Genomic DNA, 70,408 nt, shown 5'->3' on the forward strand with positions numbered 1-70,408 from the left:
CTATAGCCAGAATACAAGCCTCAGTAGAGAGGGTGTTCATTATTTAGTTGAGAGCACAGAATCCAGGGAGGACACTGAGGATTCCCATCCTGCCTTTAAAAGCTGTCAGAGCTTATTGACTGTACAGTACTTGCATCCAATTACAATTAATTAAGTAGGGCTTAAAGGCTTAAAAGGAGTGTATGGCAAAAAAATACATTAATAAAACAGCCACACATGTCATGTGTCAGTAATCTCCCCAATAGACAGCATGCTGTTGCATAAGCTCATGTTTCTGTGCTCCTGAAAGAAGCAGGCTCCCCTGTCCTGAATCCACCACTGTCGCATTCAGCAGACATGCAGGAAAACAGCAGGGCCTCAGGTACACACTGCGTCACCAAGGCCTCGTGAGGGGCAAGACTCTGCGGGTTTCCCTACCAAACTCTCAATAGCACTGGGGAGTCAGGTGGCTGAGCGGTTAGGGAAGCGGGCTAGTAATCAGAAGGTTGCCAGTTCGATTCCCGGCTGTGCAAAATGACGTTGTGTCCTTGGGCAAGGCACTTCACCCTACTTGCCTCGGGGAGAATGTCCTTACTGTAAGTTGCTCTGGATAAGAGCGTCTGCTAAATGACTAAATGTAAATAACTAAACCTGGAACAGACTGTTAACAGCTGTTTTGGCAGTCCATTGGGTACTTCTGCTTTTGTTTTCCACCCAGTATGAAGAGAGCAAGATAGGACAGGCCAGAGATCAACTCAGGTGAAATGGGAAGGAAAGGCCTTGACAGGTGGCCGGAGAGTAAATGTATGAGCTTGGTTACCTAAGGCTACACTAGGTTACTAAGTGTTGCACAAACAAAAAGAACAGAGAGACGCCAGATAAGCTAATGCCTGATAACAATACGACCAATGAAGCAATCCTTATACGTAGCCAAGACACCTGTTTGCAGGAGAAAGTAATAATCGAGATATTCAGTAAGTTTACTTTAGTTACCGGACAGAGTCTGAATTATTTAAGTAAACAGTGTTCCTGAAAAGGGTGTGAGGCAGCTGGTGTGTGTCAGAAATGGAGCATCGACTAACATGGCGAATACTTTGAGTGGGAAGGAGATGGACAAAACAGGGAGGCTGCCAGGGCCACCGTTCTCTTAGTGCTCCAAGGACAGGAGTTGTCAATATGATCGCCATCTCCTAGCTATACTGGGGAGAGGCTATCACGTTCACACCATCACACTTGCCCCTGACACTGGAACTGGCTTAACTTTTGCCCAGTAACAAGGCATGCCATGGGAACACTGTCTGTGTGTAAATGTGTGTGGGTGCAAATGTGTGTGTGATAGAGAGAGCAAGGGAGAGAGAGAAAATGACAGATGTGACAAAAAAAGAAAAAGACGCTCTCTACTTCTGAGCAATGTGCTTTTAAAGGCATGATTACCAATTCAAATCAGCTCCTTCGAGTCTGTGAGTAATTGTATAACAGTCTCCAGCATTGACATTCACATGAAGGACACCACCTTATTTCCTTCCTTTGACCACCCAAGCCATCAGTGCAATCCTTAACTATTCCTATTGCTTAGTAGGTAAATAGGATTCAGGCACTAGCAGGTCTCCTGCTAGGCTTACAAGTCCCACTGGCTACCCTTCAAAGCCACCAAAGAATGAATGGGTTTCCACTCATTAATGCAGTCTGTAGTCTGGTCCACCTCTCTCTTCTCTCCTCCTTTCTTACTTCCCCCTCTTCTGCCACCTCCACAACTCTCCAGGTGGTATTTGGACTATGTATTAGTGTTTGATGGCCAGGCCGGTCACAACATCTGTTGTAAATTCTAGGCAAATGAACGTGCTTGTCTGAAAAGAAGAAGAATGCAGGAATTAATGAGATTGGGAAAAGTCAGTGGTCCTCATTAGGTGCTGGATGTTTCTTCCCACTCTCACCCTTGTCAGATGAACACACACACAGACACACAAACAAACCAAACAAAATCTTCAGGTAGACAACCTGGATACACAAAAACGGTGGCCTCCAAATTATAAGCCACCTCTGCTCTGCACCTCACCTCTGCATCTTCTCTCAAAGGCCAGGCAAGCTTTTCGGCACCCCGTCTGAAAGAAATCAGGCAGCTTGAATGACTAACTGACTGACCACCCCAGTATAGGAAAGGATCTCAGTGGTACTGATAAAAACACCTCTGTGCTGCAGTCCACCTGTTGCCAGCTCACATGGCATCTGGACGTGCTACAGTGACTCAGCTGGATGGAAAGCCTGCACCACCCTATCATTTGCTTTGATAAACCTGTCAGGTGGAAGGGGGCTCCATATTCACACGGTGTGTTAGCTACAGGACAGGGCCTTTACAGGCTCATTGAGCATTATTGATTGAAGAAGAGGTGGAGGAAGTCAGTGAGCAGGTGGCAAATGTCTGTGTTGTTACCTTCCAGCAATGGGGTTGCGTTAAGTGAGTTGTCACAGAGTCGATCTTTCTCCCCTGTTGGGAATGACATGCACTGACACCTTTTCATCATGTATTTTTGTGTGGACCTTTTGTTGCACCTGCCTAAAGCAGGCCATTGTAGCTACGTGCTCTGTTCTCCACATCTTTCCCTCCCGGGAGTGTGGGAGGTTTGAGAAGTGCATCTCATCTGCCAATGGAGAGTTTGAGTGCGCCAGTACAGAGACAAAGGGTGTCGTTTTTTAGGAGGGGTTGTAATAAACGTCATAGACGATGATTCATTCTTCAGTCCCCCCACCCCCAGCCTTTCTTCTTGCCATTGTCACCAAACCGGTATGTCACCGTCATCCAGAATGTGGGGATTTAGGTTGTTCCTAAATTCCACTGGTGGTTTTGCCCTGTGCATTATTATACATGCAGTTATACATTCATTATATGTTCATCCCAGTCTTTCATGAGATAGTCTGTTTAACGTGTCAATTTCAGCTCCCATTTTTTGTTACCAATTTCCAAAAGAAGAATATTTTGTCCTGAACCTCTCTGCCACTTCCTGTGGCCCAGACACACACTTTGTTTACTTCATGCTTCAGTGATGAATCAATAAGTGAACCTTTTTAGCGCAAACACCTGGAATGTGTTCTTTTGACGGTCACCTATCCTTGCCTTTCAAAGAGATGACCAATAACAAATTCATATTGTTTTTCTTCTTCTGCAGCATTTATGTGGAAAGATTCTGAGGCAAGGTGAAAAAAGGGCCTTTGTTAACAATTTCACCCAAGGTGTGATTCACGTCCGAAAGGCCAGCTGTTGCCATGTGAACCACTGCAGCGTATAGCATGAACATAATTGTGTGTGTGCACCTGTCTGTGTGCCGACGTGTGTGTGCATGTGTATGTATTGTCAGTGTATTTCATATGTGGACTTTGAACTTGATACCCTGTATGTTTGCGAATGCATCCTCTGCTGTGCAGCGGTTTACAAATTATACTTCGTAATGAGAATTTATCAATATGTAATTACTTGTTATGAGTTGATGGTTTCATACAGATAAGATGTGCCTGGGCATAGATAGCAGGAACAAGACTAGAAGAGACGTAGGGCACTCTGTCATCCACAGGGGCCCTTAGCCATAGACAATCTCTCCCCTCCATCTCTACCTCGGAGATAAACAGCCAGACAGATTGGGCGATCACAACGGCTTTAGTTGTTTGATTACCCAGCAGGCTTCTATCTCTCACGCTGCCTGAGGCGGTGATGCTACCTCCTCATCTCTCAACAAAACATGAGATTCATGACCGCCATTTCTTCACCGCAAAACCACACAGAGACAGAGGGATTGGATTTGGATTGGTGTCCACTCTGTTACCAGCAGGTTGAGAGCTGAGACAAGTGAAGGATGACTGTGTGGTGAGAGGCTGGGTTTACACATCTTTCAATGTAGTACACTGTCATTGAGAGTAACACCCTTGGTCAAAACACCACACAGAGCTGAGATCTTTCAACTGGCTTTCAGTTGCCACCAGGATAAGGCACACATCCCTCACATTTGCATCTGCTATGGGCAACAGGACAGCCCCCACATACCTTCAGGGAATCACCCAGCCATATGTACCAACTCAGGAGCTTTGCTCTGCGACATCAAGTCGTCTTGTAACCCCTGTGCAAAGAAAGGTCATTGCACCCCCATCATGTGGTGATTCTCCTTCCATGCTCCAGTGGTGGAATGACCCGTTCTTGACTAAGCACTGTTCACTGAGTAAGCATTGTTCACTGTGCCTTGCAGCTGAGATGTGGTTACTTTGCAATGTGTCTTGTAAGTACTGACCGTTCCTTGACTCTTGACTAGTGAAATACTGTAGAACTAAGCACTTCTGATTTTTGATCTTCTGCTGTACTTTATATGATTTTTTTTATTTCTGTTTTGTAATGCAGTAGGCATAATGTAGCAGACAATTAAACAGGGAATATTCATGTTATAAATGTAACGCAGTTTCAAGCTCATGTAGAGTATGAAGTCATGTGGAGACCTAATTATTCAGAGAATTACTAGACTTGTTACAATATTCCCTTTATTCTTCAAGGAAAAACTTTAAACCTGTCATATACGTACTATAGAATCTCTTTTTACAGAACACTGGCTGTTAGTGTAGTTTATCACCAACTAGTAGAATACATATACACGACTCCTCAGGCCAACAACTGGGGATGTTAAGCTGTTCATTTAACATAGGGCAATGTTACAGAGAACTATGATAGCCCATTCGTCACAAACTTTAGTGTTCTTTCCATCATTAGTCTTGGAAGTGGCTAGTTCTGACTTGTTTATTTTGTCCAAAGATCAGTCCACTGTTTTCAGACAGTTATTGAAGGGCTGAGGTTTACATAGACTGCAAGATGATGAAGTTTGTGATGAAATATGACATTATTTTTGATAGGCATGTGCAAACACAACCAACAACCTCACAGGAATCTAGTAAGATGAGGGCCAGTTAAAAAAATGAAACAAAAGATGACTTCAAATCATACATTGTCAATACTCTGATAAATAAGAAACACAGGTTTGAAGATCCTTACAAGACGATTCCTTTTGTCAAATTTGTGAGCGTAATCATCATTGTCCATGTCATAGCTCCTAATATCAGTTATGCTGAATCCTGTTGATCTTATGATGAGGAAAGGGGCAGCCCAAGTTGGCGGGCCCAAGTTCACTTGTTGGCTGGCTGGGCAGCGATGTAGAGGGCCATCAGGCAGTACAAAGTACCCCCAATGGTCAGGCCCATGGTGGTCCTATACAGCATCTTGTCCATTAAGCCCCTTTTCAGGTGGACGGGGATACCATCAGACCTCTAAAATGTGGAAGTGGAACATAATGCTTAATATTGGTTAATGGGCACAGATTAGTTATGTTAATTATTTCACGAATAAACACAGCAATCCTGATGTATTACTAACTGACGTTACAAGTACCTGGAAGAGTTTCTGCATGTCGGGGACTTTGTTAATTCCCATGTACTCTACTGTGGAGGCTGCCTCTGACACCACTTTGGTTGGGGTGGCAAATATGAGTGGTGGGGCTTCCGTGGGCACCGTCAGCTTAAGCCCCTAGAACATAGTAAAAAGCTTCCTATTTAATACGAAATGCACACGACGTTCAACATCAGCTAGCTAGACATGTCACCATGCACATAGCTAGCTACACATACTTTGCGGCTACTGACAGTAGTACTGTGGCAATAGTCGGTCAACCCGTTCATAGCTCCCCAATACAATACTTGTGCTAAGCTATCTAGGGTAGCTAGCTACTAGCAAACGTTATAGCTACTTTTTAGTTAGTTCTACATATAATGCATCTACTGATACCAGTAGCTGTTTAAGCGATATTCGTTTAGAGACATCCTTTATCTCGGTGGTGGTATCACTGGTACTACTTGCTAGTTAGCTTTTGTGCTAGTGTTAGGCTAGTTAACTAACGCAATACTAGCTACAGTACAACTACAACCACGAGTGAAGGTCACTCCGGAATGTACTTCCCCCGTTTAAAAACAATTATTTTCTCACCTGAGGGGCATATGCTGTCGGTGCCGCTCCGACTAATTTTTGTGTTACACCGCTTATCTTATAGTACATTATATATATAGAAAGATAGTACTTAGGTGAACAAAATATACAATAGTACGAAAGGTTGCCTGTAGCTTCCGGTGCCCTCGTTCTGCTCAAAAATCTAGCTAGCTTGCGATAAACGTGACTGATTTTTAAGGACCCCAATAAGGACATTAGGTGTCTCGTATATGCCTTATTTAAAAATGGATCTATCGATCTTTCAAATAAGGCAAGTGTATATCCATGTTATTGTAGAACTTTCTATATACACTTATTCATGTAGTATATAATTTCAACAGAGACCAGGAATAAAAACGACATTGGGATTACACTTTATATTTATTACAACCATATTAACAGTTCTATCAGAAAACATTGGATCTATACAAAATAGCCTGTTTCTTAAAAAAAAAACAATAAGCGATTTGGACAGACACATTTCTGCATAACACAGTTATTTTCTTAAAAAGATCAATGTTGCACTGTTACATTCAAGCAGCAGTATAGGGTATTTGAGCGTGAATTTAAGAGGAGAGATCGAATGGCAGTCGGCTTTAAAGACAGAGAGATACAAAGTCAACCTATTGTTCGATTTTACTCATATCGTAGTCAGATGTATTAGAATGTTATAACTGACAAATGTTAATTTTTCAGTTTAATTAGTGAGCAAGGCCTACTACAGTCTATACCACATTCTTTTGAAAAACTTGATCGAATGTTTAGTTTTGCTGTGTGAGAGCCTGTAGGTGCTTTAGGATTTTTCATTATTGGTGACCTTTTGTTCTCATCTTTTTTATTAAACCTGAGCTGTTTTGATAGACAGGTGAATTTTTTTCTCTTGTTTACTTACGATATGGAGCCTTATTCTGGACCTTTACACTGCGTTACCTTCGTAAACCCTAATAATGTGTGTGTGCGCGTGCACGTATAAGTGTGTTAGCAGAAGGCTGCACATATGCTGAGAGAGATACCACTGGTGTTTGTGCAAGGTCTTACCCAACGAACTGCATAAAAGGCATACTACAACTATCACATCACCTTTCTAATGTTAAAATGGATTGGGAACCAGGGAGTTTGCACAGATGAAATGTAGGGACAGAATATTCAGATCTGGAAAGGTAGTCTGTCTTGTTTCCTATTTGTCATCCAATTGCTGTTTCATATGACATCATGTTATACACAATGACTCATTATTGATGTGTAGAACTAAACAAGGGGTTACATGTGTGAGTGAGAATTGGAGAGAGAAGGTGAGAGGAAGTACTTTTCACAGCTAAGACACATTATGTGTGCGACAGTTTCCCCCCTTGCTCAGGGGTGAACATGAATACTGAATTGGTTTATTTCAGGTATAGCTATAGTGCACTTAATAGTGCACATAATACAATAATCAATGGAGGCCCATTATTGGGTACATTTAAAATATTTGATGTTGCTTCTTTTTTTTTTAAGTGTGGTGAAATTTGACACTTTTGTGGTCCAGTGGTAAAGAGTGGAGGGAATGTTGAGTTGAAAAGATCTTAATCTGTTTTCCATTTTCATTGGAAATTAACCAAATCCATCCTCAGGACATGCACAATTCCTCCAACTGTGCTGTTTTCACTGCATCAATTTGTGTAACAAAGGTATACATTTTATACAAAACCTGATTTACATGTTGTCGTTTTTTTTCCTCACTGGAGCTAATTACACAGAGTAGTAGATCACATAGTAATGAGCTCAATCAATCTCATTAATATTTAATAGAGTTAAAGCCCCATTTGGAATGCTTTGAGTGTTTGGAGTGTGGAGATCAGAGAAAGCAGATGGGACAGAGAGGGGAAAAAATACCACTCTCCTGAGGACAAATCACAGGACCTGCAAATCTGTGTCAACACAACCAACATCCATACCAGATCATATATGTCCATCCTTTCACAATACCTAGTGGAATAGACCCATTTGGAAATAGTTTCTTTGTGGAATAAATCATTTGTGGAATATATCTTAGAGATGAAATAATATTCAGAATCAGGGGAATAAAATATTCATGCCCTTTGGCAATGATGGACTGACTTTCTCCTGCCCATATCCAGTGTACTTCAAAACCGATTGTAAATTACTTTGCTTCGAAATAGTTAATAGTAAAATAGTTCTGGATATGAGGTCAACAGACTGTTTTCATACATGTGTAACCTCACGGATGCAGGCTGTGAACTGAATAACTGTTGGATGAATGTCTGAGGGAGAGAAACAGTTCACAGGCTTGTTGGAGATAAGAGAGATTTTACCCCAGAGCGGACTAATGTGAGGAGACGTGATTCTTCCACCATGGAAAATAGAGTGGGCACAGAAGCTGTTTAAGATGCGCCCAAGTACCTACTGGCAGTGAGAGGAGAGGCGAGGAGGCTGAATGCGTCACACCAGGCACCCAAAAGTGGTGTCGACAGTGTATCAAGGAGAAGCGGGTGGCTCAGACAACAACATTGCGAGGAGTACCTGTACCGTGGCAATGGCTGTGCTTTGTACTGTGCCTGTCTGCCCCTCATGTCTCAGCTAAGGCAGACAGAGGAGTTCAATAAGGTTGCAGCACAAGCCAGTGTGGTTCCACTCCCCCAGTCGGAAGACCCGTAGCGCTCCGGAGGTTGTGGTTGGAGAGACAAGGCCTCTAGCAGCGCTGCGTGGTGTTAGCCAAACCACCCGCCTCTCCATGACACTCTCTCGCTCTCTGGCGAGGTGTTCCACATTACAGACATGCCTACACAGCTGACAGACCCACACACCTCTCTTTTCCTCTCATCCACAGTCTCTCCCACCCCACTCTGCCTGGAACATTACCTTTCAAAGGCACCATGCGTTTAATATGCAGGTGGAATGGGAAACAGAGTTAGACATTTTGACCATGTTTGAGTCGTTAATGGGCTCATTCAAATTCAAAGCATTGGGACTGGAGAAATCAGACAGAACTGATGGACTCACACCCATCAAAGCTTGAACATACGGAACAGAAGAATGAGATTAAAGGGTAACTACAGTGTACAGTGCACTGAAATGCTTTGGTTCATTTTACTTTGCGGTCCTTTCTTCACCGGTCCATGTGAAGGATAAAAAACAAGGTAGCTAAGATAGAGCAGAGACCTAGGAAGCCACAGAAGAGTCTAACATTCACACACCAGTAGGTTGCCAGACGTGTGGGATTATAAAGGACAGTAGAACCCAAATCCTATTTTTCCGTGGCACATCGCCATATGAAAAATAAATTGAAATGCCAGGCGGTGAGGCTGGCACAGGTCGGATATAATCCACAGTATTTGAAGGCCTCTGTCTGATGTCGCCCCAACTGACCTCCCACAGTGACACCACAGTCACACCCTCTTATAGATATCTTCACTCTACATTGTTGTCATCATTGCAGCCCTGGAAGCCATCCCAGCTGCCATTAGCTTCTGTAAACCCTGTACCTTGAGTCAGTGTTGAAGGCGACTGAGGAGATTGTACTGGGTGAAACCCACATCATATATATTCTTACAAAATCCACCTTATATGTGTACATGAATAACAAGAGTAAGAGTCTAAGAGAGTAAAAGAGGCCACGTTTCCAATGGATGTTCCGAGGGATGGATGGATCCAGCGGGGTTGCGTATGATTGGGCAGATGGTCAACGGCCCTGGAACTTCAGTTGAGGAACTCTGCAGAGAGGCTCCTGGAGCAGCGAGCGGAGCGGAACTTCAGTTCATTGTAGCACTGGACGAAGCTGTGGTAGATGAAGGTGATGGGCAGTGCCAGCAGCACGATGCCGCTTACCACGCACAGGCCACCCAGCACGCGCCCGGGCACAGTGATGGGGTACATGTCTCCATAGCCCACGGTAGTCATGGAGATAATAACCCACCAGCAGGCTGCCGGGATGCTGGCGTAGTCCTCGTTGCCCGACTCCAGGTCCAGGCCGTGCTCCAGCAGCTGGGCCAGCGCACTGAAGATGGCCATGGCCACGGCGATGAACACCAGGAGCATCACCATCTCACGGTAGCAGCGCCGCAGCGTCAAGCCCAGCGTCTGAAGGCCCAGGAAGTGGCGCGCCAGCTTGATGACCCAGAAGATGCGCATCATGCGCAAAACGCGTAACGTCACGCCGGCCCGCTGCAGCTGCGAGTTCTCGCCTGTCAGTCCCGTCATGGTAACGGAGATGTAATAGGGCGTGATGGCAAGGAGGTCGATGATGTTCAGGGGCCGCCGCACAAACTCACACTTGTCCCGTGACACCATGAAACGGACAATGCACTCTGCGGTGAACCAGCCAATACACACGGCCTCGATGATCCTGCAGAAGGGAGAGACCAAGTAGAGTTACCACCAGCTACAGTGATAGACTGGGGTTCCACTAGAGTAGGACTGATATATATGGCAGTTCCACTGCCCAACCCTGACCCTGTAGAGCTTTCATCCTATACATGTATTTTCCAACCCAAATCCAGCAAACTTGGTTATAATAATTAACTGGTCAACAAGATCAGTCATGTTTGTCACATCAGGGGTTGAAGTGAAAAACCTACAGGAGGGTAAATCTTCAAGAGCAGGGTTGGACAGCCCTGACCTACAGACTCTATATGCCGTGACTACAGCTGTTTTGAAACAGTGGAAGAGGGAAGTTCTGTTGGGTGAGAAGCTGTCAGTCACCCGGACAACTTGATTACAGTGATGAGACCTTGATTGATTGATCCATAAGAAGCTTTAAGTTTAAACATATCTTTCATTGAGCCTCCCTCTTTAACTGCTGGTGAGCTTTGGTATTGTAACACAACAACAGACAACATATGCCCAAAAGAAAATTATCAGTTTGCTGTATACTGAGAAACCATGGTCTGAGTCCTGGCCAGAGTAGGGTTATTTACACGGATCAACCCTTTAAGATTCAGAGACATCCACCTTGCGAACACACACTGCTTTACATAGTTTTCTTTGCCAGATTGATGATGGGGAAGTACACATACTATCTATTATAAACGCTGCAAAGCCTGAGCGTGTGCTTTGCTAGGCCTTCAGGTTGAGAAGGACTAGCAACTCTGTGATCCAGGTGTCTGAGAGAAAGGTTATGATTTATAGAGACAACACTGACAATGACAGTTGGTTTTTTGTCATGTCTGACAGGGGAAAGAACAGACTGATCTGGCTGAGACCTAGTCTCAAGCAAGGCTTTTGGTTTAAAAAAAGGTCAGGCTAACGTGAAGGATCACAACAGAAAGTGAGTGAAGAGATTCTAGTCAGCGATTCAAATGCCAGGTACAATTCTCAGATAAGCACATTCTTCATAATCGCTTATACATATTTGTAACCTGCACAATTGAGAATACATATATGTATATATTTCGATAGAAATGATAGAAATACAAAAAATACTGAATCATGTTGATCATCTATACAGCAGTGCTATACGTTTAGTACATACAAATGATTGTATTTTGTTCTGAATAAGAATACATGCATGGGATTTCTATATCATCAATTATGTTCTACTAATGACTCATGACTGGAATGTGCTGGAAGTTGAAAAAAATTTGGAGGTATACATTTTCATCATTGTGAAAAACATTGCCAAAGACTGTAAGACACTATTGCCATCTAAGTGATAATAATGTGGATTTCAGTAAGGTTTTAGTACACCCTTATGAAAACCAGAAAACTAAATAGAAGACACTGGCATTTGCAACATTTTGTGAAACTTATTTTCACATGGAAAGTCCATCATTAAGGAACAACCTTGCATCAATAATGTCTATAGAACTATAACCTACCTGAAACACCTTCGGAGTTTACCTGAACACACATACACACACATGCACAGTCACACACTCTGCTAATCCCCAAATGTACCTCTTTTTCCTTTTATCTCTCCTTCACACACACATACACACACACGCATGCTCTTGGGTGCCCTTCAGGTACCAATACCTTGAGAGGGGTCCGCGTGGCAGTCATGGATACAAGACAGACAGACACACAGATTAAAGAGCAGATTAATGCCAGACAAGAGGGATGGGAAACATATCTTTAGACGAATGGACAAGTATTGGCCCATACAAACAGTAGTTGATTGGGGTTAATAAAGTCCCCTACCCCCAATCCAGAACATTTATAAAATGGCAATTTCAAATGGAATAGTGTATGACAAAATGAAGTTATCATTTAAACGTGTAACGTACAATGATATCTGACATGATCAACATAAAAGTTGTTTCTTTCTGACAATCGCAATCGCAGCTCTAGTTCAGAACCGTGGAGAGCGACCAAGCCCTGCGCCTTTTTGACAGTACGAATTGGCATATTTTAGTTCACCAGTCACTCAGAAGACAAAACTAAAGTATTGTTTGAAATTGTAAACGTTATACAATTCAATAACATGACTATATACATGTATTTGTGTGAATCTTAATTGTCTGACTGCCACAATTCTGTCCTACTTTGGCTGCTCCTCGACGTTTAAAGCTATATGGAGCTTTAGTGCTGAAAGATAAAATACAAACAATTGTAGACAAAACATGACAGTTGCACAACGGAAAATCATTCATTACCTTGCGTTTTGACAGTACATTATGTTGTGCGTTGTAAGCACGTGATAAAAAATTGCTATTGAATCCTTACACAATTAAAACATTGACTATAGTTTTCCTCATTAAGATGCGTAGGACAACATCATCCAGCAGCCGAGTTGACGTTTTGGGGAGCTTTATGGACACTAATAAAATAAGATGAATAGCTGACATGCCCAACATTGTCCCTGTCATTTGAAAAAGGGGGATAGAGGAGGAAATACATAGAATATGCTATGGTTCTCAACCGGCCCAGCATCATCGCACTTAGGCCACCAACATTTATTACATGAAATAGGAATAAATAAGAAGAAAGTAATGTAGGACATAGATACCCGGATGGATGCTCTAATGAGTCTGTGTACCTTTGCTCCTCCACGCTGCTTTCAGCGGATTTCCAGTCTGGTAAAGTACTTGCACAAAGCATCACCATGGACACTATGACAAATATGACGGACACCGAGGCCAAAATTTGTGCTGCTACCGAAGAAGTTGGCTCCTCAAAAGTCCTTCGCATTCTATCAAGCCACTTTGACTGCTCACTGTCAGCGCCCTCGCGGTTCTCCAAACAATCTCCCCTTAACCCTCCCTCGTGTTTTATGGTGTCTTCTTCAGAAAAATGCGTATACGTGTCAGACATCCGATCATCTAACCTTCGCTGACAGCAGAACTCCAGGTGAGAGCTCTCCAGTCCCCAGTAAATCATTTCATTGTAGAATGACAACTCGCACATCTGTGGTACGAATCTAAGTTTGCCGTACTTTACGTACAACATAATAAAACCAAAAGCCTCGGAGTGCCTATCGAAGAAAAACTCATTTCTCTCTCGGTCATAGTCGTCGCACACTTCCAATACTTCTTTCTCCGACGCACATTTGTGCAAGCGACTCACTCTACTCAGAGGGAAATCCTTGATCACGTCTTTAGAGAACGCGTATTTTGTACCACCCACATTGAGGATACAAATGCTCTTTCCAAACTTCATCTTCCAGCTGTTTGTAGGTGTTACTGTACCGAGAAAAGGCACTCTGCGTCTGAGATGGAGCGGAATGAGACGGTTCTCGTTCCTTGGAAACAGTTTACAAACATTAGGCTTTACGTTATCCCTCTTGAAGTCCACTTTGGCGTATCAACAGATGGCCAACGCGAATGGTCACTGACAGTTGTAGTTTTGTCATTGTCCCCTCTAATACTTCTAGCCGACCGAGATGCCCTATTGAAGTCTATTGACAAAGCGCGCACCTTATGCGCGACATCGCAATGAAGCCCGCGAGCGTAGTTCTCCAAGCTAACAAGTCTTCCCCAGCAAATCCCAGCAATGATGTCACACGCATTTCTCTCTCTCTCTCTCTCTCTCTCTCTCTCTCTCTCTCTCTCTCTCTCTCTCTCTCTCTCTCTCTCTCTCTCTCTCTCTCTCTCTCTCTCTCTCTCTCTCTCTCTCTCTCTCTCCATCTCCCTCTCCGTCCATCTTAGTTACAGTAAAGTCCTCATTATTGTGTGATGATAACTTATAAATCTTGTTATAATTGATTTGCCTTAATTTCCTTTTCTAGACCAGGAATACAGTAGAAAGTATTATATTATTGACTACCATCCTCTTTATGATCTTAGTCTTCAAAGCATACATTGTACCCTCTTTTCAACACAAACAGTTAATCTCAAAATCAATCATTTGTATTATAATGTCAGCAATCCATTCTCAATTTTCATTGCATCCGAAAGACCTGGTACAGAGTTTGACGGGCAGCTTTCCCATTTCTGACTTACTTTTCAAGTGTAGCAGATGTGGGCCCTCTGTGTTCCCTCGCCTCACAACTAGAGGGAGCCTTTGAGGCAGCGTTCAATCAGCCCGAGGGCCATAGGTAATCAGAGCAGATGAGGGATGCAAGGACTGCATTATTGGTACTCACAACCCATAACTCAGACACAGTACTCGCCTCTACAGGCCTGTCAAATGCCGATCCAGTTTCCTCTACCTCCAGTAGGATATCTGGCCATGCCAGAACCATCTGGACATCATGGACCCGTTTGATGTTTGTCCTCCTTGGAGGGGTGGAGACTGTCAGGCAGCTGGATGAGCAGGACCAGTGAAGGCGCTACTAAGCAGGTGACTGAAAGGCTGCCTCTACTGACCTCACTGGTATGACTCTCACACCACCTGCACACACGCCAATGTTCCACTCTCAGAGAACAATCTTTATGGATGCATGAATATTGATCAAGCTGTGGGATGGTTAATAAAATATTATCACAAGCCTTGGGCCAATGAGGATTTATTAAAGTGCTGATACTGCAGAATGAACAAATACATTGGTTCAAACATTACTGAAGGATATTAGACGTAGAATAGCTTATGTAAGTCAAATATTACTATTGTTGTAATCAAAGTACATCTGAACAGAATCCCTGAACACAAATACTGAACATAAATCCTGAACATAAAATGTCCACACATAATTATTACAAGAATGTTTCTAGGCTTGGTTACACAATCTCTGAATGCCAGCCAGGAATGAATTTATGGGGCTGTTCTTGTGTGGGCAGAAAATTCTGATTCAAAATCCTGTTTTCCCCAACCCCTAACCCCTAACTTTAAACCTTTCCCTGAATCTTAACCCAATCCTAACCATTAACTAGTCCTAACTCCGAACCCCAACCCTCATGAATGTAATTCTAACCCTAACTCTCTTTCTAACCCTAAACCTCGAAACATTTTCCTTCTTTTGCTATTCTTGAGGGGGCTGCTGGTCCACACAAGAACATTTAAACAAGAACACTCATCCACTCACTAATGAGTGAGTGAGTGAGTAAGTGAGTGAATGAGTGAATGAGTGAATGAGTGAATGAGTGAATGAGTGAATGAGTGAATGAGTGAATGAGTGAATGAGTGAGAGAGAGAGTGAGAAAGAGAGACAGCTTGGATGTGTGTGAATAAGCAGTAAACAGAAATTAAATTAAAAGAGACAAGACACCATGGCTCCTGCCCTACTCCAATGATGGCTTCACCTCACTATTGATTACTGCCAGCTCTGACGTGCTTATTTTACTCTGACTCCTCTGGGCGAACATCCGGCAGTTCCAACAAATTCAATGCAGCCATTCACAGACCATGACAAGTAGGGGCGATTCTGCAGGGGTCAAGGCCAGTGGGCTCTTCATGACTGTAAAATGAATGCAACACTCATTGGTCTTGTTTTGTCTTTTCTTGAGTGAAACCTTACTTTTGAAGGGAGGTGAAAAGGGGGTAGAAGATCTTTGTGCAATTATCTTATTGGATTAAAAAGATACTGCATTTCGAGATGGATTATTGAATAAAAAAAAAACACCCAAAAGGTCTCTGTGAATGTTGCCATTTTGCATTTCTTATTTCAAGTAATTATATTGTGCTTAGTGACAATAAGGTAAATAATTAACCGGCAATAACATTTTAGAACACCTATTAATTATTTTCAATGTAGCTGCTTTGCAAAATCAATATGGTTTTAACAATTAAACCGTTCAACAGAGTTCTTCGCAAATCTATTCAAATTCCAGGCATCAATTATTAATCCCTGTGTTGTCTTTTCATTGTTGTAAATATAATTCTTCTTCAAGATTCATAAAGAAAGGATACTCCCTATGACATTCTCTCAGGCAAAATGTAATTTTGTTGATTGATAAGAGCTGTAATGTTTTTTTGTTCTGCTTCTTGGTGGATTTCATCAACAAAACCAACATGCGTTGTGTAAACCTTTCTTCTCCATTTTTGTATGTCAGTTTATTCCTGTGGTTGTTTTGTGTGTGTCGGAGGAGCTGAATGTGGATGTGTGTTTTCAGCAGTACCCAGTGTGTTTGCCCTACAACTATGTGCTGTTTGTGCTGTTAACAGACATATTTTCTTAGGCTGAGATGCAAGACTATTGTTGTGTTTGGTGTCCATGCCATTGCTGAGGCATGTGACACAGTGGCCTGTGGTTGGCTAAGAGGCAGCAGCAATGGCGGTGGGAGCGGACAAATGGCACAAATACTAATTAGTCTCATACAGATAGCCATGAGGGCTCATCACAACTCTAATTACATCCTCAAGTCTGCCGGCTGGCTCGCCTGACTCCTACCCCTCACCCCCTCCACCCTCGTATGACAGCGATGACTGACATCTTAATACCCACTTGCATCGTGCTCCACACTGGGGGGATTTTGATTAGGGTAGATCTGGCAACCTAGTAGAGAAAGGGGGTGGGAGCTAGGGGGACAGGGGGAGTATCAGGATCTTGTTCAGGGTAACCCCTGGGAGGTTTCTGTCAAGGCCCCCCTCCTAACATTAATTTGATTTGTGTGAGATTGGAGTCTTCATCTAAACACCTAAACATATGTTCAGCCTCTCCGATCCTCACAAATGGCTTTTGAATCAAGGGCAAGTCACTCTTTCATAGGGCTGACTTATTTCAGGCAATGACCCCCCCTCCCCCCACCACCCATATAATTCAAGGCTGGGGGTACTGACCTGAGATAAGCTCAAAGGTGAACGCCACATCTGCACCCAAGTCCATCCTCTCAGTAGCCAGCCCCACCCCCACTCAGATTCATTCCCTTGGTCCCCTACTCTTTGATTGTGCCCCCAAACTCACACACAAACACACACACACACACACACACGTATTTCATCATCATTTTTATCCTTTCAAGTGCCAATGGTAGATTCTGTTTCATTCTCCATCTGCCTCCTTTGGTGTTGGGGGGAGGGGGGGGGGTAGTATCAGTTCCCATAGTTCCACAGAGCTGCAAAGAGCTCCTCTACCCTGCCCCTAACTCCACTAAACCAGCATGCCCTAATGCTGCCTTATGAATGTGGGGACTGTCGTTAGATGGCTTAGACTGTGCTTCACTGCAGAGCCTTGGCCGATTAGAGTTGCATTAACGGATGAAAGATCGGGCTGTTGGATTGAGACGGACAGCGGGACCGAAGTAGGTGGCGGGAGACGGATTGATGTGGAGCCAAGAGGGCAGCAGGGAGAGAGAGAGAGGGGGACAGAGAGAGAGAGACAGAGAGAGAGAGACAGAGAGAGATAGATAGATAGAGATAGATAGAGAGAAAGAGAGAGAGAGAGAGAGAGAGAGAGAGAGAGACAGAGAGAGATAGATAGATAGAGATAGATAGAGAGAGAGAGAGAGAGAGAGAGAGAGAGAGAGAGAGAGAGAGAGAGAGAGAGAGAGAGAGAGAGAGAGAGAGAGAGAGAAGAGAGAGAGAGAGAGAGAGAGAGAGAGAGAGAGAGAGAGACAGAGAGGGAGAGAGAGAGAGGCAAATATATCTGAACAGGAAGAGGAAGTCGAGGATGTCCCAACTCACCAAATGTGGTTTAACCGTTTGTTGCCCTCTAAAACTCCCTCTGCACTGTATCTCCCTTATGCCCTTAGTATCATTAGTATTTAGTACATTTTTGTCATCTTTTAGTCAACTCATAAACACTGCCTTTCTGTCACTCAGCCAGAGGGAGTTGACTGGACTTCCTAATAAAATCCTCTGTGTTGTAATTATTATTCACTCATCATCGTTGGTTTACCAGTCTCTAAAAGCCAGACTCCTTGTAGGATTGGTGTTTGCAGCCCAGACATAATTGGTTGTGTGAGTGGGTTTCTCACTCCCCTTCAGATGGTTCGCTCATATCTCAGTCTCTTTGAAAGGTTTTTCTCTGATGCACAGATCGAGTTCCAGTGTCTGGAAAACATGTTTCAACAACCGAAACTCACGGAGGGTTGCCACATGCACAGGGCATTGATGTACGGGAAGAAATGAAGAAGTAGATAGTTTGGTTGCAAAGCTAGGAGTGTGTGTGCGTGTAAGTGTGGTGGTTTGGGGGGGGGGGGGGGTGTTAGAGGGATGCACGGATGATTTGTCCCTCTAGCTTTAATGATGTCTTTGGATTTACAGGTGCTGGGGCATCACTTTAGCAAACACTAGACGGGACAGTCAAGCATGAAATGACTGCTGCAGTGGAAGAAGTGATGCATGGACCAACAAATACCTCACAACGACCATCGACTCCCCCGACTTATCTGCTCTTACTGACCACTCTTCTGGCTCAAGCTGAATGGCATTGACAGGAAACGGTCGCCTTTGAGACATGTTCTAAACAGTTCTCCTTTCTGCCCTTGTTTGAAAAGACCTCAGTGTTCTCTGATGAAACCACAGTGTTCATTTGAAATAACTGTCACATTGGACAGCAGTTCGTGTCACAGACAATCTCACGCTATCTCCACTTTTCTGTCTCGTGACATCTCTCTTTTTCCCTTTTTCTTGAAAGTTGAATAACAAATTACTTGCACTAGCTAATGTGTTACTAGTCTAAACGTCTCCCAGGCTGTCAAAAGTGAAGGAATTGTGTGAGCCAGGTACCCTGTCAGCCTTGTCCAACCCAACCGACTACTTAGTAACACAGACCCAATGACTGAGAGAGAACGAGAGACCGAGGGTGACAGAGAGACAACACAGGAGAGAGGAGGAGAGAAAAGGAGTGAGTGGGCCGCCCAATTCTTGGAATGAGATGATAAGGTGGCTCCTGCAGAAGCTCTACCTTCTCTGACGAGCAGTGACCGGCACCTGGTCCATGGTCTCTTTGTCTTCCTCCTCTCCTCTGCCCACTGCCCTCTTTCTCTGCCCTCTTTCTGCATTTTGCGGCTGAATGTAATCGTGCTGCGTCTAGGGAGACTTTGTTGGCGGCCTTTTCTAAATGAATCGTTTTTCATTTTTACGCGAGCGTCGCATCTGAAATGATTGGTGTGCCAGGCTGGTGAATGTCATCTTTTCTGATTCAGGGCCTGTACAGAAGACTTGTATCTGGTTAGATCTTCATCTGGTTATTTTAGTTGCTTTGGTATGTATGTGTGCACATGCTTTTGACAGTTTATGACGACTTATGGGCGATGATCAATGTTAGTTTACCATGATCCCGCGTCAAAACTGATAAGAAATCTGCATGTGAGATCCATCCTTCTTGCTCCCTTCTCATCACTCTCTTATTGATTGAAGTTGGGTGATGACCGGGAAGTGACCTATGGACTTTCAGTGACCTCTCTTCCTGACTGAGCATGTGCAGAGCCTCCTGATCCATATGACATGTTATGGAGACGGCTCGTACAGTAGGTCTTAACTTACTCTAAATGTCATTCCGACGGAGGGAGAAAATCAGACAATAACACTTCTTAAGAACTCGAGCTTGGTCTTTTTGTCCCTGTCAAACTACAGTGTGAGTCATTTAGACACTCTGGGACTGAACAGTTGGTGCCGGCGCTGCCCGTGTTACCTCAGGCACTGCCACGTGGCATGCCAGACTGGCAGCTCCAGGAGGTCCCAGGGCAGAGGAAAGAGCATTGACACACCTCATTGACGTGATACATTTACATTGGATTCATGTAGCAGATGCTTTTATCCAAAGCCACATATAAATAGCGCATTTTGAAAGTATGGCAGAAAATCAAGGCTCAGAAGTTCATAGTTCTAACATTAATAATACAATAATAATGCCTCAACTACAGTGCAACAATAAGATCTCAGTGTTACAGAATACAATTGAGCAAAATACACTATTGATAGGGTTATCAACTTAATTGTCATACTTTTATGTTCCTGAGGTATTGTTAAATATTTTTTTGCCTAGTCACAAAGAACATTTGATATAACATAATGTCACAATATTATAGCAATCTAATAATGTAGCTATATTTAAACAATATCTTAAAGTAACAAACAGGTTCTCTTTAAATCCATGTTATAGAAGAAGTCATTTCATACTCATTCCTTCAGTATTACACAAAGATCTTTATGGTGGGATTACGATGGAAAGGCTTTCTTGTCTTCTGTAGGATTGTGACCTCGCACACAGGTACCTGAGAGGACCTTTCAGCTAGCAAAAAAAAAGAAAAGAAGAGCTGAAGAGCTGTTATCAAGCCTGAGGGAAACATTAACTTGAGCTCTGACTGGCTTATCATCCAGTATTCCCGTACCTCACAAGAATGACTTAGTGCATGTTTACTAACCACACATAGCAGTCAATCAGTTGCAGACTACATGCGAACTCAGTGGCGTTTATCATACGCCAAAACAAAATATCAATAGGCGGCTGTGTGGTTATGCATCATAGTTTACCAGAGAAGTAGGGGATGGAATGAGGGAGGAAGAAGTGTCAGCAGAACTGTGTGGAGACGGGAGAGGAAGTGATGAGTGATGAAAAAAGAGGAAGTGGATTCACAACATATCTGTCACATCTCAACCTTTTGCACCATGTGGAAGAATTTAGTGAAGAAAAACAGTACGTTGTCTTGTTCTTGTTTGTCATTACACTTGAAGTGGTGGCAGAGTACCTTACAAATCGCCTGTTCTGCAGTGATGCTTTAGACACAATTGCATTTTTTTTAATTAGAAGACAATGTCTGCAGCGACAAAATTGTATGGATAATTGAGAGATGTTCAAACTTCTGTACTTTCTGATCTCTATGGTATTAATGCTGCATTAGCCAGTGTAGCTGTTCTCATATAATGATCAGGTGCAGTGTATATCACTCTAACCCTCATTCTAGATAGAGAGTCGGACTGCATCATGTGTTTTGACGCGTGATTAACTGTGTGGATCTCTGTTGGGGCAGGCTTTAGTTGCAAGTCTCATCCATTAGAAAATAGCAGAAATTGCCCTTTGCTCAGCACCCCACCCTCTCCGATGCTCTCCTCACCACTTCAAGGTGCCCTGATCTCCATCTTTTCCCTGCTTGCATCAAGCCACTTTCTAATTATCTTTTCTCTCGGATTTGTTAAGTAAATTCCAATTACCAGGAAAAGCATTGCATATGGGTAGGTTTTGCATCACATTGGCTGAAGGTTACATGTAATTGCTGTTGCTCACTGACCTGAACTTTCACATTTTGTGTCTTGTTTTATGATAATGTGCCTTCTGTCTGGAAGGAGTGCATGCACACACACACACAACCACATTCAGCTCTGATTGATCAATCATTTCATCACCAAGAGCAAAAAGAAGACAAACATTTTAGAAACCTCAAAGACAAGATGATCACTTTGCTCTCTGAAGATTGATTGCCTTACCTTTAGGCGATTGTCCTGGAGCTTTGCCATATCGGCTTGTGTAGAATACCAAACTATAGTTGTGTAGAGAGAACCTCCAGACAAAAGCATTGTGTTATATCTGGCTTTGGCAAACTCCATTAATGGAGGCGGGAGATTAGGTTCCAGTGGTGTACTAAGTCTTTTCAGTGACCATACTAAGAAACTGCAGGGGCTGAGCTAGCTGAGGTGGATGAAATGAAATCCATTTGCACTTGACACACACTCCCAGGGTTGTGTATCTACCCAGCAAAAACAGCACACGTGCACTCTTAACGTTCCAAATATCCACACACACACCGTGCTTGGAGGTCAGGGGATGTGGAAGCATAGGGAGGGAGCTTAGAGAACATGTGTCTTTGCAGACTGAACGCTTGTGGTCTGTATGTACACAGACATACTCTCACACACACACTTTCGTCCTTGTTGACATTGTGTTTCGTGTGTCCCTAGGCTGTCGCAGTATCTCCACATTGACAGGCATCCTCAGGAAAACCCTCCAGTAAGACCTCGCAACCTGCGCCCATTCCTATGCTGTGGTTTTCTCTCCTCTGGCCCAGTCTGTGGGGTTTGGAGAGCAGGGGGTATCTGATGCAGCTCTTATCAGCATGACCATGCATGAGGGATTAACATACCAACAAAAAAAACTCCATCCTATCACAGCCTATCAGGTGATATGTGTGTGGTAGATACCTTGTCTGGGCCATGGTCAGAATGTATTGTCTGTCAATGAATGTGTGTGTTTACTGTGTGCGAGTGTGTGTTTAGTTGATACCTGCAGGTTAGTCTGGCCAAAGCAGCCCACCTGAGAACTGAGATTGAGAGATAGACTGGGAATCTATGGTTTCTCTCCGTTCTCTTGGCTGAGACAGCCCTCAGAGAAAGCTGGAGAGACTGCAGCTAATTCACCAGCTGTCCTGTTCTGTCCCTCTCCAAACACCCCGTGCTGAACACAAATACTGATCGATGGAGCTATCCCACATTTGCTCATTTGCCGATGAGCATGACTAAAAAGAAAAGCTTTTTACATGAATCATCTCGAAAGTTCTCCTAACATTCTCGCCTTATAGTCCTCTTTGTCTCTAGCAGTGACTGCTGGGTAATGGTTTAACCACTAGCCTCAGAGTCTAGACAAATATGCTGTGCTCGACTCATTCAAAGGTCTTCATTAACAGCTACTCTCCCCCTTGCTTATTTCAATTGGAGTAAAGGAAGTGGCGTGTAATCATTTTCATGGTCAGTGCCTGATCAGCCTTAACATACTTGTAATCCTAGATCCTATCCTAGCTCATCCCAGACTGCCTAAACCTGGACAAGTCTCTACTTTATCTCTCTCTGTCTCTCTTTCTCTCTTCCTATCTCTTTGTCTCTTCGTCTCTTCCTCACTCTTTTTATCTTCAGTGGTTTTTCTTCCTCTCAGTCTCTGTCTCTCCTTTTTCCTCTCTTTCTCTCTCTCTCTCTCTCTCTCTCTCTCTCTCTCTCTCTCTCTCTCTCTCTCTCTCTCTCTCTCTCTCTCTCTCTCTCTCTGTCTCTCTCTATCTCTGTCTCTCTGTCTCTCTCTGTCTCTCTTCCCTCCACTATCCTGCTCTTCTACCTCCATGAACATGTAAGGATGCTGTAACTATGGAACACACATCACAGGCCTTTCACAGTTGAGCCTAAACAAAACCACTTTCCAGACAACACATTACTACTATCACACACAGGGTTGGGAAAATGGTTTTGATTAAATCACTTTCCCCTGTCTGTATTCCCCTCGACACTGGGGTATCTGTTAGTATGAATGCACTGTACTCAGGGCTATTACGTATGAATGCCTCTGAAGGCTTGTCAGTGTACCTTTGTGGAATGTGTCTGATAAGAAAGCCATCTTCCCATCTCTCACTACTTAGCTCAAGAATGAGCCCCGCTGATAATGAACTGTGGGGGTGCAGCCAGCTTGCTGTCCTCCACCGCCGTACGAACACATTCCATTTGCCAATCTCACTCTGGCTATGTGTGTTCTACACATAGCCCAATATGAAGCAGGCAAACACATGCATATACTCACATGCGTGGACATACAAACACAGCATACTGTCCATCAATTATTGTCTATTATTAGAATGCAGCCTGAACCCCTTTTCTCACTGCAATTGATCATCTTTTGTATTGAGAAATGTACTTTTCTGTTTTTTCACTTGCCACTTGTTTCTACACTGTCAATCACTCTCCCTGTGCTTCTCCCTCTGTCTGCCTCGACTGACTTCAATGGGCTCTGGGCTCTGATTGTGACTCTCTCACACAACAATAACAACAACAAAAACTCCCCTCCCCCCCCATGCGCTAACTTCGGGGTTCAATTCTAGGCCACCTAGAGAGCATTCATAAAGAATGAGACCTATCATATTCGTTCGATTGGCCATTTACAGTCGGTGACTCCCTAAACTGAGCCAAGTTTGTCTGTGGCGTGTTTAGTCAACCATGCGGGCAGGCGACGGGGCTCCGCTCCTGGGCCTCTGCTGTCCCATGCATCGCTGGCTGGCAGAGTGATTACAGGAAGCAGTCGACAGTTATTTTTACACGGCGTGTTGTGTGGCAGTGAGAGGAGATAATTGGTAGCACTGCGTCTGATTAATCCTCTGTGTCCTGGATGGTGAGAGAGCAGCACCCGCGGGCCACGCTCCGGGTGGGACACGGTCACACACACACAGCAAACACGCAAACACACACACATGGAAAAACACGTCCACACACAGAAGCGCTCGCTGCTCCCCCAATTATCACCGTTCAGTTTACACCCTGTCCTAATTCTGACACACAAACGCACACACACTCACACAGATGCTGACACATGGCACACACTCACATACCACCCTCCGACACTCACCGCCATCCAATCTGTACTGTTTCAAAATGTAATGGTGGTAGTCCTGCTGGTGTATGTACTGTAAGGTGTCCAAGGTTGTGTCTCTCATTAAGATGTCCATGTCAGATCTGTCTGAGTGTGTCTGTAAATCCTGCCAGCTCCCCAAGGACCGTCCCTAGCTAAATAAACCCCTGAGAGCCCGTTGATAGAATGTCCCCAATTATAATCAATCTCAGGCAATGGACTGCTGACAATACCCCAGACTCATTGCACTGTGAACACTGGCCTTTAACGAGAATATTAAAACTGTCTGCCCTTTGACCTCCAGAAGAAACCACAGTAAAGATTATGTTCAAACTTACTTAGCAGTTTGGAAGAAAGGCTCTCAGGGATGATGAATGATTTTGTCTGATGCCTAGCTGCTTCTACACAAATGCACTCACTCACTTACTCACTCACTCACTCACTCACTCACTCACTCACTGACTCACTCACTCACTCACTCACTCACTCAGTCACTCACTCACTCACTTACTCACTAACTCACTAACTCACTAACTCACTCATTCACATACTCACTTAACCTGACACCCTGCTGCAGTATTAGCAACCATTCTGAGAGCATACAGGGTTGTTTTTGAGGTGAGGCAGGGATCCTTGTTAGTGCTTGTCCGCTCAGACGTCCCTCTAGGTCAGATGCAGCCCTAGTTGTCTCTTTAAAGGAGCTCAGCTCAGAGATGCTAATCCGGATGCTCTGAGAAGGCCACCCATCTAAGAAGACATGACACACTGTATGGCTTCAGGCTGCATTGTTGTTCTTCTGATATTGTCCTCTGCATGCTGTTAACAGCCATTTGTTTGTGTGTGTTTGTGTGTGTGCATGTGTGTCTGAGGTAAATTTTATAAACCTTTCGATAACTGGTTTCTGTTGAGTTTCAAAATATTCCAGATGGAGTGAGATTGTAGTGTGACAGAGCAGAACCACAGACCAGACACCATCAACTTTGAGATAAGCTCTACCACCCAGCAGGAAACAAAACGTAACAGAGCTCTTGATCACATCATCATAACTACCCTGTTTTACAAGCCCTGCCTCATAGTTAACATGCATCTAACAAGGTATACGAGAGTTAGAAAAAAAACACTGCAGTATCAATCATAGAACGGTTGATACAAACGTGTTTCTGCATTCTGTTTGGCACCACAAAAATGATGCAACCTCTGCAGGTGCATATCTGGTCATGGCTGAATTGTTGAATTGATGTAGTACAACATAGGCATACATAGAGATTTGGTCCATTTTTGTGTCTTACGCTTTTACATTTACATTTAGTCATTTAGCAGACGCTCTTATCCAGAGCGACTTAGAGTAAGTACAGGGGACATTCCCCCGAGGCAGGTAGGGTGAAGTGCCTTGCCCAAGGACACAACGTCATTTTGCACAGCCGGGAATCGAACTGGCAACCTTCTGATTACTAACCGCTCAGCCACCTGACTCCTTTTAAGTCCCAAGGCTGCAGTTTTGCTTGTTTTTGATGATACACGTCACCATGTACACTGTAAATGTGCAAAGAATGCCTCAAACTATCATCAAAAGAAGAGCAAAGCATGCTGTTTGAATTTGTACAAAAATGACAAATCAGATGGTCCATCCCTTTGTTACCCAAGTCCACCTGACTTCATCCACCCCTCTCCAGTTAGCCATGCAGCAGGCAGTAGGTGCAGGTTCAATGTAGCTGTGCCCTGATGAAGAAGTGTGAGTGGAATCTGGCTGGGTGGGTGGAGGGCCAGAGACAAGTGAGGGCCAGTCAGGAGGAGAAGCAGACTAGGGCAGGAAGTGATGAGAACACTGTACCACACTGAACATTACTCACTGATTAGAGCTCTGTGTGTAACTGTGTGTGTGTGAGACAGACAGACAGACAGACAGACAGACAGACAGACAGACAGAGAGAGAGAGAGAGAGAGAGAGAGAGAGAGAGAGAGAGAGAGAGAGAGAGAGACAGACAGACAGACAGACACTGAGAGAGTCTGTGCATATTTATTATACGTCACTCTATGTCGGTCTGCCTAGCATGATGATATTTCAGAATTCCCCCAAGAAGAGAATTGATGATGTTGTTTGATTTGGGGATTTTCCCCAGTTCATAGATTGCTCATGACTATTTTATCTACATCTACAGACATCATGCATAATGACTTGTTCAGGTTGGGAAGTTGGTAGAAAATGCCACTCTCCACAAACCTGAAGACAAACACATGCATCCACAACCTGTCCTTTGTCTGCTGTTAAACATGGGGAGTCTGATCTTTTCTTGATCTAGCATTTATGTAGTGTTTTGGATGGCAAGCTATGTATATTTGATACACTTTACTGAGGGGCTTAACTTTGACAGCCTTTTACTGTATACTTAAGACTTTAAATACTGTAAGATTCTGTGACATCAACGTTGGTTTGACGTGATGGTGTCATGGTGTTTGCAGTGTATGTAAATTGAGCCATATGGCGTCAGAGTTTCTGAGGTTGAAGTATTCTGAGGCAAATGTCTTGGTCTCAGTTGGTTACTGATGTGACACCTCTCCTTATTGATCTGGAGCTGTGCTACCTTGTGAAATGGAAGAGGCATGTAGCACTAGGCTAGACATGCTAATCAGGATTCACTAAGATTGCTACCCATCCAGGAAGAAATGACACGCTGTATGGCTTTAGGCTGAGCTGCTGTAAGACAGATATTGCCCTCTGCATGTTGTCGTCAGCCATTGGTTTGTGTCTGTGCATGTGTCTGTTTGTCTGTGTATGTGTGTGTGTGTGTGTGTGTGTGTGTGTGTGTGTGAAGAAGAAAGAAAGATTGAGGGGGAGAGAGAGACAGAGAGAGAGCAAGAGAGAGACAGAGAAGGTGGAGGACTTGAGGCTTTGATGTGAGTGGTATCATCCACAGGCTGTTTAAATCTCTTCTTCTGAGAACAAGACCGGCTGAACATGAACCATGAGAGGAGACTGTCAGCAACCATCCTGTCCTCAAGAGTGCTTTTTAGAAGTCACCGACATCCACTCAAAAATCGGTCCTGATTTTACTAACAATAATAAAAGGAAATGTGTTGCTACTGTTGCAGTGTGTTTAGACGAGCTTATTCTTGGTGTCAAGTTTAGATTTACAGTAATAAGCTATGATGATGATGTGTCCATGAATTATATGTGTGTATATATATATATATATATATATATATATATACTATACATACATAGTGTTCTTTGTAATAGTGAGAAAATAAAATACAAAAACTGTGTTATGTCCGTACATACATAAATCAGTGTTTTAAATGCACTAATTATATGTTTTTCGTATTTGCATATTTTCAAGTTGCTGCATAAAAGGCCATTTATTTTCTAATGTTACCTACACTTCAAACAGAAACGTACAAATTTCTCTTCCTATAGTTTTAAGTTAACAAAACTCTTAACTGTATCACTTTACACCCACGTCTCCAGAATGGGTACTGCAGAGTTATGTTCCATAGAAAGCTGTCCGAATATGAGACAAGTCAAAATAATTGAGTGTCATCCAGAACTCAAATGAGGGTTGCAAGAGGGTTATTAGGGTGGGCTGGTCTGCATATGGGCTGGGTATGGTTCTCAAAAAAGTTTGCAAACCATTGTTTTGAGCCATGAAAATGATTATAAAATCGAAACTTGCAAGGCACAGTATGGTGTGTTTTATTCATTTATATTCACATTGACGTGTAATTAAAAAACACAATCTAAAATAACTTAAACTATTACAGATATTAATCCATAAAATAAAACATAAAAAGTTATATTATCATAATATCAAGAAAAGTATAAAACATTGTGAAAAAAAGCACTTTTCAATATCTTCTTTCTGAAAAGAATGTGGATTCATTTCAATGAAATAAATTCCTTCCTCCTACATTCCCCTCACCCACCGCTGGTCACGCTGCCTCTGCGGCTCAGCCTCATATCCACCAGGCCCAGGCAATTGAGGGAGCTCTTCAGGCTGTTGCGGAACATGGAGCTTGAGAAGCAGTAAATGATAGGGTCCAGGGCACTGTTCATGTAGGTGAACCCAATAGACAGCATAAAAACCTGAGCAGCCATGTGGTTGGTCGCACAGTCAGCACCGACCGCCTTTAAAGCCATCGCCGCTAGGCCTGTGGCGATTCCCGGAAAGAAGCAGATGACAAATACGAGTACTATCACAAGCACAACGCGCACGGCCCTTCGCACCTTCTTCCGGTTCATCTTGCGTTGGCGGAGGATGCAGGCAATCCTGGCCGAGCAGAAGAGCAGGAGCAGCAAGGGGAAGAAGAACTCCCCGATGAACACCATGTAGTGCAGCTTGATCGATGGAGGAACATTGCGGGGGTTGAAGCTCCGACACACAAGCTTGTCTTGGTTCTCATAGATCAGGTCAGTGGCCAGCAGTGGGATTCTGAGGGAGATCACAACCATCCAGATCCCCACCGCCACCCACTTTGCCTGAGTGGATGTCATACGGTTGATGCGGTGGTGTGGGTGAACCACCTTAAAGTAGCGATCCATCGCTACGGCCGTCATGAAGGCGATGCTACTTGAGCGGTTGACTGCTAGCATGAAGAGGTTGACGCGACACCAGGTGCCACCAAAGACCCAGTTTTCCTCACGGAAATGGTTGTCGATGCGGAAAGGCACACTGATGAGAAGCAAGAAGTCTGCCAGGACCAGGTTGAACAGGAACAGTGTATTGGGCCTCCAGACCTTCAGACGGCAACTGAAGATCCACAAAGCTATCAGATTGCCAGGCAGGCCCACTAGCATCTCTATGATCAGAACTGGAGGCAGAACCTTCAACAAGTTCGGGGTGTTATTACAGTTTGAGGATATGTTGTCTCCTCTTGTAGAGTGATTTATCACTGCAGTCACAGCAGCCATTGTAGCCATTGTAGCAATTGTATGATGGAGGTCTATACTCCGGCTTTCAGAGAACGAATGCTTTCTCTTGGGCTGTCCACCTCCTCCTTTTTATGATGCCTTAAGTGTCCCAGATTACATGCAAAGGGTTAGGGTTGGCCTGTTTTGAAATGATTTACAGTTTTTGTGTTAAATTCTAAATTATTCCAGGTTACACTCTTTAGAAGTTCCTGTATTAGTAAGGTTGTGTAAAAGCAGACTACAGCAATTGAGTCTGAGAAAACACATACTTCCTGTATTGCATATTGTGTTAGTAAGCCCATAAGCTTGAGTTAAACACGCTCCTAGAACTTTCCTAGTAAAACCCGCCTGCTTGTGTAGAGATGACATGAAATGTGAGAACGACCCTACCGTAACAATACGCGTCAGGGAGGATGGATGGGAGTAGGGCCGGAGTGATGGCATCGCTAGACAAGGTTTTACCAATTGAAAAACCTCTGTTTATTTTACATAAAGCTCAAAAAAACTATTTTGCGGTCAAATAACGGCCAAAAAATATCGCTTGCGCGATATGCGCGCTAGCATTAACTGTAGAAGTCCATATCTTGCATCACATCAAACCCATACGCCCTAGGTTGGGGCAAAGCTCCTAATGTTTACAACGTCTGGCTCCGTGCCTGATTAACACTCGGATCGTTAAGCAGTCTCAAAAATGGTATCAATATAAAAAATAATACGATCCCTTTCTGTAATCATGATACCCCCCAGAAATGTTCACTGCACCCCCAGTCAAAGCAGGCTGCATCCGGCACTGTTTGGTATACAAAAAAAAGGGCCGGTCTTGGGCCTGAAACTCCCGGGCTGAAAAGTGGCCCCACTCTGGCCCTGACCCTTGCATATTAGACTCAAAGCTGACCTGATGCAAGTAACATTTCATAATTAAAAAAAATCGGTAACACTTTAGAATAATGGTCCGTTGTTAACGAGTAGCTATTCAGGAAGTAATAGGTAGTACTACTGTGGTAAAGCAGACAAGAAGTCAGCGTCTTTGGGACGAAAGTGCACGAGGTCTTTACTTGGAATAAACAAGGTTTAACAAAAACAAAGGTCAGGAAACAAAGGTCAGACGCCACACGGCCATAACATGAAAGAATAAGACTCCACAACGAAGTGGGAAACATCTCGGCTTATATAGCCGTCCTAATTAGTCCCAACATAAAACAGGTGCGCACTAGAACTCCGGTGACGCAGACCGGCGCACCGTCGCCGTGCGCTCCATGACAACTACATTAACACCGAATTTAATACTATTAACTAATATGGAACCAAGACTAACTAAGTAATAAGTAATAGCTAATTTAGTACTAAGGTAGTTCCTTTTGTAGTTCCAGTGCATATATATATATATAATATATATATATTTTTTAAGAATGTATTGTTAACTACCTATTCGAATGACAAAAAAAACACAGACATGTATGTTAAATTAGGCTTTGAAATCGTGAGAAAATAAGCAGTCTTCTCTGCTTGAGACTGGGGGGGGGGGGGGGGGGGGGGGGGGGGCGTGTCGCTTGAAGGAGCTGAATCTGCGCCCCCTCGAATTTATTGAATTTAGCATCAACAGCAACACTAGCTAAATCAATTGCAGATATCAGGACAGAACTACCTGCAGTCTCTGAGTGTTTTGTATTAATTACTTTGTCTTTGCATCCTACCAGCTGACTAATAGGCTGCGCCTTTACAAAACCTGAGTTTAAAAAGGAAGAGAAACTGTTCAACGGTATAACTCTACACTTCAGTGCGACAAAGTTTTTGCGCTTTGCACATGCTTTCAGGAAGTCATTTCACACGTATATAATGTACTGAGAAGCAAATCATGGAATATGCTTTACAGGATCTTTAATGTAGTAGGCTACTACCTATTACTTCCTGCATAGCTACTTGTAAACAACGGACCATTATTCTAAATCTAAACAGGCTCATTTAATGAATCTGGAAATATATATTTTTACTCACCATTTGAGTTGATGTGCTTAGTTCAATGTGAAGATTGCTCTAATGAAGGTGACCTTTTCTAATAAGTGTCTCAAGATGTCAAGAGACCTTTGCCAATGCTGTCTACTAGTTTGTGTCTACTCTCTTCGGGCTTCAATGTTGGCTATGGGCAGAGTGTCTTACAACAGTAAGTTTAAAGCCTGGCTTCTTATTTTTAGGGCAGGCGGGGTGAGAGTGACGTCATCATGGTTTTGAGCCATGAAAATGATTATAAAATGGAAACTAGCAAGGCACAGTATGGTGTGTTTTATTCATTTATATATTCACATTGGCATGTATTTTAAAAACACAATCTCAAACCACTTAAACTATTACAGATATTTCTTAATCCAAAAAATAAAAAGTTATATGATCATAATATCAAGCAAAGTATAAAACATTGTGAAAAAAGGCACTTTTCAATATCTTCTTTCTGAAAGGAATGTGGATTTATTTCAATTAAATAAACCTTTCGATAAGAGGATTCTCTGGTATTTCACAACAATGTGGTATTCCACAAAACGACAAAAGGCTTCAAAACACAGCTGCAGCGACACATCTTGCCACGTTTAAGCAAAAAGAAACGGCATTTGCCATAGTGCAGTCCCATCCATATACACAGAGCCACAGGGGGGGGGGGGGTGCGAGGCCCGGTGGGAACCATGCGAGGCCCTGATTATTGACAGAAGAAAAAAAACAGGCAGGCAGGCGCAACGCCCCCAGTGGCGCGAGGCCCTGTGAGGTTGCACAGTTGGCACAACCCATGCGACGGTTCTGCATGTACAGCTATGGAGTATGTCTCCTAGTTAGTCCCAACCACATAGATTCCCTCTCTGTTGTCTCTGCTCCTACATTCCCCTCACCCATCGCTGGTCATGCTGCCTCTGCGGCTCAGCCTCATATCCACCAGGCCCAGGCGGTTGATGGAACTCTTCAGGCTGTTGCGGAACATGGAGCTTGAGAAGCAGTAAATGATAGGGTCCAGGGCACTGTTCATGTAGGTGAACCCAATAGACAGGCTAAAGAGCTGAGCAGCCAAATGGTTGGCCGCACAGTCAGCACCGACCGCCTTTAAAGCCATCCCCGCTAGTCCTGTGGCAATTCCCGGCATGAAGCAGGTAACAAATACGAGTACTATCACGAGCACCACGCGCACGGCCCTTCGCACCTTCTGCTCCCGGTCCATCTGGCGTTGGCGGAGGATGCAGGCAATCCTGGCCGAGCAGAAGAGCAGGAGCAGCAAGGGGAAGAAGAACTCCCCGATGAACACTATGTAGTGCAGCTTGATCGCTGGAGGAATATCCTTGTAGTGGTTGAAGCTCCGACACAGGAACTTGTCTTTGTGCTTCTGGAGTAGTTTAGTGGCCAGCAGTGGGATTCTGAGGGAGATCACAACCATCCAGATACCCACCGCCACCCACTTTGCCTGAGTGGATGTCATACGGTTGATGCGGTGGTGTGGGTGAACCACCTTAAAGTAGCGATCCATCGCTACGGCCGTCATGAAGGCGATGCTACTTGAGCGGTTGACTGCTAGCATGAAGAGGTTGACGCGACACCAGGTGTCACTAAAGACCCAGTTTTCCCCACGGAAAAGGTTGTCGATGCGGAAAGGCACACTGATGAGAAGCAGAAAGTCTGCCAGGACCAGGTTGAACAGGAACAGTGTATTGGGCCTCCAGACCTTCAGACGGCAACTGAAGATCCACAAAGCTATCAGATTGCCAGGCAGGCCCACTAGCATCTCTATGATCAGAACTGGAGGCAGAACCTTCACCACCAAATTTTGGGTGGTAATACAGTTTGAGGATATGTTGTCTCCTCTTGTTGAGTGATTTATCACTGCAGTCACAGCAGTCATTGTAGCCATTGCAGTCATTGTATGATGAAGGTCTATACTCCGGCTTTCAGAGAACGAATGCTTTCTCTAGCGCTGTCCACCTCCTCTTTTTTATGATGCCTTAATTGTCACAGATTACATGCAAAGGGTTAGGGGTAAGGTTAGGGTTGGCCTGTTTTGAAATTATTTTCAGTTTTTGTGTTAAATTCTAAATTATTGTAGCGATAACATGAAATACATAAGCTTAACCTCTCAAATGTAATTATATTCACAGGTTTGATGTCACACATATCACCCAGGTTCTACCCTTGCATATCAGACTCAAAGCTGACCTGATGCAAGTAACATTTCATAATTAAAGTAAAATCGAAACAGGCTCATTAATAAATCTGGAAATGTATATATATTTTGACTCACCATTTGAGTTGATGTGCTTAGTTCAATGTGATGATTGCTCTAATGAAAGTGACTTTCTAATAAGTGTCTCAAGATGTCAAGAGACCTTTGCCAATGCTGTCTACTAGTTTGTGTATACTCTCTTCAGGCTTCAATGTTGGTTATGGGCAGAGTGTCTTACAACAGTAAGTTTAAAGCCTGGCTTCTTCTTTTGAGGGCAGATGAGAGTGACGTCATCAAAGGAGGCAGCACATTAGTCAATTCTGGAAGATTTCGCAAACCAAACCACTTATTTCACACAGTTCTATGGGCGTATGTGAAGCCCTCTGTGACATGCTTGCGTGTAAAAAGGGATATACAAATACATTTGATTCATCTGTATCTAAAACCCCATGAACCACAGGCACGTTATTGAGCAATTGTGCAAGAGGAAAAAGTTATGTCTTCCTCTGTTATTGGGTGTGCTCAAGCCTTCGGCGAGAGCACAACCTTTGTTCTCTCACATATATATTATTATTATTCTTTTTGCCCCCCTAAAACTCAGTCAATATTTGGCCTACATAGACAACGTAGGTGTCAAAAGTTTAGTCTTGGTAGCGATTGAGTTGCTTCTATTGGAATTTACGTTCCGTTGCATGGTTTGGGCTTAAGTTAAGTTTTTGTGGCGAAAAGTGAAGCTAACGGTGGCTAATTTGCTAGCCACAGTCACTGACGTTACTAACGTCACTGCGTCACTAACGTCACGAAAACACGCGTGACTACCTGTAGCAGAACATTCGTTTCGCATCTGTTAACTTGGGGGATAGCTAGGCTAACTATAGCTTTACTGCAAGGCAGCTGCAGAAACGCCACAAGCAAAGAGGCCAGGGTGATAACTATTTACTCATTTTACTTTGTGATCTGAAACACAATTGTGAAATGTAATGTACAATATTAGCTGATATTATTAAGGAAGTAGGCCCACATCTACTTTCGGAAACGGTAGTCTACTATTTCACTGAAGCATTAGCATCATGACATTAGCCTCTGTTGCCCGGGCAACACATACTACAGTGGTCTATGAAATTATCATTACCTGTGGATTCAAACCAGTGTTGCTCACTGCAACGCTGTAGCCTAAGCGAGACAAAAACATCTACACAGCTGTAGGAAGTCAAACGGCGACAGAACATGTTCGGCACTCCCCTTACTTAAATCAAAAGTCTATCTAACTATTAACCTTAACTTCATTGCCACAGCCTAAACCTTGTCAATCTGTTCATGAAAATAATTAATTTCAGCCTAAACCGTACAACGGAACGTTAAATCCAATTCAACCAACGCAATCGCTACCACAGCAGTAGTCTACTGTACTTAGTAGTACAATTTACCGGGGCAGCTTCTCCACACAGGGATAGCTCACTTTGCGTTGTTACTGACAATGATCGCTACCAGTGAGCTTTCTATGAAAGCGATTTTCCACTAAATAAATGTCAAGCTTATTTACGTTTTTGGGGGCATATTTTCAGTTAGCAGATGGTACTGTTTGAATCGCGATTCCATCTTCTACTGTCGGTAACGTAGAATAATCTTCAAAGGGGGTTCTTTATTAATGAATGAATGCAATATGAGTAGGCTAAATGCCTGAAAATATCATGAGAAGGGAAAAACTAAAAAGGACGTTTAAGTCATAGAGAGTAGGTACATTTTTACACCGGTCTGCCAAATGTATTCGTTTTGATTCAACTATGAGGCTGCCTCTTTCAGGGGAAATGAGAAGACATCTATTTCATTCTAGACTTCACTCGTATTTTGAGTTGTAAATGAGCAGCAAAAAAAAAATGCTTTAAAATCTATAATATTTATAAATAATAAGTATGCATTTTTATATAAAATATACAGAAATATCAGTTGTAAAAATGTCATTAAAAAACGGACCCCCCTGTGCAACCGACGCAAGCAAGCACACCCTACAATTTCCCCAGAAATTGTACCCTCTCTAGTTTCACATTGGAACTTGAGTCATAAAAGAAGCATAACATAAGTTAGACTGCCGAGTCATGTAAATTCAGTAGGCCTCTACTCAATATGCTTGACGTTCAAGAGATCTCAAACTAAAGAGTAGCTTTAACAACATATGCATAGTGTCATTAGCCAGACGTCTTACTGAAAGCACATATCCATATGCATGCAATCAGTATGCTAATCACAAGCAGCTTTTACCTCCCAAAACTTTCTCCAAACACTGAAATTAAAACTTTTGCAGTCACACATTTACTTAAATAGCAGGGATAAGTGTGGTCATTGACAACCACTGTGTGAGTGTGCGTGTGTACATGTGGGTATGTGTGTGTCTAACTGGACTCTGATCCCCGGAGGCCTCTGCTTTTATTACAGTGCACATAAAACAAACATAGATTATCTAACAATAGTGCCTTCGTGTCATGTGCTTATCAACGCAGGGATACTTTACTGCATGGTGCCCTGTATACTATTAGCATGTTCACATACATGTAGGATGTGTACGTGTGCAACTCAGGTTTAACGCCCATGCTAAAGCTGTCGTGACATCTCTGTGACACTCTATTTTAATTGCTCCTGTTACACTTGGGATATCTCTCCATTTTGATCTTGAACCAGCCATTACAAGACAGTAACTGCTCTATGGACAGGCAAGTGAAGTCCACTGTGTCTAAAGGGACTCAGAAGCAGGGCTTGTCCTTTATCAGTTTAGCAGAGGGTGATGTGCCCTCTCTCCCTCCCCACACTGCTCTCCTCTGATAAGACCCACAGCCAGACTCATCTGAGACCTGTTCAAATGACAGTAGAGGAACGACCTTGACAGTGTGTCTTTTCAAAGTTTAGTTCATGTGGTGACATGAAAACACACACAAACACACAGGTGAACTTCCTGGGTTCCCCACTCAGAGAGCGACCGCCCCTCAGCAAGACCCCATTGAGCAGGCGAGACATTGCTCTCTACAGCTGATAACCTGGACTGGATTAATGTTTAGCTCAGGATCTAAACACACAGACACACGCACGCATGCACACACACACACACACATACACACACACACACACACAGGGAAGAAGGATTAAATGCAAAGGCTCAGGGAATCCATACGTGGCTCAGGGATGGAGGCGAGAACAAGGAGGTTGATCAGCTCAAAAACATTAGGTGAGTTCGCAGTACGTAAAGTTGTGTATTTCACAAACTTTGACATTACTGTGACGCCAAGCTCAACTCTGAGCATCGTTATTCTTGTACATTAACAATAGCTAATCTTACGTAATAACAAATCCTTTTTTACAACAAACTGGACGATTGATTTTCTGCGTCATTTTTCAATCAGGATAGATTTGAAATAATGGTTGGTTCATGAACGTGCTTCAAGTAAACTCAAATAAATACTTTCAAACATGGAATTGGATGGGATTTGGAAAGATTTTCTGAGCTTTTCCTTAGATAAGCTTAGGCTATTAGCAAACTAATCCACTTGAGCGGAAGCACTCCATTAGACTATCGTAGCATGGATGGGACACATAGGGCCTACAGTAGGTTTAAACAAAACGTTGTCACAAAGATAGAAGGAACCATTAAGGGTCTGTTTTCAAAACCTCTTCTGCTTTTCCCTTCAGGCACACTACACTGTTATTTGTGACTGATTAACTTATTAGCATTCACATTGTGTGGAATTGTCATTTGCATCACGTACAGCAGGCAAATACAGAGAAATACATGATATAATTGAATGACAGGATGTTATAATGTAAATCCAGAAGTGAGTTGTTACTTCAAGTTATGTTGGCTGTATTGGATTTACTTTCATGACTTGCAGTTCATAGAGCTCTTGAGTTATTCCTCTACTGTATAATTCATTAAAGCATGTCATGGAAAGAAAGTAGGAGAAGAGGTTCTATTAATCTATCTATATCTGTCTTCTGACATCATCCATCTGATGGTGCAATAATGCATCTGTATGTCAACAATATGGTCACATTCTATGCATTTTTTTTTACTCATTTTGGGAGCTGGCATCTCACTGTTTTCAAATGAGAAGTTGCAGTTGTGAAGGGGTAAGGGGTAACTTAATGAGCCCTGAAAGAGGAACATTTTGTCTTCCTTCTTCCTAGTAAAAAGGCGCTAAACCAATCAAATTGGATTGCATTTAACTTCCATAGTTTCTACTGTACTATCAAACTGCATTACAATTCTTGTAAATGACTATGTACTTTACTTGCACATAGTGCATTACTACATGAGGGTTACAGATGGTACATACAGTGTCTGCTTGCTGTCTTCAGTGTATGAGGCTGGAGAGGATGAGGAGGCCCCATCAGAGGCACCTGGGGAGGGGTCCCCCCATCATGGCTGTCTGTCCCCTCTGGCTCGCCTCTACGTCTACGCCCTGCACGGCTGTCTGTGTGAGGTGGCCTTCACTGCCCTCTGTGACTGGTGGGACACCCAGGACAAGAGGCTGGCAGGACACACCAGCTTGTGGGCACTGCCCATGTACGCCTGTGCCATCTTCCTCATGGAGCGCCTGCGCAATAGGCTGCTAGCAAGACGTCGCCCCCTGCTGCTTCGGCTGGTCATCTACACCCTGTTCATTTACGTATGGGAGTTTAGCTGGGGGATGGGGCTGGGGCTGTTGGGGGCTTGTCCTTGGGACTACTCTGGGTTCAGGTATAACCTGGCGGGGGTGGTGACTCTGGAGTACGCCCTGCCCTGGGCCGGGGCGGCACTCATAGCGGAGCAGCATGTGATCAGGAACACTCTCAGGATACGGATGGAGAGCTGAGCATGTGTTCTGTAGACTGCCTGCTGGTTTCACAGTGTGGCACTCTGTTGCACTTAGTATACATCGCTTTGCTGTCAAAGCATGACAGACATTTTTGTTCTCTGTGTACAGTACTAAGATTTTTCACAAAAGGGAAAATAAAAGGGCTCTGTTTTGACAAAAAATAAGACATCTGTAATGTGTTCTTCATTCTGTTTACATGGATAAATACAGCAGTCATGTCTGGTGTGAGTGTATGACATTTTGAAACCAATTTGTAATGGCACAAAATTGCCCAACTTTGCGATTTCTTTGAATGGTACCCTGCTATTTGTCAAGATAGGCTGGGTGTAATAGTGACGGCATATGATGAGTGCACTGCCAGACCTTGAGGAAGACTAGCCTGAACATGATGGGATGTCTCACTTACATACAGTACACTCCCTGAAAGTGTAACAACACTTTACCAGAGAGTGAGTTCCAAGGTATCCATGTTGTCTTCTGTAGAATCACTACTAGTCATAAAGCCACAAAAGGTTGGTTCAAAACCACCAAAGAGATGACACATCATGAAATATACTGAGTGGGTGAGGCTAATGGTATGAAATGAATGTGACAAAAACACATCAATGACACAAAACAACAGGAAGCCATGTATGTAAGCACAGGATGTCTGATGTGTAATCCAACTTCCTAATTTCATCACCTACACCCTTGTGGATGTACAATATCTGCAAAGTATACAATAAACATCTAATTATCACATACAAACAGTATATATTATCTGTGAATATTTCCAGCAACATAGAACGTATATTAATTTAGCGTACATTAGTTTAGTGTTTAGACAGATAGTTTAGTCACTGCATCAAATGTGGATAACACTTGTATATTTTGTAAGGTACGTTTTTACAAACGCTTGTATGAATGTTCTGCAATAATTGCAGTCATGTGGAAACATATTCCCTTTTTATTTGACTTTCCATCATGCAGTGAGCAGTCGTTCTCAGGGTTATCGTCTTGGTAGCATGTGGAAACCTAAATTAATTGTATGTGTGCAGGTTGCAGTGGTCATGGTTGTTTTCTTTCAGGGTTCTGAATGACCAGCAGAGAAACCGTCCCCTCCTCCCTCGTCCACTGATACCTAAAGGATGCAAGCACAAACCAGCAGTGGTGCATTTCATTAGAATCTCACATCATTTCAAAACTGAGGATTCACCTAATTTCAACATTTATACTGAGGTTGTGTTGGTGTCCGTGTTGCAGTTGTGTTGAAACTCCTTTTGTGACATTCTTTACTAGAGTACCCTCTGAGCACTGCACTGCTTTATTCCCATCTCTTTTCACTGCACTGCTTTATTCCCATCTCTTTCTCTTTATTTGTGTGGTCATCCTTCTTTTCCCACTCACTGGCTCTGTCCTGGGATGAGCAGACTGTCTCCCGCAGAAAGAGGGTACTCCTGTTTGTCCATAGTTACATGAGAGGAGCCTTCCTGAGAGAGCAAGATAGAGAGAGAAGGAGAGAGAAAGAGAGAGAGAGAGAGAGAGAGAGAGAGAGAGAGAGAAAGGGGGGGGAAGAAGGAAAGGAGGAAAGAACAGAGAGACGGCAGAAGATAAGACAGTGTGTGTGTGTGTACAAATGATCATAGCAAGGGAGCAAAGACATCATCAAAAAGAGACAAAGTGCATCAGCCAGTCAGTGTATAGTGAGTGTAAGATAACGGTGATGGACATAGCGAGGTAGAGTGGAGTGAGGGCAGAAGACCTACCAGCTGCCATAGCCACACATCACTCTCTCTTCTGCTCATCTCAGTTTGGCCAGGACCGTATAGCATAGTCTATCACAGACAGACACAACCACTGACATCATCATTGTCATTAATCATATTACTATCAACATCTTCGTCATCATCATAATCGTCGTTATTCTAAAAATCTTTGTATTGTCTTTTCTGTTTATTTAAAACATGGATGATCTAACATGGTTGGATAGGTTAAATCATGTTGGGCCACCTCCGTCTCAAACTGGGCACCGAACATGTCGATGGGACGGCCTGTGGCCAGGGAGGGGCGCTGTTTGTCCACCCAGTCCTTGAAGCAGAAGGGGGTCATCACATTCATGGTGTTCAGCTGGAAAGGAGGCTGTCTGAAGACTTCAGCTATACAGACATAGACAGCCATTAACACTTGTAGAAAGTATTAACACTAAGTTACCCTGAGTAGCACTTTATGTGTGAATAGGGCAAACCTGTGAACGCTTGTGTTCCTGTGCAGCGGTGTGTGGATGACTTCAATAAGAACTACTGTATTGCTATAGCACAGAACTCATTAATGATTCACCTGGATTTGGCTTTCCTGTCCTGTGTTGCTCAGAGGACATAAACCTGAGAAAAATACATTGTTCAGATTAAAAGGTTTCTCTCTCTCTCTCAATGTTCATGGATACTATAGATACAATACTGTATTTATAAGCAGTGAGAAACAACATGTCTCACTCTTTAATAACAGGCACAAGCTGGGTCCCCAGGTTTTCGCAGTAGAACCACCGCTCAAATAAGATGTCTGACGAGTTCTCCACGTAGTACCTAGAAGCACAACCACACAGGACATGCCAGGGTCATCCTCCACCTTGTGGATACATTTTCCAGAACCTGACACAATCAGGCTTTCTCTACCCACATTTCTCGCTAAAACTCTATCATTCTGTCCTCTCTCGCCCCTCTTCCCTCTCTTTATCTCCCTTGAAGGAAAGACAAGAAAAATGTGGAAAAATGGAAGGCGCCATGAGTGGAGAAGTGTAATGAGTCACATCAAGCTGGCTCTGGAGGAAGGAGGTACCTCAGGCAGTCAGTCTCCGTCTGAAGCCTCCTTCTCTCAACCACTAAGCCCACGGTGTTAGCCTGTCTCTGGGGGGAGTGGGGGATCCGGGCTGGCAACAGAAACATCTAAACACCACACGGAGACCCATGTCAACATTTGAAATGTCAAACATCAGTACTCTCTTAACATTCTTTAGAAAGAGTGGTCTTTACAGAGGTTGCTTCAAGGTTTGCACTTGGTAAAGTCCGATTTATATTAAGTAGATGGCAAAAAGAAAGTCCTTGTTGTTTTTCTCAGTGGTGCAGCAGATGTAGTTTGGGGTACATTTAAAAGGTTTCTCACCTCTCCTTCACGGATATGAATATCCTTGTGTTTGCCATTCTCTACCACCTTCAGACACATGTCCCCTTTCACCTGAAAAAAGAGCTTCACAAGAAAAGGAAAACATGATTAAACATGACGAGAGTCAGCAGCCATTTCCTGTCTTCTAAATTCAGCTCAGTTAATCTGTACAATTTCACAAATTCACTGCTCCAGTTGTTCCCTCAGTTTATCAGTGGCCCACAACAAACGCAACAAACATGCTTATGCTCACCTCTAGTGGTCAGATTGTGTACTATAACTGGAAAAAATACAGGTTCACAATACTACCCTATCTCAACAACAGATAATGGCTTTTCAACATAATGTAAATTATATAATTATGAAAGTATTGTCAAAATAGGTTATAAAATTATCATGATTTGTGATATACAGTTAGCAATGTTTTGAGCTCAGAGCTTGAAGATCTGAGGGAGATACCAGGCAGATGACCTCTTATCCTTGCATACAGTCAACTGAGTAAAGACTGTAGCTAGAGTACGGGATGACCTTGAGGTGATTTTGCAACAGTATTGTGTAATTTGCCCCCATGATGGTAGGAGAAGACTCTGATTTGATTTGAAAGGGTCAAACATTAAAGCTAGGAAAGGTAGACACAAACAATTTTCTACTGTGGTTTTTTCTCACCTCCTCTCCTTCCTCGATGTGGTAGTCCTTTCTGGTATTGGGACCACCAACAAACATGATGTTCAGCTGGTGAAAATGCCTGTGAGAAATAGAAAACTCTTCATGTGCATTGTGCTCTTTTCTATGATGAGATTGGATTGGCACATCATGTTGCATTGCTTTATCAACCGCTGCTGAATGGTCATAAAGAACCAGACTAGTATTACAACGTTTTTGCAGTACAACATAGCTGGGTGAGTAAGAACTGGTAATGACACTCATAAAGAGAAACTAGCTCACACAACTACTCACATGAGTTTGTTACACACTGGTGGAAGAAAGGCATTCTCATTTTCTGCTATCCATCTCTTTACGTTAACAAAAAGAGGGTCCCCACTCATTATTGAAAGCTGAAGTAAAACTGAAGTGAAATCTCTGTTTTGGATGGTCGATTATGTTTCCTGTCTCAGAGGTTTTACTTTGATTGTTTGACAGTCCAAAATGCAGAAGTGAATGTGATAAGAGGGGAGGAGCCTTGAGGGAGGGTGAAAGGTTGCTTACATTTAGACAATAAGTAGCCTAAACTAGATCTGTGGCCAGTCACTCAAATAGGTGAAAAGCCGGAAGGGTAAAGTCACTGAGCATGGTGAAAATGAAAAATCAACTAAAATGATTCAGTAATATAATATAAAATGTGTATCAAATGTGTGCCATTTGTCCATTTCACATTGGCAAAGTTAATTATACTGTTATTCCCTGAAGTAACACTACAATCAAGTCCCAGGGGGTTGATTCTGCATTCTCTCACCCCTGCTTAGTTCAATGTGCCCATCACTTCCCCTTTCATTTGTTATCCCAAAGTCAAGATCCTGCTGGGGGCTCTGTCTAGACATTTAATTGATACAAGTTAGCACTTGTTTATTTGCCCCCTCAGATGGAAAGCTCTTAAAGCTCTCTTACATTAGTCTAAATGTCGCTTGTCACATCTATCTCCTGTCATTTCCTGAACGAGTCTAATAAAGGTTCACTGGACTGCTTGCCTTCAGCCAGGTCTTGGAGTGACTGCGACATATTTATTTGATTTCTCAGTTTGGGTTGAATAAACTATGAGCCCCTCATATGCTTGGTTGTTTATCGTAAATAGGGTCTCATGAAGCTTATCATTCTATCCAAACTAAGAAATGTAAAGCAAGAAAACACAGAAAACTGGTTATCAAGTGTAGCCTATATGTCACAGTATTATTGACAGGAAAAAGCGTGAGGAAAGCAATTGTAAGCAATTCCACAACACACAATCACCTTATTTCCTCAGTGACCACCAAATTGCAAGCATAACAGAGCAAACAAATAGAGCTCAGTAAATGTGGAGAAAATTGTAAAGAATGGTTCAACGTCACTGGCTTTTTCCAGCGTAATACAGCTAGCTAGCTAGCTATCTTGTGGAAAACCTAGGAAGCTAATCCTGCCCTAAAACTGGCCAAATGACAACCTAGAACGCTTTTTAAAAAGATATACACATATTGTTCGGAATGTGTTGAGGCTAAATGTGCCAAAATAATTAGTGTTGAATGAAAAAAGTAACATAAAATGGTTTGAAACACAGTTCCTTTGTGACTACAATATTTAAAAACCGTCCTGGTGATGCGTAGTACTGGAGCTCCAGTGGCGCAATCGGTTAGCGCGCGGTACTTATATGTCAGTACAATGCAGAGCAATGCCGAGGTTGTGAGTTCGAGCCTCACCTGGAGCAGTTGTTTTGATACTTCCACAGACAGTACATTGCTTGTAAAATGAATGAAAATTATGATAAAGCGTACAAGCTAAGTAGTCATTAACCTCCAGCTTTAGATGTTGCTGAAGTTAAACCTGCAGTTTTTCAAAAAACATGGCACTATTAATATTGCTTTCTTAACTTACTCATGTTAAAGAATGAGTGCTACTGCTTTATAAATTATGTGCCAAATGTATTCAACTTGGCTCCAACAGATCCCATAATCAATTCAATCAATATTATTAATTTCCATCCCGCTTTTATTACGTACAAGACACCATACTATAATGTAGTTTGCTTTTTATATCAACAGGAGGCAGCATATCTCTATCCTCAAATACCATATCTCCATTATATTGAATCACATACCACTAGAGGTTACTCTTGCCCATGATATCATTTCTCTGTAATTTAATCAATGGCAGTTCAATTTCTTCAATAATATGTGTCCAACATTGTGTCTGTGTGTGTGTGTATCAGTGTTTGAGTGGGAATTATGTAAATGTGAAAACCAAGAACACTAATTGAATTGTGAAAATGTTTACTCACTATATACATCAATAAACAATATATGTCTGTAATATGCTAATAGGCTTGTAGTGTACGTGGGAATAAGCCACTGAAGATGAGCAACAAGTGAGAAAAAAAAACAGTATGGCGAGACTAACCACAGTGAGAGAAGACAGCTGTTCACCCCAACCATACGCACAAATGCACACATACACACACACCACAGGGTCTACATCACCCCAAATTAAATGACTAATATTCATATAATTGACTGTTACAAGGGAAAGAACACAGCTGATTGAAAAACCATGGTGTGTGCGGAAGGATCTGACCCCCTGTATTTAGATCCCTTGCTGGAACACTGGACGCCAGATGCAATTAGCATGAGATCAGTGGAAACCAGGGTCACAGGATAGGATGGTTCTGAATCTATAGCACTGCATAGTACAGAACCACCTCCCAAATAATACTCTCAACACTCTCCCACAAACTGTCTTGGCGAACGCCTCCTAAATCTTTTCTAAAGACACTGGCAAACAGCATTTACCTATTGGCGTTTCAGGCCTTTCTGTGTCAACCTGTTGTAAGTCTGACGGTGTTGATTGATGATGGTTTCTTGGTAACATGCAGTTTGAGTAGTAGGTGTTGCCTGCAGACTTAAGAGCGATGGGGATTTCTTTGTTGGCAGGTTTGAGACACTAACCCCAGTCCAACAAGTGTGGGTGGTGCGGTTGTGAAGTATCTGCTTGTTGTCCATGTAGGTCCTTTATGAATGAGGACCCAGTGTGGTCACACACACATACATACACACACACATAAACATACACACACACAAACATACACAAACACACACACCAACAGACACACACACGCATAGACACATTGTGGGTTTCTCATCATCAGCTTGTCTGTGCTTGTGGAGAGGAGTGTTTTGTATTCCAGCCTGTCTGATAGACAGGCCCCGATGAAGCCAGGCCAAACACACCAATGTCACCACAACACACTTGTCTGTCCAAACATTTACAGGAATGCCTTGTTCCCTCTCCTGTTTTCTTTTCTTACACCTTCTCACACCACACTCATGTCAAATGAGTCCCGAGCCGGGCTCAGCGGCGTCTGACTGCAGTGGAGCTGATTTCTCTGTGGCGAATGGATCCTGAATGCGTGTTTGTTTTCTGTGTCTGCTGGTTCCCTTCCAGAAGACACTCAGCTGTCATGTCGGAACAATGCGTGTTACTTTAGGCTGTGCTGTTTGATCAGGTGTTGGCTTTGTTGCGCAACCTTTAGGCTGACATACCCACCTAAAGAAGTCACATGCATGTTGAAATCAGCTTGGTCCCTCAGTAAACAGGGCTTGATTTACTGTGGTCTACTGCTTATGTCAGTCTTACAACTGGTACCCTACTGTACACTGACTCATTTAGTTCAGTACAGAAGTCTAGAGAGGTGAATGAGAGGCAGAGAGTGGTGTGAGACTCGAGAATAAACAGAGCATATAGGTTGAGAAAAGAAGGAGGGAGAGGGGAGGAGGAAGGGAGGAGAGATGGTGGTAGGGCCTGTTTTCGTCTATCTCCTCGTCCATCTGCCCTGGAGTGAACAAACTGTCAGTCAGGGGAAAAATAATCAGTGTTTCTGAAAGCGTACTCAGTCATGCTTAACCCTCACACGACTGAGATTATGAAACCGGGCCCCATAGTAGGACTGTCTGGATCATGTTCAGAGAGGTTTGTGTGGTAGGGTGAAAAGGAAAATAGCATTAGCCGTTATGGATTTGGAGTCTATTGAGCAATATTTCTTTGTTTATCATTCATTCTTGAAATAATCACATCCAAATATTATATTTTGAATGAATGTAGTAAACATATGTTCCTCTCCAAAACGAGTTCATTACCAGTCTTTACAGCCCAATAAATGGACAGGCCTACACGGCTGCAACGGCCTAATTGTCAAAAGGTCCTGTCACAAATCTGTCTTACAGAGCTTTTTAGTGTTTTGAAAGGCCTCTCGCGACTGGTTGCCAAGATCTTTAGATCTCACCCTCTCCTCGTGACTAAGAACAGAGCTATGTATCATGATCTATTATTCCCACGTGTCTTTGGTTAGCTTTGAGCGCTAGCTAGCTTGCCTGGGACCAATGACAGCTCACAGGGGATAGCTGTTATATAGTAGCCTGTAGGCTGTGCTCATTATGTTTGAAGGTATAATTATTATCATTATTGTGATTTTTTTCCACAGCTCTCACCCTGCGGCCCAGTGATGATGGAGTGCCTGTCAGGGTGCCAAAGGGAAGTGATGTCATCATGTTTGGCAGGTGAACAGCAGACTTGAGGTCAGAGGTTGGTATTGTTCCTCTTTTATTTCTTTTTGCCGGTGTAATTTGAGGACAGGGAGGGTTGAGTGGGTTGCTGGAAAGTTGTAAAATGGCGTTTATGTCCTGGATGAGGATGTTCTCTGGCTGTTTTTAGTGAAAACAACTGGTTTTCTTCTCTGGAATTCCCAGGTGTGTTGTTCACTATTAAAACATCATAACTGAGTAAAAGATTCATTATCATCTTCATTAATGCTAGGTTTCTAGATTTATTTCAGAATCGCCATGAGACATCGGAACCCTAACCCCTAAATGCATTTTCAAGCACTCTTTTTGTTGGCTTTCTCTAATCCTAGTGGACTGGACATTCTATTAGCCAGGAAGCACGTAGCTGCAGTGAGCTAGCGAGCACTCCCCGATGGTGTGGCTCCTTGGTCTGGAAATAGGAGGATCCTCAGGGTGTGCTCATCTGGAGCGGCAGGAAGGCTGTGGAATCTTCCAGATCACTCAAGAGGAACTGTCCTGAACACAGTGTTAAGATAGAGGAGCCAAGTAAACTCAGGACGCTGGGGGGTGGAGAAGGAGGGAGATGGTGAGAGAGGGAGGTGGAGAGTGAGAGGGAGGGTGCAAATGAGAGCGAGAGAGAGGAAGGGGTTGAGGGAGGGGTGAGGGGTGAAGGTTGAGGGAGGGGGAGAAGCAGGGAAGGCTTAGGGAGGGGTAAGAAGGGGCTCCAGATCATGTAAGGCCTACTGGCTAACACTCACCCCTGCTCCTCGTATACCCTAGTTAAACATCCCTCCATCCAGCGCCACTTCTCCTCTCTGCCAGCTCTCATAACACACCATCACACACATCCCTCTTTCTCTTACACTCTCTCTCTCTCTCTCTCTCTCTCTCTCTCTCTCTCTCTCTCTCTCTCTCTCTCTCTCTCTCTCTCTCACGTCTGCTATTACTCTGGATTTACCAGATTTATGGCACGTCAGAGTTCATTTACAGCCTCTTGGATATCGAATAAGACTGTGTATGTGTGTGTGTGTACCTGTGCATTTGTGTATGTGTGCGAGTATGTACATACCAACATTTTACAACCGCAAAAAAGGTTTGCTCTCCACAAAACCCTCTCCTGGTTGTCCTTTGTGTAGCCGTATAGTTGTGAAAATGAGTGGTTTGTGCCGCAGTGGAGCCAGACTATTTATCAATACTTTTGGAAATACTGTGTGATTTATTAGCTAGGTCAGGGATAGTGTGGGCCAAGGGCCCTGGGAGTGAGGAGTCTGGGAGTGAGAAGTCTGGGTCTGGAAGTGAAGAGTCTGGGAGTGAAGAGTTGGGGCCTGAGAATGAGGAGTCTGGTAGGGATGTATCCAGGCCTGTTGGCCTGTGGGTGAGGAGTCTGGGAGCGAAGGGTCTGGGCCTGGGGGCCTGGGAGACCACATCCTCCGGTTGCTCCTGCCTGGCCTGATAGCTGACAGGAATAACAGAGGATCATTGGAGGCTGATCTGGGCCTACTTTCTGTGCATGTGAGGTTTTAGTCTATTTCCCAGAGCTGGGTTTGATATGCGTGTGAGTGAATACCAGGGCTCTAGATGGACCTGAGCTCATATGAGAAGTCCCATTTGAAGTTTATATGAATCCCCTAATGATGCCAAGAAACGAATGTATCTACTGTATCTATTCTCACGCACATGTGTTCGGCTGTGTTTATCATCTGAAATCACACAGAGCAACACTCCATCAGTATTGATTATTGGGACGGCAGAGGCAGGCAGCCCAGAATATCGCTCCTCACAGGCACGTATGGGCAGGACTGGCAGGGGCCGGAGGTTGGGGGCCGGGGGGATGAGAGCCACTGACACGGCCTCCTAGTTCAAAAAGATGGGCCAGGAGATCCTGGCAGAGGTAGGACCTGGCCCAACCCAGCACTGCAGCAGGCCAGGGAGGAGAACAGACTCCCCTTTCAGAGGCCAGCCTGGGAAAACCCAGGGGGCCAGGGTCTTAGGAGGGGACCGCTGCTAACAGGCAAGTGGGCCTACAGGTGCTGCACACCCCCCATCGGCTTCTCCTCCTCCCTCCCTCCCATCCGGCAACAGCATCCCGGCCTTGTTCTCAGCATTTACACTCATTACTCACTCCTCACCTCTCTCTCTCCCTCCCTCTCTCTCTTTCTGTCTCTCTCTCATCAGCATATTTCTCTCTGGTGCTCTCTCTTTCTCTCTCTTACTTCTTTTCTCTCTCCCTTTACCTTTCCCCTCCTCTCAGGCTTGGCCAGCCTTGAGACAGAGTAGCTTTTTCCATTGGCTACCTTCAGTAACAGCCAGCTAGAGGGTGATATAATGAGCTTGATATAATGGTGTTATTCCATTGGCTGTGTGGCAGCGCTCCACCACCGAGCTCTACAGACCTGCTGCTTTGTTGAACAGGAACCATTCCATAGCCCGTGTTCCGTGTTATTAGCATGTAGCGTGTCCTGGCCGTTGCTGTTGTTGCCCCTGCTGCCTTGCCATCCTGTTCGTTTCCTTTTCACATCCAGTTCAACCTCAAACACACTTCCCCGATCCTCGGTTTTTCCTTTTCATCTCTCTTTTTTCTTCACTCCCACCCTCTCTGTCTGTATTATTCATAACACCTTGCATGTAGGCTGAGGCGACTATGGTAGTGCTTGTTGCTGGCCGTGGCCACAGTGTGTATTGGCCCAGTCGCCCAGGTGTCACTCAAGGCCCCATGCCGCTTTATTAATAGTGTTTTATGTTTCTCAGCCGCCTGACATGAATGACCCATTGAGCCGGGCCAGGCCCACTTCCCCGGCCCAGCTCGCTCCCACAGCCAGAGAGCAAAGTGGAGGAAGCGCGCTGTGTTTTTTAGTGCTAGCCGCTAAGGTATGTAGTCCTTTCCTCCACCAACCACCTCCACCCCACCCCCACCACCCCCGGACCCCACTGTCAGCATGCCAACGTCTGATCTGAACAGTGTAGGGGAGGGAGGGGGGGGGGGCAGTGGAGTGTGAGGAGAGAAGGGAGCGGCTGACATCACTCCTTCCAGTGCTGGGGGAGTTGTTATTGCTGCCATTCTAGGCCTCAGGGAGCTGGAGCTAGTGTAGACTGGGGGCCTTCACAGAGACTCTGTCATTACACATGCTATACACACACACACACACACACGCAAACAGAATGCACACACATACTTGCACATATACACGTGACAGTAAAGACACACACACACATAATAAATCTCCCAACACGACACACACACACACACACACATACAGTACACACACAATCACACATGTTGCAAGCACACACACACCCTGCCCCTCGAGACTTTAATTACAGACCAGGGATGTGTGGCTGACACTGTTGCATTATCACTCCCAGCATAACCACCAATTATGGCTGAACATCAACTGTAAATCTGCTCTTCTTAATAAGCCACTGTTGGCCTGCAGTTGGCAACAGCCCGGGCCCAGTGTGTGCATGCGTGTGTGTGTCAACAAGTAACATGCGTCTGTGTATGTGCGGGTGTAATATGTAATGTGTTGTGCTTTGTGAGCGTCCATGTTTGTACAGCATGTGTATGGAAATGTTCATTTCTGTTGTTGGTATTTGTGTGTGAGGGTGTGCTTGTGTGAGGATGTTTTTCTCTGCAGTCTCTACAGTCCGACTCATTTACCTGGGACGTGGTATGTCACGGACCCAAGAGGGTACGTGCTTCTACTCGCAAGGCCTCTGCATGGTCTACACGCTGTACATAAATCTACAGCACACTCATCCCACTGCAAGGGCACACTTTCAGGCTACATTCACGAAGCTGTTGGTGGGCGTGAGCTGTAATAACTATTGACATGGATTCAGATGAAGAGAGCAGGTGTCTCCCGGTCTAGGGTGAAATGTGAGTTGCGTCTGGCTTTTCGGTGGAAACTGACTGTCCAAGGTGGTGTTGGACAGTTGTTCCACTGTACTCAGCTTACCTCCAGTCTGCTGACCTTGGCCCTGTGTGTCTGTGAGTGTGTGTGTGTGTGTACTCATGGTGGAGATTACCCTGGCTTTAATGGAATAGCTTTAACTCCTGGTCCCTTCTCCTCCCTCACATTCCATTGTCCCCCACCCCTCATCCATCCACTCACACACACACACACGCACATGGCCTAACGTGACCCATCTCAAGTTGCTCCACCCTGCACTGTCATGCCCAACACATCCACCGCCCATCCGCCCCCTGTTCCCCCCAGGCCATGGCTCTCCTCCTACCCCACTTTTAGGCCCCCTCTCCCTGGCTATGAGCTCTGGCTCTGCCCCTGGCCATCAGAGTGGGCCCTCAGTGCTGTTAAACCAACACATGGCCAGGTCCATTGTTCTAAGCCCTGGTCCAGTGGTCGTCTGTTGGTTTGGCCCCGCCACTTGGTAAGAACAACGTTTGGACAGCGTGTGATCCCCCTTAATCCCAGAGAGCGAGGGTCCGACTGGAGCACTATGCCCCCAGGGGGGAGATTCCTCTGCCACATGCCCCTTCAACTGCCCCCAACACCCCTCCCCCAACACCACCACCACCAGTGTCTGGCTAGGGAGACTGGTCGGTTAAGTCATTCAATTGTGTTTTGGACTGAGCGCGTCTGGATTTCAATATTTTTGGACCCATTTCTCAATGAGCTACTTGAATCGTTGAATCGTTGAATTGTACCTGCTGGCTACATTCATTCAGCTTTGACTGTTTCTGTACATCAGAGGCCAACCTCTCAACTGTCCTGTTTGAGCAGGTCAAAGGAAAGAGTTAAGCTGTTCAGATCCCAGAAATGCACACTACCAATGTGAATTTGGCCAAAACGGGGGAAAGAAAGTCCGAACACGCTGAACGGTTTTGATTTATGAGAGTAGAACCACATTCGATATTCATTTCCGCAGCTGCGGCCAGCTAAAAAAACACATCGCAAATAGAGCGAACTGGGCACCGACAATGGTGCAGTGTAGCTCCTGGAGTGTGTGTGTGAGTCACTCTTATTTGAGGAATGTTTCAGGGCTCTTTGGGAAGATTTGCGGCAGATGTTCTCTGATTTGACACATGTATATATGTGTAATCATTGAAAACACCTTTTGGTTACCCAGTGTTGCGTGGGGCTTTTCTTGTGTAATCGAAATGTGCGGTTTTCCAAAGGGAGTGGGTACCCAAGAGTTTATTGGAAGCTAGCAAAACACCTTGGCAGTCAGTTTTCTGAGAAAAGACAGCTTACAGAAATATTCCCATACATTCTCACTGCTTTCTAGAAGTGGAGAAAGAGAGCGACAAACGCTAGGGAAGGAGATTGCGAGATAGAGAGATGAAGAGAGATGGATTAGGACTGATAATAGCCAGTAAGATGAGAAGATAGATTTGCTTGCACAGAGATCGCGGAGAAAGCCATACATGATTACATATGGCGTCCGGAAGGGGATCTTCGTTCTGTGTGGCTGTTTGATTTAAAGGCAGTTGTAGTAGACTTCATGCTGGATTCATAATGTAGAGGACCTTGTATTGACATTTCACTGGAGAATCTCACACTCAGCCCTACTAAGTCTGGGGAGCTTCACCTTGAAACCTTGATCCCAGTGCAACCCTGTGATCTTTTAGGAGTGTGTGTTCCAGCTTCTATGTTTGGGAGGTTACTTGTAGGTTGTAGGATAGTGCCGTAAAACACAGGAAACTCGATATTCATACGAACGTTCTGTGTGCGTATATATCTATGTGTGTGTGCGTCTCTCTGTATGTGTGTGTGTGTGTGTGTGTGTGTGTGTGAGAGAGAGAGGGAGAGAGAGATTGGAGACGGGATGGGGGTTGACAGGCTGGATCTGATTACCGGGTGGAATGGCTGGGAGGGTTTGCGGTGGAGCGTTTTCTCAATAGTACATTCCTGTGTCGAAACAAAGCGCAACTGCTCTGCTGCACGCTGCAAGCTGAGACAGGCTCAACGAGCAGTCAGAGCCGACATCAGGGCCGAAGATGTAAAAGGCTTTAATGAGCCCCTGAAGATGACTCGCTAACAAAAAGGCTATGTCTTGGTTCTAACACGAGACCCGATTCTCATATGTTTGAGCAATCAGTTGTGCAGATACTTTGACGAGAGAGTGAATGTCGTGACTGCTTTTATCGTTTTTTGGGGGGAGCATCTCTGGGTTGGTATTCACAGGCCCTATAGGTTTCAAATGAGGTTGGAAGGGCCTTTAGCTGAAGTTAGCATGCTACTGGGAGGGTATCTGGGAGAGTGTTTTTTACTTGCCGTGGTTGCCCATCTCCCAACATCCTCAGGTCTCATTGCAGCTGTTCTGTAGCCACCCACTCCCATGCTGAACTGGTCTCAACACATCATTTGATACCCCCCCTAACCCAAACACCCCCCCCTCAACGTTAAAGCAGTTTGTCTAGTATGTCTGTGTTCTCCTCCTATCTGCCATCAGTTATCAACAGTTTATCTCCCTTTTTCCCATGTGCCTTCTCTCTCTATCTGCTTCTCCATCCCCCATCTCACCACACCGCACTACAGCATATCTCTCCTCAAGTCCAGGCCTGGGCTTTGACACGAGTCAGTGAACAACACAAGAGTTTCCCATGCTGAAAGCTGATAAGGAGGCCTTCCTCCCCCAACTGTGCCAGCCCTGCCAGTGTGTGTGTGTGTGTGTGTGTGTGTGTGTGTGTGTGTATGTATGTGTGTGTGTGTGTGTGTGCAGGCAGGTGGGGCGGGGCGACGGGGTGAGGCGGTGGCATGGCTTCATCTAGGTCTTTGTTCCCTCCCTCCCGGTCACAAAAGAATACCCCCCCCACACACACACACAGACACACACACACACACCTCCTCCTTGCCTAGTTTGATTTACTACACAGAGGAAATAACATTAACTTTTCTTTTTTTCCCCTTAGTCTTTGTTCGGCGGTGTGTTTACTATTCGCCGTATGGAAAATCCTTCAGGAATGTGGAGGAAGTGGGTGTTTCCTCTTGGTGCTGGCTTCTTAATGGTACTGGGGCGTGGGTACGGGGGGGGAGGGGGCAGGGGGGCGCCCGGGTCCCTGTTGGCCTTAGGTGTTCAGAACCCTGGAACTACAGTAGGGGCTTTTGGTGAAATAGGCTCCATTAATTATAGTTGTATGCCAAATAACAGTTGGTTTGTTAGATACTTGTACACTTAAGGAAAATCCCTTGTGTTTTTCATTTTACTGTCCGGATCTCTCTCTTTCTACCACTCTCTCCCCTCCCTCTTGTCTCCTCCCCCCACTCCCCTCTTTATCTCTCTCTCTCCCTCTCCTTTTCTATGTGTCAACATGTTAAGACAATTTAGAAGGGGTTGCAAAGCATCATGGTAGTCTGTTATGGCCAGGTGACATTTGAGCCACGTCTACACACCTGTGGGACAATGATTGGACACCTGCACTGCAGCCCGCCTTTAGTAGTCATTGTGCCCTTTGGGGTGGAAACCATCATCCTGTGAATAACGTCCGCTTTAATGTAATCAAACACAGTTTTTTCTCTCTCTCTCTTTCTCTTTCAAATACACACACACACACACACACACACACACACACACTCACACGTCTTGCCAGCAGCCTGTGAAAGAAGTTGAATCATCTGGACTAATGAGGGCCTGAACTTTCCAGAGCAGCTCTCTTTCTGACTGCGTCTGCGTCTGCCCCTAACCACGAAAGAGCCATAGTTGCCCACAGAAATGCCTGCGAGGAAATGCCTGGCCTCTTAGTGCTCGTGTAAGGCTGTGTCAGAAGTACAGCGTGTGCCTCGGCGGCCCTGCTGTCTGCGGAGCGCTTCGCTTCGTGGCGGCTCAGTTGGGAGTCATGTACCTGTTCTGCAGACCATCAACTTTTATTCACTAGGTTTCAGGCTTTATGGGCCTCCCATTCGCACCCACATTGGCGGCTGGTAGGTGTGTGTGTGTGCGGGTTACGTCTGTGTGTGTGTGTGTGTGTGTCTGGGACGTATTCAGCCCAGGCTCTATAACCCTGTCATCGCTCTCTCTGAACACCATCCACACTGGAGAGCAACTCAGTTAGACTGACATTGTCTCTGTCAGTGAACACAGAATGTTTCTGATTAGGGTTGGTCAAATCACAGCCTTTTACACACAAGTCAAAATGGAGAGATGAAAGGATAAAAAACATAAACACAAATCCAGTCAGCATGTAAGCCTGACAGCCATACATCACCGCATATTAAATTTATAGTCTTCTTCTAGTTTTGGGACTGGAACCCATACTTAGCAGGAGGGGGCTCCAAGGCCTGTTAGTTATGGTAGTTGTTATTTTAAATAAGACAGTGGCTTCTGACATACTGGTCGTGTGTGTGTACATACGGCCATGTTGTTTTCGGTAGATTCCACAGAGATACCATGTAATAATGTGTCTTGGATCAATACTGGTCCTGTAACCGAATCAGCACAGAGGGAAAACAGCAAGCACGTAATATGTCCCGCTCTGAGCATACATGACCTAATGGATGATAACCGTATACAGGCCATATGTATGTGAACAAATTCAATTTAGGGCAAAAGGGATTACAAAACAACCTGTAATCCATTTTGGGTTCCGAACCCAGCAGGGTTCATGTGTACAAGGAGGGCGAACATCGCCAGTTGATTGGTCTGTAGGCTAGAGGCTGGCTGGGAGAGCTGATGTCATAGCCCCCTCCAGTGCAGTCTTGGCCTTGGTTCTGACCACAGTGTTTACAGCTATCAGATGGGCCTGTAACCTGATCTCAGAGGGAGATGGTGAGATACTGCGGGGGCTGTGGAGATGTATGAGAGGGGGGGATGGAGAGGGGTGTGTGAGGTGGGTTTCATTGTGTGTGTGTGTGTGTGTGTGTGTATGTGTGTGTGTTACTTGTGCGCATGTGTGTGATAATTGGGAGCAGTGGGTGTTGGCGGCTATAATTGGTACCTTCTCCAGAGCCCCCTGGGGGAAAGAGATAATTGCAGCTGTAAAGCTGTGCAGGCCGACTGGCTGGCTGATGGGCTGGCTGACTGTGTGTAGGGCTGCCTGACTGGCCAGGGAGCCTAGGGCACACGCATCGTGGCTCAGGAGGCCTTCTATGCCACGCCCCAGCACTCATTGATTCAATACCCCGCCCTTCCTGGTGTCCCTAGCCTACAGCTCTCCAGGTGTACTGTGACGACTAATTGATATGCCGGACCCAACCTATGTATGGGTTCAATAGGTCAACAGGCATAGAATGATAAATGCCCTGGTTCTCCGTTTTCCACCTTCAGAAATGAAAGAATTGGCCTCGTTCACAGGGGCACATTCCTAATGTCCCGGCTGCCGTTTCGATACGTAGAGGAGCTCCCAGTGTCCCGCCATGAGGCCCGCAGTGCGTTGCTGGAGCAGGGGGAGTTTGGGCTGTGCCTGTGCTCTAGGCATTGTGTTTCCAGTGTGTCGCTATCGACAATAGCATAAAAGAGTCACAGTGGCAAGAAAGGTCAGAAAGGGAACGAGAGAGGAAACTGGACCAGCTGGAGCTCACAGTGAAATGCCCGCTTTCCGCTCCGAAGACAAATATTTCACTGTTCTGCTTGCCACTTGATATCATAACAAAAACAGCGAACATGGCTTTTGGTCACAATGCACACGTGATTTCAAGTAACCTTGGACGTCTGGCCCTCGTCTGTTTCCTCACAGTTGTTGAGTGTTTTCAAGGCCCATTACAGTTTGTGGTCCATTCAGCCTCCTGAGTGTGTGTGTTGGAGTGTGTTTTGGTGTGTGTGTGTTGAAAAATGAACCCTGTCCTTTGTTGACATACGTCACTGTGGTTTAGGGTGTTTCTCCTGTTTGAGGAAATAATGAGGTGATAATATCAATGAGAAGCAGATGGAAGCTGGATTCCAAAGCTGGTTTGGGCTTATCGATGTTTCTTTTAAAGTTTTCAAAATGGCTGGCTTTAAATTCAAAGCTAAAGTGTCCGTTTTCAATCAAATTATGAGTTGTTTTGTTTAATGAGCTAGTTTTTTTACTCAACAGTTATTAATTTCAAAATTCACAGTATGGCTGCCAATTCGAAAGAACCCGAAACATGAACTTTCAAAATGTTGTTTTCTTTCGATTTTACAAAGAATTTCCTGAGATGTTGAGATTGCAATGATTTATGCTGATTGTCTTGAGGTGTGTTATTATTGGTGAGGCCCGAACTACACGTCTGGTCATGTCTCTCTTAGTACTGGCAGTTAGACACACTGCTTAAGTCAGTTAGGGGGAATGCACCTGATGTGAGGCAGCAACACACACACATACACACGTACACTCCATTAACTTCTATAGCTGCCTAACATGTGCAGTTAACATATCCCTGGAGAAATCCCTGTGGAAAACAGCTTATCTTGTGGCTGTGGGTTTCAACCCCAGCGTCATCCAATCCCAGGCCTCATCAGAAGGTCATGTGCCAGCAGATCATCCAATCCCAGGCCTCTTCAGAAGGTCAACATGTGCCAGCAGATCATCTCGCTCCTGCTGGCGGAGCCCCTTCATTTGAGGAGGAGGAGGAGCAGGGGTGTTGAACCCTAGAGTTATGACGTGAGAATTCCCCCTGTCTACCTGCAGATTGATGGTGCAGGAGGGAGGGGGAACTCCTGTGGGGTGCAGAGTGAGGGCCTGGGGTACCCTGCTGACACACACGCACACACGCATGCACTCGCTCGCACACACACACACACACACACTCATTCACAGTCAGACCAAGGTAGGGGCATGAGTTACTTGCTGTCTCCCCTCAGACGTAGCCAGTCACCCAGAAAACAGTAGCCCCTGGAGGGGCTGTCAATCATGGCTGCTGAAAGGACAAGGGTTCACTGGGTAACACCGTATTATGGTCGGGGCTCCCCACAGAGTTCGCCAACACACACACAGACCTGGGTACGTACCCAAGGCTGCACTGCAGAGGCCTGCCTAACTGTAGCTAGCAGACATGTTGGGAGGAAACTTAAAATTAACAACTTCAAAAATACACAGACGCATAGAAAAACACACAACTTGAGACACAAAGAGATTTCATGTTAGTTGCCTTTACCAGATGGTCTTCTAGGCCTGTGTTAACTGTTGTCAGGAGAAGTCTGATCAAACCTGATGTAATTAGGTTGAGGTTTTAACGACTCCATGTCAGATCATGTCAGATCTTGCTCGTGTTGTTGCCTTGAGCAGAGCTTAAGGGATGTACCAAATCTGGCAACCCCAATTATTTTCCTACCACCCACCTGAATGTACCTGGGGGCACCAGGTTGGGAGCAAGGCTCCGACAGGTAGTGTTCCACCTCAGGCTATGGGACCAGGAGTCAGGGGCGGAGACGTGTGACTGCATGTGGAGACACACTTTGCCAACGGTGACAGGATCAGTCAGCGCTAGCCGAGCCCAGAGGGAAGGGGATCAGTCAGCGCTAGCCGAGCCCAGAGAGAGATCTGGAGAGAGCGTCTTAGTTACTCCTGCTCAGACGGCATGTCTCCACATGGACATGCAATGTAACACTGTGCTCTGCGCTAGGCCATAAATGGCTTCCCTCATTAGAAGCTGATCTCTGGCACTTAGGTGCAGTTCTGAAGTGGACAACTTTTAGAGTTGACGTAATTTCTTTAAGCATCACAAGTGCAAATAACAGAATGGAGTTTGTGTGTATATACTGCGTGTGTGTGTATATTCTGTGTGTATATTGTGTGTATACTGTGTGTATACGGTGCGTGTACTGTGTGTGTGTGTACTCTGTGTGTGTATATTGTGTGTGTACTGTGTGTGTACTGTGTGTGTGTACTCTGTGTGTGCGTGTGGAGTGAGCAGCCCTCGGAGCTAACCGCTGGCGTGGCTTGCGGCCCGGCCATGAGAGGCACGATGACATCACAGGACAAACTGTACTCATAACAATGGTCGTTGCCACGGAAACAGGCGTCTTTGTCGGCCCTCCCGCCAATAGACCGCTGCCTCCAATCAACACAAGGCAGTCCGTCGGGGCATCCAATCAGACTATCCCACTGGTAGTGACCCCTCTTCTGACTCCTGTGTCCTTTTCCAACGACCATTCCTCTCTTTCTCCCCCGCCCCCCCCCCTCGCTTTATTTTTCTGTCTACCCTTCCCTCTCTCTGGATGACCAGCGACATTTCTCACTGACAGTGCAGTTCTCTCTCCTTCCTCTTGTTTTTTCCTCCTCTCTTCTCCTCTGCTCATCTCTTTTCCTCTCCTTGGGCCTGTCTCCTCTCTGTCTATTCTTGGCCCATGATTCCATATCCTCAGCTGTTAAGGCGTGGCTCTCCCAAAGCGTCAAACTAATTGTTGTTCCATTTCCCCATCTCTACATCACCCCATCTCAATGTGTGTGTGAGAGGATGTCATTGTGTGTGTAACTGCATACGCGTTGTGTGTGTGTGTGTTCATCCGTGCGTGTGGGCACTCACGGGTTGTCGGTCTAGAGTCCTGGTCCCTTGACTTAGGAAACATTGCGCTAACCCTACTGTTCCATGGAGGGCAGATATGGTGTTATGTAATTAGGCCTGTTTCTGTGGATGCTGCAGATTGTATGTGTGCCCCAGTATGTGTGTGTGGGTGTGTGTGTGGATGTGTGTGGATTAATGTATGTGTGTGTGTGTGGGTGTGTGTGGATTTTTATGTGTGTCTGTGTTTGGGTAAGTGTGTACTTGTTTGTGTATGCGGCTGTGTGTATGTGCTAGTGTAGGTGTGTGTGTGCGTGTGTGCTACTATGTCTTCGGGCATCTGGTCTCCATTGTGTGTAATGACAAGCAGATAAGGACCGTGACAAGTATGCCTGAGTGAGACCACTTCTGCAGCCCCACAGGGGGAGCCAGAGACACACAGAACACACAGCTCTCTCTCTCTCTGTCTCTTTCTCTCTCTCGCTGTCTTTCTCTCTCTATCTTTCTCTATATTTCCCTCTCTCTCTTTCTCTCTATTCCCCTCTCTCTCTCTCTCTCTCTCTCTCTCTCTCTCTCTCTCTCATCTCTCTCTCTCTCTATTTCCCCCTCTTTCTCTCTCTCTCTCTCTCTCTCTATTTCCCCCTCTTTCTCTTTCTCTCTCAGTTCAGTTCAGTATGCTTTATTGGCATGACAGTTCGGGTTGAGCAGTATTGCCAAAGCAGTCCATATTGAATGTACTTTTTAACATATATATCATAACATTTAACAAGGAGTCTAACAATAATATTTTGGCAAAATGACAGTAGCATAGTAAGTTGGGGACTGTAGAAAAGTAACAGATAAATGCATGTTAAGATACAGAAAGGTTTTAACAGTCATACAAGGTTGATTCACTGTCCCTCAGGTCGTGACATTGAGATACATATCTAGCAGCAAGACTTGCAGTAGGCCGAGTAGTCTCTCTCGCTCTCGATCTCTCTCTCTCAAGCTCTTTCTGTCTCACTCTCTCTCGCTGCCTCTCTCTCTCTCTGCCTCTCTCTCAACCTCCTACCCTTTTCCATCTATTTATCTATCTCTCTGGGTCCTCTTTTCTCTCCCTCCCTTTATTCCGCTCCTGAATCAGTTCTGAGCTGTCCAGATGCTTCTCTCTCTCCGGTCTCTTTCAGGTCCTGTGCAGCACTCAGGTTCACACTCCATCCATCCTGTTGGACTGGAGCTACAAGAGGAAGGCAGTCCAGTGATACTGTGACAAGATGGGTCCCCTGGTAGAACATCCACCCACTGGAAGCCTATGGAAACAACAGGCAAAGGTTCTGCTGCACGTATCCAGTAGATCCAAGATGGCCGACAGCACAGGGAACTGGATAGTTGATCCCAACGCACACACCCCTCTCTCCAGACCTGTTTTTCTCCTCTTTCTCATTTTTCACCGTTCATCTTTCAATCTCTCTGTCTATGCACACATCCGGATTCCCCTCTGTCTGTTTCTTATTCTCGCTCTCTGTTGGGGAGCCAACATGCGTCAGATATTCTCCACGCCTCTTCTAATAGAAAGGGTCATGTCGATGACATAAGCCCTACAGAGCTCTCATAATCACCCAGAGGCCTCTCACAGGAGTCAGGTGGTTCAGTCCTCTTTGAAATTGCGAGTTATATCCTGCATTACAACTCTCATTGAGACTGTCAACCTGGGGTCTTGAAATCAATATCATTTATGAGCGCAGGCCGTTTGAAATGCAATACAGTTTACAGAGAGCGTATATCTTTAGGCTTTCCAAGTTTTTCTGAGAGTGGGTTTCAGGTCGGGTGAAGGAGAGGTAATGAGTGTGTATGCTTTTTTTTGGCATGGCACTTTGTGCATGCGACCAATATCTGCTAAAAATGACTAAATGTGTGTGTGTGTGTGTGCTCCATCAAGCCCATACTTGTGTAATCAGTGTAGGCTTCTCATCAGTGAAGGTGTGGGAGTGAGTGGAGCTCCAGGCACCCAGAGACAAGATGGAAAACAACCAACCAGGAAACCAGGAGACAGAGAGACAGACAGACACACAGACAGACAGACAAACAGACAGAAAGAGAAACAGACAGACAGACAGAGAGAGAGAGAGAGAGAGAGAGAGAGAGAGAGAGAGAGAGAGAGACAGACAGATAGAGAGAAAGAGAGGGAGACAGACAGACAGATACAGAGATGACAGAAACAGAGATAGTAAGAAGATAAATATACCAACATTAACACATTGACCCAAATAAATCGGTCCTGTTAGTGTACATGTGTGTGTGTGTTTGTGCATCCTTCAGTCTGCCTGTAGTTTTATTGAGAGGGGAGCGTTCTCATCCTTTGTGTAAGCGGTTGGAAAAGAGAGAGGGGAGAAAGTCATAAGAAAATAACAAGAAAAGAAAAAAAGATTGGACCTGAAAAGAGAGTGTGTATGTATGTATGTATTACAGTGTATTTGTCGATGTGTGTGAGAAAGAGAGAGGGAGAGAAATAGATATACAGAGTGTGTGTGTAAGAGAGATAGAGAGAGAGGGGGGGAGAAAGAGAGAGAAAGTGTATTGCCTGATGAGTTCATGATATTAGTGTGCATGCGTAATATGCATGTCCATGCATGTGTGTGTGTGCTTGCGTGTGTTGTGGTCCACTGAGTACAAATCTTTAAAAAAAACATACTTCTTGTGAGCACGAAAGACTCTGGGATAGATATGATTGGTTGGAGCAGGACAGGCTGATCCTGGTTAAATCCCTCTTGAAGCCCCAGAGAGAGGGAGGGAGAGAGGGGAAGAAAATAGACAGAGAGAGGAAAAGAGTGAGGAGAGGGAGAGAGTGGAGAAAGAGACATAAAGAGTGAGGGAGAGAGAGAGAGAGAGAGAGAGAGAGAGAGAGAGAGAGAGAGAGAGAGAGAGAGAGGAGAGAGAGAGAGAGAGAGAATGAGTCGATTACTTCTATTTGCTCATCCCTGGAACACAAATGAGAGCATTCCTTCTTTTATTGTATATGATGTAAGCTTGTGTTTCTCTGCAGCCTATTGACCCTTTTTACAACACTAACAGAAGACGCACACTCATGAGTGAACACACACAGAACCCCACCCCCTCCCCGACACACACACACACACACTTAACCATGACATGTTAAACTCTCCCGCTCCAGCTCACCTGGTACGGTTAACTCTTAAAGCACATTCATCAGCTCTAGCTCTAGCCCTCACTCCTTCAGCTATTCCTCGATGATACATTCTTTGACAGTGAGGCCCCGAGCCTTTTACTGGAAAGGTTGCTCTTCTTAGAATTATTGACAGGCACCGGGGTCGATGGCTGGGCCTGGTACTGCAGGCTCCTGGGCCGGGGGCCAGGGGCCAGGGACGGGCCCCACACCCTGCTATACACGGACTTCATCCATCTCACCCATATAATTAGGGTCATATCTTATCTCATCTCTCCTCCATCCCCCTCTCTCTACAATCACTCCGTCTTCTCTTTCATCTCTACCAAAAGAATGTTTGTTTACCTATTTCCCTGGATAGATATGCTGGAAAAAGATACGTGCGTGTGTGTATGTGTTTAAATGTTAGCCGGCATTCATCAACAGACATGTGTTGCCTGCATGGGTAAATGGAAATTTGCTTGTTTTTGGTTAGTTTATCAGACTCTGCCGGCTCAGCAAGAATTTCAACTAATTGTGTGTTAACCTCGTGACCTTTACCTAAAGGCCTTAACTACTGTTAATACTGACCAGAAGGTAGATGGATGTTCAGTTCACAACCACGCCCTCCCCCTCTACCCTCCTCCACCCTCAGTACACCCTCAGGACTGTGGGAAGAGGTCTAATGTGGTTACACATACCTTACTGTACATCTTCTTGTACCACACACACACCACACTGTGCACATTGTATGGAGTAGGCAGAAGGCCCTACATACTTGTGGATTGGAAATAGGAGTGGTGGTGTGTATGCAGGGCTTCAGCCAATCCAATCACCCCAGACCACCGATCCAGGTACAGACCAATCAGATATGTTCTCCGCTCCCCCACCCTTCCTCTCCCACCCAGACCCCCGCCCATCTCTCTCTCTGATCCATGGATCAGGTATGGTCTCTGCCCGGTCACATGTGGAAAAGGGAAGGATGTGTGTGTGTGTGGGGGGGGGGGGGGGGGGGTGGGGGTGGGGGGGGTGCGTGTGTTTGGATGTAGGGAGTGGTAAAACTCTGAGCTGATGATGAATGCAGGATGAAGTGGGGTAGAGGTTGGAGTGGGGGTGGGGAGGGGGGGCTGGGATCGGAGAGCTGTGGAGATTCAGGGTTGGGGGTTAGACCGTAGAAGAGAAATGAGAACCAGCTGGTGGGTTTTTAGCCGTTCTCTCCTCCTCCATCTCAAATAGGACCCAAATGGTGAGAGACAGGCTCCTCAAGGAGCTTTATGACTCATATGGCCTGCGAGCCACGCTTCATCTTCCACATGTGCTCAATGGATTGGCCACAGAGCCTCCAGCGGAAGCACGTCCATGACCAGAGCACGATTGGAGGGTTTCGCTCCACGGTTAGGCATGGATGGAGGTCTCAGAAGACTGTTGAGACTGTGGCCCCCGCCCTTTTAGCAGGTCCACCCCTCCCCATAACACAGAGCCCCTGCGATGACTCCAGGGAGACCCTGTCACTTGGCCCCAGGTGGATGGCCACGGAGGATTCATGGAGGGATGAGGAGGTAGAGGAATGGAGGAGGAGGTTAGGGATCGGCGATTGAGAGAAGGGACCTCTCACCCCTCTCAAATCAACCAAGAGTGCAAAACGTGGCCTATAAGCGGTCAACTTGCGGTTACTTCACAGCATCTATAACCGTGCATTCCTAATTTTAGGCCCTCATCCCAGGGACCCGTTGCTATTGGTCGCTGCGGGTCACTCATCATTATCCTCCAATCTCCCCCGTCCAATCAGAAGAGGATCAGCCACATTCAAACCCTGCAGTTCCACCACTCAGTGGCCGTGCTGTTTTCCTCCATCACATTGACACGTTGACAATTCATTGAGTATTATTTTTGTTACAGTTTATTTATGGTTCACCTTCACAAAAGGTGAGAGCCTATGTGTACATGCTACACGGAGGTAACTTTGATCACCCTCAAGTTAGTTGGGGGACGTGCCAACTCTTTTGGTTGGCTTAGTCAGGTGTAATTATCGGTCTTAGATTAGGTTTGGGAAATGTTTTCATTGTTTATTTTCTTTGGCACTAGTCTCCCATTTTCCTCTTAGTCATGTTATATACATAAACACAAATTTTCATTCATTGTCCTTGTTGTACATTCACACTACTCTTCATCACTCATCAATCTGGTATATTTTATGTTATGTTTCCCCAATATCCCCTACAGCCATGAGTGTGTAACAGAGTGTGTAAAGGAACTAGGAGGTGTGGGGTCTATCTGTACATGGGAGTGTTTATTTATTGAAGTTTTTGCTGAAATACTCCCCCAATGACTCATCACTTCAACATTCAAGGCTTCATCTTTCCGTTTATTGAATTGCATCAATTCACAATTTGTTCTGAAACACTTGTGTTTGTTGCTGTCGCCAAGCAACTGCGCTCTAAAAGTCACTATGAATGTAACAGTTTTTGTTTTACTCAGTGAGTGTGACGTCAAACTTGTGCTCATCTTTCATTTCTTTCCTCTCGTTCGAGTTCATCTTCCATCTCTCTATTTTTTTTCGTTTTGCTCTCTCTCTGTCTCTCTCTCTCCTCGCCCTGTTCCTCGCTTTCTTTGTCTATGTTCGCTGTAAGGAAAATTCGATTTTGTACGTTTCACAACATTAGGGCCTACTGAACGCAGCTCAGTCCTGCTCTGGTCTAGAGTGTTAACCCACCCCGCTGATCCTCTCTGGCTCTGCAGCACTTTCTCACGTTCCTCAGTGGGTACACCGCCGTTCCCACAGCGGAGACAGACACAGCAGCAGTTGCTGGGCTGTCCCCAGAGACAGGGCTTAGGAGTCGTGTTTTACACACCAGCCAGCGGTGACACTGTACACCCCTGCCAGACCACCACACAGCACAGCCCCCCACACACACACACACTCCCTCACACACACTCACGCCGTCCATACAGACATAACCCTGGCTTTAAGAGGGAAGAGAAGACGGAAGCTAGCGAGGAGTAGGTATGTACGTACAGTACTGTGTGTACATGCCTTGATGTGTGTGTGTGAGTGTGTACATGTGTGTTCCAGCCCTGGGTTCCCAGGGCCCCCCCCCCCCTTTACCCTTACTCCACAGCTGCCCTGTAGTGTAAGCCTGGATGATCCTCCATGCTAATCCCCCCCTAATGATCCCCCAGTCACTGGGTAACACAACCAGCACCCAGACACCCCCACCATCAGGACCTGGGAGCAACTTCCTCCAGGCCCAGCCTCCCCCCCGTAGCCTCTCAGCCAAGACTTCCCCACTCCAGCACAGGCTTGCAGCTTACTGGAGGGCAGTGTGTGTGTGTGTGTGTGTGGGGGGGGGGGGGGGGGGGGGGGGTATGTGGGGTTATATGGGTCAAATAAGTCACTGCTAGGTCAAAGATGGGTCAGTGATATGATGGGAGCAATAGGTGACCACAATAAAAACGTCACTGGACAATATATAGTTCTAATGTCTGTTTAGATGAAACATAGGGTGTTCTTAACTTCCATCTTGTTGATTTATAGCCAAATGACCAGTTGACCTGGTGAGGAGTGATGCAAACTTTGATCTCTGATGGTATGGAGTCTGCATGTGCCAGAGTAGAGGAAGGGGGTTCACTAGACCACTGCAGTTGAGCTGTATCAAGGCCTGACCTTCTAAAGCTGCCCTGATTTATTCTGCTGGCTGCTGCCAAGAAGAAGCAAAATAGAGTTAAACTTGTCCTTGGCAACAAGAGATGTCTGATTCCTGATTATGCGTCTGCCAAGAACATCACTCCCCTCCTTCTACTGGGTTCACACACACACACACACACACACACACACACACACACCGACTCATCCTCCCAGAAATGTTGATTCAATGTGGGCTTGTCTGCATTTGTTTGAATTGACTTGTGAGCGTTTGTGTGTGTGTGTGTGTGTTCATCCCTAACATGTGTTGTGCTTCATCAAGCTGGAAACTGAGCTGCTGCAGATGTGGGTGGGGGAGTGGAGGGAGGGGGGGGGGGGTGCAACGGGGTCCGGTGGGAGGGGGGGGGGGGGGGGGGGGGTTATTTCCCAGTGTTTCAGCTCCGCACTCGTCCTGTCAGACACCCCCGCAAAACCTCTCATCCCACCCAATCACGATGGCTTAAGGAAGGGGGCACTAATGTACACATACCTCTCGCTCCCCGTCACTTCCCATCACTGCCCATCGAGCCCGACGGATTAGGACCTAAAACCATATATCTGCTGTCCACCTAGGGAGAGAGAGAGAGACAGAGTGGGAGAGGGAGGGAGAGAGATAAAAGGGAAAAGGGAGGGAGAGAAAGATGGAGGGAGAAAGTGAGAGAAACCAGGAGAGAGAGAGAGCGGAGTGGTATGGAATTACTGGAGAGTATAGAGAGGTAGACAAACAGACAAATTCCTCTAAAAATTTACTTGCACATCGATAAGCTAAGCGGTTTGGTAATGCAATTATGAGGTGTTCAAGCTGTCAAACCATCATAGCTTATCTTCTGATGTCATTCCTGCTGTCGCTGTGGAACCCAGAAGGTATATCCCCATGGTAATTGCTCAGGAATCCAGAATCATTTATTTACTAAATTAAAGGAAGGGTAGGTACATTTTGCAAACCTAGCAATTTTGGCTTGAGTTTGAAAGTATTCAAACCAAAATATCCCACCTACTTCCTTCAAAACCAATCCCCCAACACACATGATTGGACAAGCCGTCCAATCATTAAGTTTGGTCCAAACTAATGATTGGTCAAGTTTATTACAGTCCTGCTATGCCCACAGATATCGGATTTATTTAATTTAACTTTATTTGAATGTGACACAGCAACAACATCATACATGAACTTTGTTTTACGTAAGTTGAGGGAAACCATACTTGAGAATCCCTATGTCATAGCTCCGAACATGACCCCCATGAAGTTTTGATGACACTTTTCTTGTCACACACCAAATCCCACACACAAAATGAAAAGGATGCAGTATTTACACTTCTCAGACCAAACTGTTGATTTGTGATTTCAAATCTAATGGAACAGGTATAAATCGCAAATATGCGCTAACTTGTACCTCTGTGGCCAGTGTAGATGTGAAGGTGCTGTGATCATATACCCATCCATTCTGACACTGAACTGTGGCTGCATTAGTCATGTTGGAGGAGTTGGACAGCAGTTGATATTGGGGCTCTGGAAACATCTCACAGGAGCTTGGACCCCCATCCTCCTGCTGTGGGATACTGACTACCAGTCTCTGTTCCTGGGTTAGATTTCCAAAGATGCCCCCATCATCCAGACCGCTGAGGTCACAGTGGTGAGAAGGCATAGCTGCAATAAAGTTGTTTAGCAAGAAGTGACACGGCAGAGATAGTCGCGATATGCTTTGAATCAGGATTATCATGATTTGATACTTCCCACATCCATTGATTTCCGAAAGAATGTTGTCAAATTTCATTTTTAAATGGTGGTTTGCTGCAAAATAGAGTTACGTTTACATTTACGTTTAGTCATTTTTAGCAGACGCTCTTATCCAGAGCGACTTACAGTAAGTACAGGGACATTCCCCCGTGGCATGTAGGGTGAAGTGCCTTGCCCAAGGACACAACGTCATTTTTGCACAGCCGGGAATTGGACTAGCAACTTTCTGATTACTAGCCCGATTCCCTAACCGCTCAGCCACCTGACTCCCACAAGAGTTAAACTTGTCCTTGGCAACAAGAGATGTCTGATTCCTGATTATGCATCTGCCAAGAACATTACTCCCTTCCTTCTACTGGATTCACACACACACACGCACACCTACACACACACACACTCAAACACACACACAGACTCATCCTCCCAGACATGTTGATTCAATATGGGCTTGTCTGCATTTGTTTGAATTGACTTGTGAGCGTTTGTGTGTGTTTGTGTTGATCCCTAACGTGTTGTGCTTCATCAAGCTGGAAACTGAGCTGCTGCAGATGTGGGGGGGGGAGCGGAGGGAGGGGGGGGGGGGGGTGCAACGGGTCCGGGGGGGGGGGGGGTTATATCCCAGTGTTTCAGCTCCGCACTCGTCCTGTCAGACACCCCCGCAAAACCTCTCATCCCACCCAATCACGATGGCTTAAGGAAGGGGGCACTAATGTACACATACCTCTCGCTCCCCGTCACTTCCCATCACTGCCCATCGAGCCCGACAGATTAGGACCTAAAACCATATATCTGCTGTCCACCTAGGGAGAGAGAGAGAGAGACAGAGTGGGAGAGGGAGGGAGAGAGACAGAGATCAAAGGGAAAAGGGAGGGAGAGAAAGATGGAGGGAGAAAGAAAGAAAGAGAGAGAGAGAGAGAGGTGTGGTATGGAATCACTGGAGAGTATAGAGAGGTGGACAAACACAGACAAATTCCTCGAAAAATGTACTTGCACATCGATAAGCTAGGCGGTTTGGTAATGCAATTATGAGGTGTTCAAGCTGTCAAACCATCATAGCTCATCTTCTGATGTCATTCCTGCTGTCGCTGTGGAACCCAGAAGGTATATCCCCATGGTAATCGCTCAGGCAGATTACAGACAGACAAACAGACAGATGGAGGGCTGGCCCACAAAGGAGACTCGACAGACTGGATGAGTGGGAGCGAGACTGGACTCTGGGAAACTATACATTAAACCCTCTGGTGTCAGAGATCTCTCACCACCGCCCACGCATTCAGGATTAGGGTTTTCACACATACATACACACCTGTTTATATGTGTTAGAGCCCGGATAGGCCGTCTGGGAATTTGTGCAGAGAAGATGTCTAAGGGTCATGAGGTTACGCACGCACACACACACACACACGCACACATACCTGCACAAACTCTTGACACACATGTGGAAATTTTTTTTGCCAACCTCCCCCCAGACTGTATATGAACTGTTATTTGTTGTTTCTCCCGTCTGAATCTTTTCCCATTCAGTTCCATTCAGTATAAATCATGAGCAATCCTACCGCTTTTATTTCTGTCAGCTGCATTTGAAGGTTTATCTTGGACATTGTGAGCAACGGGCTCCCTGGCCAAATATCTGCTAAATTATTTCATAATACAACCCGTGAAAGTGCCTTCACACGCTCTCCAGTTTCCCATATTCTCTCTGTTCGTTCAGGACATTGCTCTGTAAACTTCCACCAGTGCATTAGGAGTTTATACTTTTAACAGTTTACCAGAGTAAGACATTTACAGATGTTGTACAGTTTTCAAAATGGCATCAGGTCAAACTAGTAAAAAGACTTGCACATTAGTGTCCAGCGTTTTATGATATTCCAGAATCTAATGTCCAAGAAAGTAATTTAATTTTATTATTCAGACTTGTGCTAATGGAAAAGGTTATTCCCAGTCCACCAAACTCTCTCCCAACAAACCCCCACCCTCCTCCCTCCCCCTCTTCCAACACCCTCTTCCCCCACCCTCCTCCCTCACCGACACTGACCCCTCCACACAAAAAACAAACACATTTCACGGCGTGAATCTCACCCCTCTCCCCCATAACCCCCCACGCCCTGCCTTCCTCCCCGCCAGCCGCCACCCATGCCTCAGGGCCTTATGCAACCCAATCAGACCCTATTTGGGGAAATCAAGTCAAATAAACTCTGATGTGAACTCCACTGTAATGGCGCTCGGTTATATAAGTGTGGGGTTGCTTCATAGACGAGTTGCTCTTGGATGGACGTCCATTTCCAAGGCCTGTGTTTGTTTTCATGATTCTTGGAATAGCACAGCCAATGAGATTGCCAATCGGCCCCAAACAGAGAGGAGCCAAAGGGTCTGGGGGAGAGAGACAGCAGTGGGAGGAGAGGACAGAGGAAGACTTGGGTTAGGAGAGGTCAAATACTAAAAGGTCAAAGTACTGTACATCTCTCTGAACACTGAATTTCGACTGGCTTCCTCCTATATCTGTGGAGTAGTGTCTGACTGTGTGTTCAGTACACTTCAGTCACCTCTATCAGTAAGTCCTGGCATCAGCATACCTTATGTGACTGACACACCCTCACCTTCTCTCTC

At 45.0% G+C, this 70,408-nt stretch overlaps 6 protein-coding genes and 1 non-coding gene across 9 annotated transcripts; 2 read left to right on the plus strand and 5 right to left on the minus strand.

The window, feature by feature from the left end:
* Positions 1–4,480: 4,480 nt before the first annotated feature.
* On the minus strand, positions 4,481–6,147 carry LOC136943128 (cytochrome c oxidase subunit 7A-related protein, mitochondrial-like). Of its 2 annotated transcripts, none has more exons than XM_067236343.1 (3): positions 5,987–6,147; positions 5,396–5,530; positions 4,481–5,274 (listed from the first exon to the last, which is right to left on the minus strand). In XM_067236343.1, exons 1-3 carry the CDS (start codon positions 6,053–6,055, stop codon positions 5,134–5,136), a joined length of 345 nt encoding a protein of 114 aa, XP_067092444.1. In that variant the 5' UTR covers positions 6,056–6,147; the 3' UTR covers positions 4,481–5,133. The 2 variants fall into 2 exon arrangements, with proteins under 2 accessions (XP_067092444.1, XP_067092445.1); XM_067236344.1 differs by lacking the exon at positions 5,987–6,147 and adding an exon at positions 5,632–5,822.
* A 3,535-nt stretch (positions 6,148–9,682) lies between these two features.
* Positions 9,683–13,579, minus strand: LOC136943577 (potassium voltage-gated channel subfamily G member 3-like). Its single transcript, XM_067236942.1, has 2 exons — positions 12,960–13,579; positions 9,683–10,328 (listed from the first exon to the last, which is right to left on the minus strand). The coding sequence occupies exons 1-2, from the start codon at positions 13,577–13,579 to the stop codon at positions 9,683–9,685; spliced, it is 1,266 nt and encodes a 421-aa protein (XP_067093043.1).
* A 14,653-nt stretch (positions 13,580–28,232) lies between these two features.
* On the minus strand, positions 28,233–29,815 carry LOC136943438 (hydroxycarboxylic acid receptor 2-like). Its single transcript, XM_067236761.1, has one exon. The coding sequence runs from the start codon at positions 29,470–29,472 to the stop codon at positions 28,471–28,473; it is 1,002 nt and encodes a 333-aa protein (XP_067092862.1). The 5' UTR covers positions 29,473–29,815; the 3' UTR covers positions 28,233–28,470.
* Positions 29,816–31,728: 1,913 nt separating this feature from the next.
* LOC136943285 (hydroxycarboxylic acid receptor 2-like) lies at positions 31,729–33,885 on the minus strand. Its single transcript, XM_067236552.1, has 2 exons — positions 33,734–33,885; positions 31,729–33,436 (listed from the first exon to the last, which is right to left on the minus strand). Exon 2 carries the CDS (start codon positions 33,353–33,355, stop codon positions 32,336–32,338), a length of 1,020 nt encoding a protein of 339 aa, XP_067092653.1. The 5' UTR covers positions 33,356–33,436; positions 33,734–33,885; the 3' UTR covers positions 31,729–32,335.
* A 2,796-nt stretch (positions 33,886–36,681) lies between these two features.
* LOC136943065 (transmembrane protein 229B-like) lies at positions 36,682–38,624 on the plus strand. The gene is made up of 2 exons (XM_067236218.1): positions 36,682–36,872; positions 38,000–38,624. The coding sequence occupies exons 1-2, from the start codon at positions 36,794–36,796 to the stop codon at positions 38,494–38,496; spliced, it is 576 nt and encodes a 191-aa protein (XP_067092319.1). The 5' UTR covers positions 36,682–36,793; the 3' UTR covers positions 38,497–38,624.
* Positions 38,625–39,349: 725 nt separating this feature from the next.
* haao (3-hydroxyanthranilate 3,4-dioxygenase) lies at positions 39,350–42,799 on the minus strand. 2 transcript variants are annotated; one of them, XM_067236216.1, is made up of 10 exons: positions 42,595–42,799; positions 42,304–42,382; positions 41,638–41,721; positions 41,314–41,420; positions 40,971–41,060; positions 40,816–40,859; positions 40,489–40,634; positions 40,245–40,313; positions 39,886–39,968; positions 39,350–39,619 (listed from the first exon to the last, which is right to left on the minus strand). In XM_067236216.1, exons 1-10 carry the CDS (start codon positions 42,681–42,683, stop codon positions 39,547–39,549), a joined length of 864 nt encoding a protein of 287 aa, XP_067092317.1. In that variant the 5' UTR covers positions 42,684–42,799; the 3' UTR covers positions 39,350–39,546. The 2 variants fall into 2 exon arrangements, with proteins under 2 accessions (XP_067092317.1, XP_067092318.1); XM_067236217.1 differs by having other exon boundaries at positions 39,434–39,619; positions 40,971–41,056; positions 41,310–41,420; positions 42,595–42,764.
* A 1,139-nt stretch (positions 42,800–43,938) lies between these two features.
* trnai-uau (transfer RNA isoleucine (anticodon UAU)) lies at positions 43,939–44,032 on the plus strand. The gene is made up of 2 exons: positions 43,939–43,976; positions 43,997–44,032. It is a non-coding gene; the product is annotated as a tRNA-Ile (tRNA).
* Positions 44,033–70,408: the final 26,376 nt, after the last annotated feature.

This window comes from Osmerus mordax, chromosome 5 (genome assembly GCF_038355195.1).
Source record: "Osmerus mordax isolate fOsmMor3 chromosome 5, fOsmMor3.pri, whole genome shotgun sequence".
Lineage (NCBI taxonomy): Eukaryota > Metazoa > Chordata > Actinopteri > Osmeriformes > Osmeridae > Osmerus > Osmerus mordax.

Bases quoted from the DNA above. Each gene is read 5' to 3' on its own strand.
- LOC136943065 (XM_067236218.1), top strand. From the start codon at position 36,794: ATGCAAAGGCTCAGGGAATCCATACGTGGCTCAGGGATGGAGGCGAGA. The intron at 36,873-37,999 runs GTGAGTTCGCAG...TGCTGTCTTCAG, and splicing joins GATCAGCTCAAAAACATTAG to TGTATGAGGCTGGAGAGGAT.
- LOC136943285 (XM_067236552.1), bottom strand. From the start codon at position 33,355: ATGACTGCAATGGCTACAATGACTGCTGTGACTGCAGTGATAAATCAC.
- LOC136943438 (XM_067236761.1), bottom strand. From the start codon at position 29,472: ATGGCTACAATGGCTGCTGTGACTGCAGTGATAAATCACTCTACAAGA.
- LOC136943577 (XM_067236942.1), bottom strand. From the start codon at position 13,579: ATGAAGTTTGGAAAGAGCATTTGTATCCTCAATGTGGGTGGTACAAAA. The intron at 10,329-12,959 runs GTACACAGACTC...TCCCTTCTGCAG, and splicing joins AGCAGCGTGGAGGAGCAAAG to GATCATCGAGGCCGTGTGTA.
- LOC136943128 (XM_067236343.1), bottom strand. From the start codon at position 6,055: ATGTACTATAAGATAAGCGGTGTAACACAAAAATTAGTCGGAGCGGCA. The intron at 5,531-5,986 runs GTGAGAAAATAA...ACTATGTTCTAG, and splicing joins CGACAGCATATGCCCCTCAG to GGGCTTAAGCTGACGGTGCC. The intron at 5,275-5,395 runs GTACTTGTAACG...TCCACATTTTAG, and splicing joins ACATGCAGAAACTCTTCCAG to AGGTCTGATGGTATCCCCGT.
- haao (XM_067236216.1), bottom strand. From the start codon at position 42,683: ATGAGTGGGGACCCTCTTTTTGTTAACGTAAAGAGATGGATAGCAGAA. The intron at 40,860-40,970 runs GTGAGACATGTT...TATTTTTCTCAG, and splicing joins CTTGTGCCTGTTATTAAAGA to GTTTATGTCCTCTGAGCAAC. The intron at 40,314-40,488 runs GTGGCCCAACAT...TGTCTGTGATAG, and splicing joins GTGCCCAGTTTGAGACGGAG to ACTATGCTATACGGTCCTGG.